General features: G+C 37.0%; 12 protein-coding genes across 12 annotated transcripts; 7 read left to right on the top strand and 5 right to left on the bottom strand.

Annotated features, from left to right (window-relative positions):
• Positions 1 to 18,253: 18,253 nt before the first annotated feature.
• On the bottom strand, positions 18,254 to 20,895 carry K444DRAFT_720785 (uncharacterized protein; the record flags this gene model as incomplete). Its single annotated transcript, XM_024888490.1, has 12 exons — positions 18,254 to 18,598; positions 18,683 to 18,843; positions 18,909 to 19,259; positions 19,313 to 19,384; positions 19,433 to 19,463; positions 19,521 to 19,800; positions 19,862 to 19,934; positions 20,005 to 20,049; positions 20,102 to 20,366; positions 20,418 to 20,626; positions 20,694 to 20,788; positions 20,838 to 20,895. 12 exons carry the CDS (start codon positions 20,893 to 20,895, stop codon positions 18,346 to 18,348), a joined length of 1,893 nt encoding a protein of 630 aa, XP_024737931.1. The 3' UTR covers positions 18,254 to 18,345.
• A 551-nt stretch (positions 20,896 to 21,446) lies between these two features.
• On the top strand, positions 21,447 to 22,856 carry K444DRAFT_662968 (uncharacterized protein; the record flags this gene model as incomplete). Its single annotated transcript, XM_024886766.1, has 2 exons — positions 21,447 to 22,404; positions 22,459 to 22,856. The coding sequence occupies exons 1-2, from the start codon at positions 21,498 to 21,500 to the stop codon at positions 22,854 to 22,856; spliced, it is 1,305 nt and encodes a 434-aa protein (XP_024737930.1). The 5' UTR covers positions 21,447 to 21,497.
• A 1,939-nt stretch (positions 22,857 to 24,795) lies between these two features.
• Positions 24,796 to 25,928, top strand: K444DRAFT_385369 (uncharacterized protein). Its single transcript, XM_024872377.1, has one exon. The coding sequence runs from the start codon at positions 24,836 to 24,838 to the stop codon at positions 25,880 to 25,882; it is 1,047 nt and encodes a 348-aa protein (XP_024737929.1). The 5' UTR covers positions 24,796 to 24,835; the 3' UTR covers positions 25,883 to 25,928.
• An 839-nt stretch (positions 25,929 to 26,767) lies between these two features.
• K444DRAFT_560486 (uncharacterized protein) lies at positions 26,768 to 28,123 on the bottom strand (the record flags this gene model as incomplete). Its single annotated transcript, XM_024876901.1, has 2 exons — positions 26,768 to 27,583; positions 27,642 to 28,123. 2 exons carry the CDS (start codon positions 28,121 to 28,123, stop codon positions 26,956 to 26,958), a joined length of 1,110 nt encoding a protein of 369 aa, XP_024737928.1. The 3' UTR covers positions 26,768 to 26,955.
• Positions 28,124 to 31,337: 3,214 nt separating this feature from the next.
• Positions 31,338 to 33,254, top strand: K444DRAFT_642844 (uncharacterized protein; the record flags this gene model as incomplete). Its single annotated transcript, XM_024884787.1, has 1 exon — positions 31,338 to 33,254. The coding sequence occupies one exon, from the start codon at positions 31,338 to 31,340 to the stop codon at positions 33,252 to 33,254; it is 1,917 nt and encodes a 638-aa protein (XP_024737927.1).
• Positions 33,255 to 34,468: 1,214 nt separating this feature from the next.
• Positions 34,469 to 34,938, top strand: K444DRAFT_527691 (uncharacterized protein; the record flags this gene model as incomplete). The annotated part of the gene is made up of 2 exons (XM_024874653.1): positions 34,469 to 34,626; positions 34,689 to 34,938. Coding segments are annotated over 2 exons (408 nt in total), but the record flags the coding sequence as incomplete, so codon positions are not given.
• A 2,496-nt stretch (positions 34,939 to 37,434) lies between these two features.
• Positions 37,435 to 37,821, top strand: K444DRAFT_527325 (uncharacterized protein; the record flags this gene model as incomplete). Its single annotated transcript, XM_024874628.1, has 1 exon — positions 37,435 to 37,821. A coding segment is annotated over one exon (387 nt), but the record flags the coding sequence as incomplete, so codon positions are not given.
• Positions 37,822 to 38,048: 227 nt separating this feature from the next.
• Positions 38,049 to 39,584, bottom strand: K444DRAFT_385299 (uncharacterized protein). Its single transcript, XM_024872376.1, has 3 exons — positions 39,432 to 39,584; positions 39,301 to 39,369; positions 38,049 to 39,244 (listed from the first exon to the last, which is right to left on the bottom strand). Exon 3 carries the CDS (start codon positions 39,203 to 39,205, stop codon positions 38,132 to 38,134), a length of 1,074 nt encoding a protein of 357 aa, XP_024737924.1. The 5' UTR covers positions 39,206 to 39,244; positions 39,301 to 39,369; positions 39,432 to 39,584; the 3' UTR covers positions 38,049 to 38,131.
• Positions 39,585 to 40,207: 623 nt separating this feature from the next.
• On the bottom strand, positions 40,208 to 42,197 carry K444DRAFT_560481 (uncharacterized protein). Its single transcript, XM_024876900.1, has 4 exons — positions 42,071 to 42,197; positions 40,934 to 41,960; positions 40,720 to 40,887; positions 40,208 to 40,673 (listed from the first exon to the last, which is right to left on the bottom strand). The coding sequence occupies exons 1-4, from the start codon at positions 42,073 to 42,075 to the stop codon at positions 40,566 to 40,568; spliced, it is 1,308 nt and encodes a 435-aa protein (XP_024737923.1). The 5' UTR covers positions 42,076 to 42,197; the 3' UTR covers positions 40,208 to 40,565.
• A 67-nt stretch (positions 42,198 to 42,264) lies between these two features.
• On the top strand, positions 42,265 to 42,909 carry K444DRAFT_385278 (splicing factor 3B, subunit 5). Its single transcript, XM_024872375.1, has 4 exons — positions 42,265 to 42,356; positions 42,408 to 42,614; positions 42,675 to 42,814; positions 42,872 to 42,909. Exons 1-3 carry the CDS (start codon positions 42,354 to 42,356, stop codon positions 42,714 to 42,716), a joined length of 252 nt encoding a protein of 83 aa, XP_024737922.1. The 5' UTR covers positions 42,265 to 42,353; the 3' UTR covers positions 42,717 to 42,814; positions 42,872 to 42,909.
• Positions 42,910 to 43,044: 135 nt separating this feature from the next.
• K444DRAFT_527328 (MAGE-domain-containing protein) lies at positions 43,045 to 44,051 on the bottom strand (the record flags this gene model as incomplete). Its single annotated transcript, XM_024874630.1, has 2 exons — positions 43,045 to 43,643; positions 43,691 to 44,051. Coding segments are annotated over 2 exons (960 nt in total), but the record flags the coding sequence as incomplete, so codon positions are not given.
• A 310-nt stretch (positions 44,052 to 44,361) lies between these two features.
• On the top strand, positions 44,362 to 47,509 carry K444DRAFT_560473 (uncharacterized protein). Its single transcript, XM_024876899.1, has 3 exons — positions 44,362 to 45,250; positions 45,300 to 45,622; positions 45,667 to 47,509. The coding sequence occupies exons 1-3, from the start codon at positions 44,395 to 44,397 to the stop codon at positions 47,248 to 47,250; spliced, it is 2,763 nt and encodes a 920-aa protein (XP_024737920.1). The 5' UTR covers positions 44,362 to 44,394; the 3' UTR covers positions 47,251 to 47,509.
• The last annotated feature ends 18,422 nt before the right edge of the window (positions 47,510 to 65,931 follow it).

The following is a 65,931-nucleotide window of genomic DNA, read 5'->3' as shown; positions in this document are numbered from 1 at the left end:
TGCGAGGCTTTAGTATAGACTTCTTTACCTTTAGTAAAGGGGTACTAGAAGTATTAGAAGACGCTATAGGGATCTGAACCTTAATACTCTATTAAAAGTAAGCTTTATATTAATAGTCAAGAGCTATACTTATGGCGGACTTGCGAGCTACTTAATACTATCCAAAGTTAGTAAAAGGTAAAGCAAGAACGTATTTTGGGTTAAAAATACCTTGGATTTGCGAGCCGGAATTAACTTAATAGTAGCGCGAGAAGAGGTAGAAGCCATGTTTATAATAATCGGAAGCTTGGGAAGGGATCTCTGGAAGGGTATTAAAGAAGAGCATTTAATTAGAGGCTCTAGAGTTAGTAAAAAGGGGGGGTTTATATAGGGATCCCCTGGAATTCGGTGATCTGGGGAAACGACACGCGCTAAGCCTATTTGGATCGGAATATTAATGCGGCTCTGCAAAACCCATATATTAGACGAATTTCGCCATTTCAAAGCTCTCTAATTAGGCAAAACAGGTAGAACACGGTATCGTGCCTTCCTGGAAGATGTGTCACAGTGAGAATTACTGAATTAGGGCTAGCGCGATCGCTCTGCTTAGTCAGGATCTGTGTACTTACTTCCTGAAGCTTCACACTTTACTCAAGCTCTTTTCTAGCTAGTTCAATGAACTCTTTTACTATCCAATGCAACTCCCTACTCTGCGATCTATACGTGCATTAAGTACTTATTTCCCGGTTTTATACTAGAATTAAAGCTTAAATTCTCTAAATACTTTACTAAAATAATATATTCTAGTAAAATAGGAACTAAGCCTAGCTTAATTCTAGAAAGAGTTACCTTGGTTTCCTTATTATATAAAACCGAATAATATCTAATATAGTAGCTAAACTTATTATAGTTATAATATTTAATAATTAAAAGATCTTTAGTTTTTATAAAATATTACTTATATTTATAAAGAGATATATACTTAATAAGAATAGTTAATATAGGCTTCTTGGGCTCTTTTTTAGGAATATATTTCTTAAGAATATATAAGAATATAATACTAGAAGTAAACTTGGCTAGAATAACTTCTATCTTCTTATATTTCTTAGTTTTCTTATATATAGCCTTAATTTACTAATTATTAGTAATATAATATTAAGTAAAGCAAGTAGTATTAATAAAAGAATTATTATAATATATATATACTAATTCTTAAAGCTTTAATAAGAGCTTCTTATTTAGTTTATATTTAATATCTTAAAAACTAATATTATCTTCTATAAATAATTATAAGAAAAAAGTATAGAACTTCTAAAATACTTAACTAAAATATATTTAAAACTTACTAAAGTTATAATAAGTATTCTATATCTTATTAGAATTAAAGTATAGCTTCTTTAGGTAAGAATAGAACTCTAAGAGCTAATAGTACTAATTCGAACTATTTTCATTTATATAAAAAGATTAGTTAGGATAAGAATATTACTAGTAAGTTTACTAGAAATATAAATAATTTTGAGATTCTCTAAAGAATATAAATTAGTATTTTCTTATAGCTTATTCTTAATTTAAACTAGCTAGTTATTAAAAACAGTATGATTTCTAGTAAAAAGAGTTAGATCTAGGAACTTAGTAATTCTAGTATCTCTAAAGAAAATATAAGATATAGGAAATCCTAGATAGGAATAAGTAAGAGATAATTCGGAATTCTTTTAAAAGAAGTTTAGAATAGCTAGAGTAAAAGTAGTTAGAGCTACTATAAACTAATTTACTATAGCCATATAGTATTTAATATTATTCTCGAGCTTAGTATTATAGAGCTTAATATTCTCGAAAATAGCTTTATTATAATTATAGATATTCTTATATAAAATAGCTTTTTAGATATTTTCCTAGTAACTTTTTATAATAATATTAATATCTAAGAGTAAGATATTGAGTTCCTTGGCCTATTTATATAACTTTCTAGTAATAATATAGTTTTTGGTTTCTAGAAGCTTTATAATAAAAATAAAGGATTTTATTTTTATAGACTTATTTATAAATTCTTCAGAAATACTAATAAGATATTTAGTTCGAGAAAAGCTATTAACGGGACGACCTAAACTAGTAGGAGCTTTACTAGAAGCCTTAGTAAAAGTTAATATAATTCCTGGTTATATAATATTCTAGAAAATTAACTTATTATACTTTTCCTCTATTATATTTTCTTTAGTAATCTTATTACTAGTATATATATAGGACTTATAAGGTTATAAGATAAGGCTTGAGGGAAATAATTAGGTTACTAGCCTATAGATACCTATTACTCTAGGACTTAATTAAAGAATAGCCTTTATTTAAAGTTCTTTAATTTTCGGGTTTTCGGAAAGATTTCTAATATATTACTAATATATATTTATAAAGATATAAATACCTAATTCCTCTAAGGGTTCTAAAGCTTTCTGCTTTTATTATTCTGGAATCTATTACTTATATTTCTAAGGTTCTATTATCTTAATAGTACCTATATTACTAATAGTTCTGAATTAGTTTATTTGAAATCCTTTATAGAATTAAAGAAAATAAGCTTTAAATACTATTATAAATATAGTATTTAGGGCTTAGAAAGCAAAATAAAAGATCTCTTATAAAAATAATTTAAAGCTAAGAAAAGAAAAACTAGAATATAAAAGGCTATAAGAAAGTATATATATCCTATAATATACTAGTCCCGAAAAGGCTTAGCTTTCTAAATATCTCTAGTATATTCCAAGTATATTTCCCTAGTAAGGCGGCCGCATTATGTGTGCCTAGAAGGCATCTGATATCTAGTAAGATATCTTAAATACCGGGTATTTGAGAATTATAATAGTAATATTTATATAAATAATACCTTTATTAAATTTGAAATTATAATTAAAAATAAAATATTTATACTCTTTAGCTAAGAATTTAGTCTTTTAGAGCTTTAGTTACTTTATCTTTATAAAATTATTAGTTCTAATAAATAAAGTATTATTAGTTTAAAACCTAATAATTTTAAAGAATTATTTATTATAAAAAAAATAAGAGTTATAAGTTAATTATTCTATAAAAAACTCATTAGTATAATAAAAATAATAAGTTTTAAACTAGTAGTTTCTAGCTTCTAATATATTATATAATAGTTTTATAATCTTTAAAATAGAATTATTTTTTAGATTTACCTTTCTAGTAAGTTTATAAAATAAATTAATATAAAAATTATAATTAAATAAGGTTATTAATTAAATATAAACTTATAAGATATTATATAAATATAATTCTATAATATCTATTATTATAGAAATAATACTAAGAATAATTCTCTAATTAATATATTAAATAATAGGTAATTATATTAATATTATATATTTCTTATTATTATTATAAGCCTAAATAACTAGTCTCAATTTCTTAAACTCTTTCTTTATATTCTTATTCTTAATCTTATTAATAAACCGAGAGTTAAAAATATATATTTCTTTTAATATTTAAGATCTGAGAATAACCTCAAATATATCTTTTTCTAAAAAACTAGTAATTTCAATTTAATAAAAGTTCTTATATAAGTTATTATCTTATAGAAATACTATAAAATCCGGATTCTTATAAGAGTATTCTTTATTACACTTTAGTAAAATAGCAGGAATAATAAGAGAAATTATATTTGTATTATTTTTAGTCTTATTATAGAATTTAGAAATAGTTTCAGATTTAGAGCTATTAGTAATAACCTTAATATCTCTTATATAAAATAGTATTATAAAGATTAAATAAAAGGTAATATTACTATATAGTAAAGCTAGTATATAATTCTTTCTATTAATGGCTACTAGCTTATATAGCCTATTTAATTATTAAATTAACTAGTATTTTCTTTATATTATATAAGAATATCCGAATTTAAAGAAAGTTTATAAATATTAGTAATACTAGAACTATTTCGGGTATTTAAGGTATTTATAATCTAATATCTAGTTTAAAGCTTCTGAATTTCTATTATTACCTTTTTAAATACTACTAATTACTATAATATAATTAGTAATAGGATATTATATTTAGTTATTTAAGGTAAAATACTATAAACTAAAAGAATTAAAATAATATTATTAGATTCTATAGAATTATTAATAGCCTTAAAAGCTATTTAGAATATAGTATTCTTATTAATTTTATTAATTTCGGCTATAATAATAAAATAAATATATTAAATCAGGCTATAATAGTATTTTATAATTCTAATAGAATTATAAGCTTTTATAGAAATAATTTTAATCTTAGTTCCTATAATATTTATAAGTTAAATAAACTTTTTACTAGTAAACTACTTTCCGGTATTTGCTATAATCTAATTAAAAGAGCTTAAATAAGTATTAATTTAATATTATTTTAGAATATCTCAAATATATAATATATTAATATTTTAAAGCTATTAGCCGGCTTAATATTAAGTACTTTTATTAATAATATAGAATATAGGCTTATTAGAAATATAGAAAATATTAATAATAATAAAGTAATTAAAGCTAATATTATTTTTTAGATTAAATTTGAATTATTCTAGTAATTATCCGAATTTCTAGTATTATTTATAGTATTTTATAAAGTATTTAAGGGCTTTTATATTAATATTATAGCTTGCTTATTCTAATATATTTCGGAGCTTACTAATAAATAAATAATTAAAATAGTAATATAAATATTATAATTCGACTTTTATAAAAAAGTAAGAATTATAAATAAAGAATTCGGAAATAAAGTTTTATAGAATAATATTTTAAAATAGAAAAAAGTATCTAAAATATTATATTATAGATATAAAGTATCTAGTAAAAATAATAAAATAATTAATAAGATTATTAAAATAGATCTCTAGCTTATTTATATTAGCTAAGCTAAATAGAAATAAAGTCTTTATAAATATAATATAGAATTATATTTATTTAATTAATATTCTTATTATTATAGATCTAATAAAAGATATAAATCTAATACTAAACTAGATATTAACTTAATTTTTAATAGTTTTATTAAGTTTAATACTATTATTAGTTTATTATAAAGCTTAGAATTAGTTAGAACTAGTAATTAAGAATCTAGAAGCTTTAATATTAATTATAATTCTATAAATATAATAAGTATTATATTTTAATATATTATTAACTATAAATATCTAGATATTTTCTATTTATTTAGTAGATTCTAAAATATAGTTTTCGCCTATTATCTAATATAAAAAAAAAGAGAAATAAGGTTATTTATAAAAATATTAGTTATAGAAATAGTAAGAATAAAAGCTATAAAAGTAGCTAGAAAGCTCTTAATAGAAGTAAAATAGAAATTAGAATAATATTTCTCTATTTTATTTGTTTTTACTAATAAGGCTTTAAAAGTATTATTTACTAGTTTGTTTTTACTATTCTTATTATTTTCTTTTCTTTTAAATTCGGTAATATATTATATATAAATACTACTAAAGTATTTATTAAAGTTATAAATATTTCGGAATCTAAATTAATAAATATTTCTATTCTTAAATCGGGCCTTTTTAGCTTCTTATTTCTTTAGTATATATTTCTATAAATAGTATTCGGGTTTTTTATATATAAAACACGATTTTAGAATATAATTATTATAATTATAGGGTTTAAAAAAGTTATTACAGGTTTTGAAGTTATAACTAGATCTATATTAATAATTTCTAGACAAATAATAGCTTGAAAGGTTTTAAGAATAATATTATTAATTAGTAAAATAAGTTTCGATATTAATTTATTATTTCTTTTTATAAGTAATAATAGATAATTAGAGCTTATTAATAAGCTAGCCAAATTTATTAGGAGAATTCGAAATTATATATTAGTATACTAATAAGCTTTAATAAGAGATAATAATCTTATTATATAGGAATTCAATATTTTATAAGATAGAAATAAGGCTATACTATAATTTATATAAGTTATTAATTAGTATTTAAATAAGCTCAAATATTGTTTTTTAGGGTCTTTTACTATTATAATTACTAAGATAATAATATTTCATTTATTTAAATTTTAATAATAGAAACTAGAATCTTTAAAAAAGCTATAGATATTTATATAAGCCTCTTTATATATATAATTCGAGAGCTAGTTATTATAGAAATAGTCTTATACTAGTTCCTTTAATATAGTAGGAAAAGCTTTTACTAGTACTTTTTCTAAAAGCTTTATATATTAGTAAATATCTAGGAAAATAATAAGTTTATAATTAAAACTATTATTAGTTCTATTATATTTCTATATTTTAGAATATATTTTTACTATTTTTCTAATAAGCTTTCTAGTAATAATAGTAAATATTAATTAATAGAAGTTCGGATTTAGTAGTAATACTAGTAGTAATAAAAATAGAAGTAGTAAATAGCCTTAATTTAGAAAAAGTAAATAGATAGCTTGATTTTTTAATTAAAAGTATCTGGTTTCCTTATATCTAATTTTATCTAGAATAAAATAAACTAATATAATAGATTCCTAAAAAAGATCTATTCTAATTAGATTATTATTAATAGTATTAGCTTTATTTTATATACTTTTTATTTTCTTTTAGATAAGATTAATAAAAAATTATATAATAATAAAATTTTTATAATTCTATTTAATATAAATATTATTATATTAAAATTAAACTCGAAAATTTTATATAAGTATATAGTTAATTAGATTATATATTATAATATTAAAGTTTTTAAAGTTATTCTAAAATAGATCTTATAGATTATTATTACTCTTTTTATATAAGATATATTAATATATCTTAGTAATTAGATATTTCTAAAAATTAGCCTTTATTATAATTACCGAATTAATACTATTCTTTTATTTCTTAATTAGCTTCTTATAAAGCATATAATAGTAAAATAATATATAAATAATTAAGATAAATAAGCTATAAAGTAATATTTATAAATATAACTAATTCTAAGAATTAATTCTAATAAAAGACTAATTAATACCCCTTTCTAAAACTAGAAGCATTTCCCTATATATTTCCTAGTACTTAGCTAAACCTATAAAGTACTTTATTTAATTAGGAAATATAATTCTATATAATTTATATAATTCCAATTACTTATATAATTCTAATTATAAGCTTTATCTAAAATAGGGAACTAGATTTATAATATCTAATACTTATCTATATACTATTATATATACTTATTATATTAACTTCTTTTCTAGACTCTTATTTTTAAAAAACCTAAGAAAACTATAAATAGCTTTATAAATAATTTCCTAAAACTTTCCTGGCTATTAGTTCTCTCTAAAAACTTCCTATAATTATCCTATTATTATACTAGATAATAGAATTAAGAATATAGTTTACTAATTCTATCTAGTTAACTTATAAATTATTTCTAGTAATTCTTTCTTATAAAAATAATACGAATATAATATATACTATTAGATATAAAGCTTTTCCGGTCTTCTAATTAGTTTATAAATTTTAATTTAGTCTCTATTTATAAATAAATTATTACTTTATAGGCCTAAAAGCTTAGAAAAGTTAATCTAATCTTCTAGTTTATTTATAAATTCTTTCTTTAGAATTTTCTGAGTATTCCTAATATAGAACTAGTTCCGAATTTATAATTACTATTTAAGAAAAAAATATTATAAAAAGGCTTCTCTTTTCTTACTAACTAATCTTTCTTTTCCTTAATTATAATACTATATCTAGCTTCTTTTTATTTCTTGCTTTCTTTCTTTAAGCCTTTTTTAAGCTTCTCTAAGCTTTTTTAAGTTTTATTTAAGCTTTATTTAAGTTCTTATCTAATTTCCTCTTTTACTTTTTTATTTATTAAAATAAATACTTCTTTTAGTACTTATTAGTCTATTACTATTTATTTAGCTAATATTCCCATATTCTTAATTTGGCCTTATTATTTTTAATATTTCAAGAATATTACTAAGTTTCCCGACCTTATTTATATTAAGAGTAATAATTACTTAATATATAATTATTATTACTCTAAAAACAAGAAATATAATCCTATAAGTTATAAATTTCTTCTTTTATTTTTTATTCTAATATTATTTAAGGTTCCTTAAATATATATAATATAGTTAAACTGCCTTTTTTAAGCTATTAATATATATAAGTATTTTTTTTATTCTTTACCCGAAAAAGAAAAAGCTATTATTATTCTTTTTCTATATTAAACTATATATATTTCTTATATTAAAGCTATTATTTGAGGCTAATAAATTCTCCTAATAATTCAAGAAATAAATTAAGTAATTCTTACTAGCTTAGTATAAGTATAAAATACTTTTAATAATATAATTAATATTCTTTAATATTAAATAAGCTTATTTTTTCCTTATTTCTTACTAATAGTTAATAGTTTTATAAGCTAATTTACTATTTATTTCTCAAAAGAATTCTAATAAGAATAATAATAAGAATAATAGAAAGTAGTTATAAGAATAAGGTATTTATAGAATATAGAAATTAGAGTTTTTAGAGTTTTTAATAATTTTTATATAGCTTTTCTAAAAATAAATATATGGTTTTTAATAGTTTCCTAATAAAAGCATTTATCTTTTATATCTCTATTTAGCTAATAGTATTATAATATTACTCTTTTTCAAGTATTTTTATAATTCTCGAACTATATTTTCTAGATTACTTAATAGTTCCTATATATTATTTACTAGTAAGTAGCCCTTCTAATAAATAAGATACTTTCTTTCTTTTTTATTCTTTTTATAGGCTATAATAGATTCTATCTTGAATTTCTCTTTGCCCTTAATCTCGACTAGTTCTAGTTCTATTATAGTACTAGCTTATAGATATTATAGTTCTAAGAAAGAAATATAGAAAATATTATAAATCTAATATAATAATAGTAATTTCAAGTAATATATTTATTTATATATTTCTATAACTTCTAGAACTTTAAAGGAGCCGAGATATCTATTTACTAGCTTTATATTAAATTATAGCTATTAAATGTTTTTTATATAAAATATAACTTTATTATATATATTAAACTTCTTATTAATATATTTCTTATTATAGTACTTTTTCTATATATCTATTACTTTTTATTATTACTTTTCTAGTATCTCCTATTTTACTTAAATCCTCTATACTTTTTCTTATATTACTAGTACTTTTCTTTTTAGAATATTATTCTTAATATATAGTTTAATATTAGAATAAAATCTATATAATATATAAAATAAAGAAATTCTTATTATTAAATATATAAAGTTATTATATATGAATTCTATAAAAGCAAGCTTTATTATTTAGTTATTCTATTAGTAGCTAATATAGTACCTTAAATACTATTTCAGAGTTTAATTTAAATTCTTTATTTATTTATTAATTTATAAGTAAAATACTATACTTAGCTATTATTAAATCTTTAAGTAAAAATATAGACTTAACTAGAACTTATTTATAAAAACAGATCCTTTATTAGAGATTATATCTATAGGTATACTAAAGTCTTTAATAATATAATATATAAATAGCTTTACTAATTCAGGAATCGAGATTTCCTTAATAATTAGAATATATTATATTATTTTCATATATTTATTAATAATAATAAATATAAAATTATATATCTTATTATAAAACCTAAAAGAGAATAGCCCTATAATAAAGTCTATAGTAATTTCTTACTATAGCTTAGAAAAGAAGAGAAATAAACTAAGTATATTATATAGTAAATATCTTTTTACCTTAGTATATTAATATATTAAACAAGTTCTAATATAGTTTTTTATATCTTATTTTATACTTTATTAGAAGTACTTTCTCTAGAGAATCTCTAGTATCTTACTAGTACTAAAATACCTATTTATAGAATTATTATAATTAGCTTATAGTAATTCTTTTTTAAGAGCCGCTTATTTAATATATAAATAATATTCCGATATTTTAATAACCCAGATATATTAAGTTTCTAAGTTTTAATAGTTTTAGTAAAGGTTTTCTTTAAGAACTATTTATACTACTAGTATTATACTAATAAATTAAGCCTTTAATATTATAATAGTAATTCAAGTAATATCTCTTTACTTTTCTTATATACTATTTCGGATCTAGCTATCTATATAACTAGAATCCGTAATATATACTATTTATAACTAGCTATACTAGTAATAAGCTCAAGTAATAATATTTCTAATATTATTCTATTACTAAAATAGACTTCCTTTTCGGAATTCCTTAGTATCTTACTAATTAAGGAATGCCTATTTCCTTTTTCCTAGGCCTTAAATTATAGTATTATAGAAATAGTATAATATTCTATTATTATTACTTATTAGGCTTTCTATTTTATATTCTATAGTTTATTATAAAGTATAAATAATAAAGTATCTTTATTTATACTTACTATAAAGTCTAGCTTTCTTAATAGCCTATTAGTAAAGTTATTATACTCTAGCTAATATTCTAAAACGAAGTTAAAAATAGCTAGCTTCTTTATTTATCTTATTTATTAACTATTTAGTTTTCTCTTAATTATAAAGTATTTCAAGTTATTATAATCTATTTTAATAATAATAATATACCAGATATATATTAGATAATATTACTAAATATAAAATACTAGAATAATAGCTAAGAGTTTAGAATTATATATCTTATACTTATTCTTAATTATAGTTATCTTTTTTAAATAAAAGATAATAAAGTATTACCTGGCTTTTATTTCCTTACTAAAGAACTAGAAAATTATATCTATAATTATAAATCCTAAAATCTTTATTTTTATATAAATCTTTAAAGCTAGATTAAAATAATAAAGAATTAGTACTATTATAAATATAATTTATAATTTCTTAAAAGCCTTATCTGCCTTATTTATCTAACTAAATAATATTATAGGTTTTTACTAGTTTTTAATAAATTAATTAATTCTTTTATTATTCTAAAGTATTTATAAATAAACCTCTAATAAAAGTTAGTAAAACCCAGGAATATTTAGACTTTCCGAATATTATTCTTTAGGGCCAGCTATTTCCTAATAGCTATAACCCGGCTAGCTTTTATTTCTATATTATCTAAGCTAATTATAAATTCCAGGAACTTTATTCTTTCTATATTAAACTTATATTTTGCCAAGTTTATAAAAAGCTAGTATTATTATAATTACTTAAATATATATTAGATTACTATTATATATTATTCTAGGTTCTTTAAATAAATTAAAATATTATCTAGATAAACTATATAAATAATATTTATAAGGCCTATTAGTATATAATTAATATATACCTGAAATATTACTAAAGTATTAGATAGTCTAAAAAGTATAATATAATACTTAAAATATTTATAGTATATTCGGAATACTATTTTTTACTTATTACTTTCCTATATTTATAATTAATAGTAAATATTCTTTAAGTCTAGCTTTATATATATCTTTACTTTATAAAGCCTATTTATTATTTTATTAATAAGTAATAATAATATTTAGTTCTTAATAATAATCCTATTTAGACTCTAGTAATTAATATATAGATATAGGCCGCCTCTTTTCTTTAGAATAAATATAATTAAGGTACTAGCTAGGTTAATAAAATAACGGATTTATTTCTTTTCTAAACTAGTATTAAAATATTCCCGAAAAACTTTAAGCTTTTTTTCTAATAAAACATATATAGAATTATATAATAGTTAGGATTCTAGTTCCAGATCTATATAATACTTTATTATATAATAATTAGGTAATATATTTATAGCTTTTATAAAGAATACTCGAAAAAGATTCTAATATTTCTTGGGAAATATAACTATTTTATTAATAGTAATAATAGTAATTCTTTAGCTATTTATTATAGGATAGGTAATTAATAGAAAAACATATACTTTATATTTTACTACTTTAGTAAACTTCCTAGTATTTAGAACTTTAATCTTTTATAATTAAATCTGGTCTTTCTATATTATTTTCCTAAAAGAAATTAGGGAATTAATCTAGTAAAGCTATAGGAATTCAAGTATTATATTAATATAATTTAGATCAAAATTATATAATATAAAGTATATATTAGCCTCTATTTAGTTCCCTAATATATTCTTAGTAGTAATTCCAAAAATATAATCTTTATATAAATGAATTCTTTTTTTCTTTAGTAAAAATAAGGGAATTACTTTTAATATTAATAGAATATTTATATTTAAAGCTAATTTTCTCTTTATATAATTGGCCTCTATACCCGAGTTAACTAATACTTTAATTCTTTACTTATCTTTTCTTATCTTAATAGTAACCTTAATTACTATTCTTGTTTCAAGAATCTTATTCTCTATAATATAAATAAATATAACTATTATAAAATATATCTATTTCCCGGCTTCTTTAGTTCTAGGTACTTATATAATTTATAATCAGACTTATTATAGTTATAGCAAGTTAGTTTCTCCCGATTTAGGTAAATAATAATATAATAATTCTTTTTCTAGTAAATAAAGCAAATTATATCCGGTTTTATAAATCCTAATACGGGTATTATATTAGACCCTATTACTATACTTTTATTACTCTAGTTTTATAAACCTTATAATAGGAATATATTTCTCTTTTATTTTCCTTTATTATTTTCTTTTTCTTATTTCTTATTTCCTTTCTTTTATTATCCTATTAGTTTATTATTATATTTCTATTAAATAAATAGATTTAAATTATTCTTAACTCTTATATTATAGAAATAAGCTTCTTTCTTTCTTATAAAGTATTCCTTTAATAATTAATCTTATCCCGAATCTTCTGCCTTAAGCTACTAAATAAGTTATTTTGCTTTTATAATAAACTTATATATTTCAAGTTATCTAATAGACTATCTAAATAAGATATAAAGCTTTAGATATTCTGGCCCAGTTATTATTTAATATCCTTAAACTTAGTAAGAATATTATTACTATAATTCTTTAGATCTAAGATAGAATTCTTTATAAATTTAATAAAGGTCTCCTAATTCGTAATATTAATATTTATTAATTACTTCCTATATTTCCAGATATCTCTGGCTATATCTTTAAAATAGGAAATATAATACATAACCTTTACTATATTAGTAGCCCAGGTAATCCCGCTATCTTTATATTACTTTAATTCTGCCTAATAAAAGAAGTCCTAGACTTCTTTAATACTCTTTCCCTAGTAAGTAAGTAGTTCTCAGGTTTTTAGAGCCCTTTAAACTAAGGGAGCTATTAGGGATATAACGGGTTCTATATCCGGTATCCGAATATCTTTAAAATAATAAATCTGAGCTTCTAGCTTCTCTAGATCTTCTCTCTATTATATCTCTACTTCTAACTTAGTAATATAATAGCAAGCCGCTACTAATTTCTCTATTATTATTATCTTACTAGCTAATTCTAGGAATATCTGAATTTTACTTCTTTCTCTTAACTAGGTAGTATAAAAAGTACTTAACTAGGCACTTCCCTAAATATCTAGTTAGATTACTCTAGTAATAATAAAAGCGCTTCTTCTAATTAATACTCTAGCTATTAATAGTTTTATTTATTAATAGCTTAACTATCTCGTAATAAACTACTTCCCGAAGATTAGATTAATTAGAATATAAGATATATAATAGCAGGATAATATATAAGTAATTAAGATAAGTAAGCTATAAAGTAATACTTATAAGTATAACTAATTCCAAGAATTAATTCTAATAAAAAACTAATTAATATCCCTTTCTAAAGCTAGGAGTATCTCTTTATATATTTCCTAGTACTTAACTAAACCTATAAAGTACTTTACTTAACTAGGAAATATAATCCCATATAATTTATATAATTTCGATTATTTATATAATTCCGATTATAAGCTTTACTTAAAATAGGGAACTAGATCTATAATATCTAATACCTATCTATATACTATTATATATACCTATTATACTTCTTTCTCTTATTAATATTTATACTAAACCGAATTCAGGTTCTTTCTAGTATATATATATAATTTATAATAAAAGAGGTTTAAAGATAAGATAGTTATAATAGGTTTATAGAAAGGGTTTAATAATAAAGGTATTTAGATATCTAATTCAGATATCTAGTTAAAGATATTAAAATAAATATTTTGCTCTTAAATATTTTATTTATAATAAGAAATTTAGGAAGTAAAATATTATAATTCTAGAAAAGTCTAAAGCTTAAAGAACTTGATTTAATAATAAAATCGAAGTAGTAGTTAAAAAGCTTTAAAGATATATATAAAGTATATATTCCGGAAAAAGAATTTTATAAATATAAGTATTATATAAATAGAAAAAATGGTTTCTAAAAAAGTAATCTTAGGATTAAAAGAAGTTAGTTTTAAAAAATAATAGAAGTTAAATAAATAAATAGTTAAATAGCTAATTATTTATTAATTAATAAGAGCTAGTATCTTTTCTATAGGCTATTAAATACTTTTATAAAATTAATAAATAGTTCTCTCTTTTAATATAAAATAGACTAGATTTGTCTTAGGCTATTAAATACTTTTAGGACTAATCTAAAATCTTTTTTAATCTATATATATAAACTAATTAGTATTAGTTTACTAGTAATATATAGTACTATTATATAGATATAAAAATACTAGTTATATTAATTAGTAAAGTTATTATTTTAAAGTATGAATTATAATATTATAGTATTAATATATAATTCTTAAATCTACTAAGCCTAAAGAAGTCTAGTTTACTAGTTAAATTACTTATATAATATGAGATTATATAATTATTACCCGTTACCTATATCCTATTACCTCTAGTTATTTCTATATTATATAACTATATTATATAATTATTAATAATTATAGCTATACTAATATTAAATAAAAAATACTAATTTATAATATTACTTTTTTTTTAAAAAAAAACTTATTTTTAAGCTTTATAAAAGCTATTAATTTATTTTATTTTTATATTATTTTCTTTAAATAAACTAATTTCTTATATATAATTTAAAAGAATTTATTATTATTTTTTATATAATTTAGCTAATATTTTATATTTTATAAAAAATTTAATAAGTTTAATATATTATTATAAAGCTAAAAATATTATTATTTAATATTAAAGCTAAATATTATTCTAAATATTTATTTTAATTTATTTCTTATTAGCTTAATTATTATAATTTATTTAATATTATATTTCTATTTATTATTTCCTAATATTATTAAAAGTAATTTCAGATTTATATAATTTAATAAAGAATTCTAGAAATTCTTTTATAATTTCTTTATATAAAAAACCGAATATATTTTTAAAATTTCTAATAATTTTAAAAGAAAAAAGTAATTATATTTTTCTAAAATCTCAAATAAGCTCTTTATTTAATTCTTTAATTTATAGTTCTAATAATTGAATTTCTAGTATTTAATAATAATTTATATTTTATTTCCGACTTTAAAATTAATTAATTAATAGTATTTATTAGCCTATATTATATATTATTTTTTAATTTAATTTATTTAACTTTAAATAAATTATTATAATTTATATAATTCATTTATTATATTTTAATTTTATTTCTATTTAGCTTTTTCTTAAATAAACTAGTTTTAATAAGAAATATAAGATATAATTATAAATAAAAACTAGTTAATAGTTTTATATTAAATAAAAGCTTATTAATAATTAATATATAAATATAATTTCTAATTAAAATATTAATTAATAATTTTTATTTATTTATTTATTTATTTATTTATTTATTTAAAATAATTAGTTATTAAAAACTTAAATTTAATATTAATTCTTATATAAAAATTGCTTTAAAAATCGAATATAAATTAAAGTTTTAATTTAATATAATTATTTCCGAAATAATTATTTAATATATTATATAAAATTAAAATAAAACTATTAATTATTTAATTATAATTATATTTTATATAAGAATTCTAATTAGATACTTAGATAAATAATTTATAAATATAGTAATTATATTATTTCTTCGTCTAGTGAGACATGGTCCTTACTAGCAAGGAGGCCTGGCTCAGGGCGAAAAGACATACCTTTGCTTAGAAACTTATTAGTTATAAATCGCCTTTTTACCCTGAGCCAGGCCCCCTTGCTAGTACGGACCATGTCTCGCCAGACGAAGGGATACTGGGTATTAAGCCCCATAGTACACAGCCCCATGGCGTTCAGCCCCATAAGATTAGGTGCCTATCATGTGGCTTTGATCACACTTGTCACGTGACAGACACCAGCAACCACACCTCACTTCGTAACACGATAGAAAATACCACGTCTGGCACAGGGCTGAAGATAAATAAATCTTTTGGTTTTACTCTTACCAAAAGACCATACAGTAAGCAGTGATCAAATCAACTACTGGCCACAATCAGAGACGAGAAAAAGATTCCAATTTGCAGATCGCCTCCTGGTAGTACGTAGTTGCTGCTATGCAAAAGAATATTCAGACATTCACCCAGCCCGCACGGTTCAGTCCTGAACTTGCTCCAAGTCTCCAATCAAAAGCGAAGACCCTGCCATCATAACCTGACTCCTGCTCAAACTTAATCATGAACAGCCTCCAGTACCTTAAAACAGACCCCTACTCCACCCGCTCATAAAACCGTGGACGCCTCACCACCCCGCCTTATGTGCCCCCCTCCCATATTCCCCACGGAAATACTCATCCCTCAACCTGCTCGCGTTTGCCCTCCTCCTCGCAAACCCCGCATACCTCTTCCCGAGTCCAATAGAACTCGAACTCCGATACGCCTCATTGTCCTCCCAATTATCCTCCTCATAATAATATTTCTTCTCTCTGGTAACTCTCGGTTTATTACTTTCCCTTGAACGCGGCGGAGAAGAGTCATAATAACTCGCCTTACGAAGATCACGGCATAAAGTGACGGGATTACAGGGCATTTGGACCCTTGGCACTCCTCAGGGCACAATTTAGTAGCTTGAGCCCGCTATAAGGCCCTGTGACTCCAGGCCATATACCCTAAGCAGATCTCAAGAGGCGCTATAAGACATTCGCAAGGTATGAGAAGTCCTTAGGGGTAAATAGCGCTGCTGGCAGAGCAACGATAGCGCTTGGACGCTAAATAGGTAGTTACTATAGGGCTCTTTAGCAAGGTATTCCTTGTAAGTACAGGGGAGGAGCCCTAAAAAGGTGTGGTACCCCTAGCTCCCGCTTTCTAGCGTGCTTTTAGGGCAATAGCCTAGAATTATAGGGTAAATTTAGTGACCGAGTGCGCTAAAAACAGATACTGAAGTGCTGTAAAGCACAAATGCCCTGTAATCCCGTCACTTTATGCCGTGATCTTCGTACTGCTCTTGGAGACTTTTCAAAGCGTTTTCTGCGTTAATTTTCGCACAATTGCTTGGATAAGACTTCCTTTTCCTCTTTCTTCTGTCGTTTTTCGGCTGCTTTGTTGGCTTTCTTCTCGGATTTTTCTTTTTCTTTTTCTTTTTCCTTTTCCTTTTCCTTTTCGGCCTTTTCTTTAGCAGCTTTCTCGGCATTTTTAATAGCGTCCGTACTAATCTTTTCGTCCGTTATATAATTAGAGTCTGTTTGGACTAAGGGAACCAAGAAAGGTAGAAACGAGAAGAGTTTGGAAGGGAACTTATGCTCTAAGCAAAGTGGGCCGAGTGGCTTGCCTTAGCGTTTTCGGCAAAACGGTTACTATACCAAGCCTCCTTTGTCTAAAATCCGTTTTTGGGACAAGTAATAATTTAAGTCCGAATACTTGTTTGACCCGGTATTAGTCTAGTATTAGAAGAAAAGGAGGCAATGCTACCCATAATTATTATAATAATCTTATTCTTTGCTGGCTTGGCTAGCTTTTTATAACCTCAAGTAAAACACGAGTTTGAGTTATAATTAGTCTGGAAGGTTAAGTTATTAATTAGTATTGGAAATGTATAAGCTTTATAATAAGGAATTATTAAAGGCTTTGCTTTTATATATTATTATACCCAAAGCACCACAATCTTTGGCTTCGCTTAGGGAAACTGCGGGCTGTAACACTTCGAAACATCGAGGCATTAACCTAACTTGTAGGCAAAATGAGGCATTCTAAGTGAATTAAATGTTCCTAGCAATGACTTATGTCTTGTTAAAGATGGGTGAATACTTAAGAAAGACTTGAACTTTTGAAGTGTTCCTCGTGGGCGTCGGAAAACATCGAGACGAGAAATTTGTTGTGCTGGCCTTGAAATTTGGTATTTCAGAAGGCATTACTCAATAACAATACAAATCCAGTGGTGGGCTGGAGACAGTCATAAAACGGTGCATTTATTATGTTTTGTTCGCGCAGACGGATGGCTGAAGAACTACAAGTTAAGGAATGCCAAAGGCTTCTCCCGTCCGAATTTCTAAATTCTACGTCATCTTTAAAGTAGGTTCCTGCCACGCATGGAACGTATTCTGCTGAAAACCCTGTGGCGGAGGCTCCGCGGTAAACCATTCAACCTTGATCGGATTGTCCTTGCTGAGTTTCTGCCCATTATGCCACAGCTCGAAGCGGATATCTGCGGCACCAAGTGCGACCTTGATGACGTATTCAATGCGGTGGTACTTTGCTCGCGTATTCCACCAATGTCTATTTTTAAGCTTAAACATTGTGAGTGGGAGACTGGTTAAATCCGAGGAGATATCACAGAGTTTTGAACAAGCTTTGTAATATGTTAGCCGTATTAGTGGGGGAGGAAGGGATAACGTACAGGAATTCATGACGAGAGGAAGCAAATCCTTGTCCAAGTTACTTGTGACAATGTCGGTTTGGAATACCCTGGGAGGATCTGGGTTAAATTGAGACGCTGGAGGACACTTTCGAGTAAATTTCTTGATGATCGGGTGGTCAATGGAGACGGGCTCACCCTGTACACGAATTAGTTTCCAATGAAGGTTCAATGTCGGCGTACAATCTCTCCGTTAAATATTACCTCCTTAATGAACCAGCTAATGCACTCCAGAATATATAGCTTTCCATCAAAAGTGTCCTTCACTGGACTTCGTCCAAAATGTTCAGGGTTTTGTGGATTGAAAGCTACTTTGGCTAGTGTCCCGTAAGAAGCACGACAACATCGCCAATTCAGTACTGATGTGCCCGTTCTCAGCTTTTGGACCCTGTCAGCTACAATTCCCTTGCAGACGACTAGCTGTGGCTCTGGTGCCACTTTAACTTTAAGAGCCCGAGCATTTTGGAAAGGCGCGTTCCCGGACGAGTATCGGTCTTGAAGGCGTCTGTACACGTAGGCGGAGTTGCCAAGACCACCCGAGAGCACGAGATGGGCCTACAGATAGTTAATGATTTGAAAAGGTCTCTAGTGGAACAAGATGACCTCACCACTTGTTCTTCCGGGAATTTTTGTTGTATGCGGGTGAGCTGTCTGTCTAGGAGTTCATAAAGCTTTGCAATCTGAAAATATTAAATCGTCTTGCTTCCAAAACTACTGGAAAAAATTACCTGTGCATCGAAATAGCTTCGTATCTCATCTCTGATAGGAAGTCAGATCTTGTTCTGCGGGACTGAGCATGCGAGCAAGTATACTTACCTCCTGAACATCATTTCTCCGTTGCTAATCCCCACATTCACGTTTACGTAGTCCGGTCGAAGACCAGGAATGGCAACAGTAAAGTATTCTGTGTCATCATCCGAGGAACCGTATTCGCACTTCGCATTTTGGTATTCCCTGCCTTTCGCCATCTTCCATGCTATGTCATCCAGTTCTTGGGGCCGGAATCCAATAGGTGTGATTTGATTTGCCATATCGAGCCGTTGCCTTACGCAGGTATCAAAAGCAGTATCCAATTGAACAGATCCAATTGTCGCACCTAGAAGATAGTCAGATCCTGGACGCGAAAAGAATGGGACGGCAGTAGAGGAGGGACTGACCTTGAACAACGTCCATTTGTTGTAAACTGAGAGATCCGCCGGCCGTGTTAGTAACTCGGAGGACGCTTAGATCCTGGAACCATTCATGAGATATTGACAAAAATGATATCGGAAACAGGAAGGTTATGAAAGGGCCTTCTCACCGTTGTCCCGCCTCCAACATCGCAAACCAGCAGGACGTCCCGCTCCTAATCAATCAATCAATCAATGGGCATCCGAAGTCAAGCCAAGAATCATTACCTTGAACAATCTTGGAAACTCGCGTGAAGTATGTACGGCTGCTGCTTCAGCCTCGGTCAACCCGATATCCGCCCGATGGTTGGGATGGCTGCCAAAACCAGCTCGCTGGATTGTTGACCGGAATCGTTCGACAGTCGGAACCGGTTTCCAAGTTGTTGGTACGCTAAAGATAAACTCGATATGCGCATCTTCCCACCGATTCGCCAGCTCGCCTTGCAACTTCTTCTGAATGGTTTGGTACAGGTATCTTAAGAAATCGCAGTACCTGCAAGAGTTACCACTGACTGATTCGTCCAACACATGAACTCGGACTTACAGCCTCTCAACTTCTTGCATGGATGCCGGACATATACCTTTGTTTCCTGGGTCTTTCAGAGCCATTTGAAGCCTCTCTTCATCCAGATATGTTTTGAACCATTCCTTACATTCCTTGCCTTCACTCATCTGCTCAGCAGGATGTTCGGAGAAGAAACCCCACGAAGAGGGGATGGTGGAGTTCTTGGGATAAACGAGGACAGTTGGGACCTGCAGAGCTTCGTCAGTCCGGCAATGGTTGCGTTGTGAAAGACTGCCAGTAGTCACAGTAACTGACCTTGTCTACTACTGCACCTCCCCTTCCAGGCCATTTGTTAATGCAACGAGGTCTTTCCTCTCCAGTAGATACGTTACAAAATGCGACGCCCGTGCCTGCGTGGAGTTAATAAATCACCATAGGAGGAAGATGATATGATTATACATGTCATGCCGAAGTCAATGGCAATAACTAATTCCGGTCGTGGGACATTATCAGACATAGTGAAAAAATAAGGATGCACGGAAAATGAGTAGAAGGCGAGGTTGTTAGCAGATTCAAGATAGACAGAAAAAGCGAGGTCTGAAAATACTGGGAGGTAACTTCGATTCGAAAGAAGAGTGCGCCACTTTCTCCAGGTACCCCACTCTCCACTCCGTTTGTGCTTTCCTTTTTCTAACATTTAAAAAGGCTGGTTGATTGACGGCGGCGGCCACTGAAAAAGCCACTGCTTGGTTTTGGCCATGCGGTGTAACAATGCCAAGACACTTTCCTATATTTAGCTCAACATATTATTACTACGGTAGAAACGACAGGTCGAGGCTGAGACATTCACCCTCGGTCTTGGCTTTCATGCCTATTGTTGCTTCATCGAGAACCATGGCTGTGTAAAAGGTATGCCTCATGTATGAATTTGCTCCGTAACATGACATTACGTTGAGATTGGGACATATCCCGTATAAGTTGCAAGCCTTGAGGAATTTGTCCGTAGCTTTTAAAGCACCGCCCACCCTTTCTCAGTGGCCCCAAGCTTACATTCAAGACTCCCAAAATCTTGATCTCCTTCTCTCGAACCCACTGCTTAAAAGTCACAGTTTTTACAACATGTCCAACATTAAACAACCCCATCAACGAAGGACGGATACGACGGTTTCATCCTGTTCGCCTTCATCAACGTTTTGCGCAACCACCTGCATCGCGACCGCAGTTGATCCTAGCAACTGCGGAGGCTGTGGCAACAATTGCTATACCAAGGCTCAATTTTCGAACGGGCAAGTAACCTGCACGAGTGGTAGTTGCGTATCAATCACTCCAACCCTCTCGTGGAGCACAAGTAGCTCTCCAACAAACTCTCTAACAATCACAACCACCTTAACGAGCGCCACACTGTACCAACCAAGCTCAGCAACTTCAACGAACTCCCCGACAAACTTACCAACACACCCTCCAGGCCCAGCTGGCTTAACAAATGGATCTGTTGCTGGTATTGGGATCGCTTGTGCTGTTATTGGTGCCTTGTTGGCCGGACTAATTATCCTCTTTGCTCTCTCTCGTAGAAAGAATAGACACCCAATCTACCAGCAGCCGAGTGCTCCACCCAACAATGGGGGATATATGCCACAAGAGAAGTCCGGCGCTACTACGACGGTGGCAAACGTTGATCGTCTCTTGCCTCAGCCCACCGAGGATGATGCCATGATCGCCGGGCTATCCAAAATCCGCGACGCCATCAAGAACCATGTCCAGAACTATTACCATACAGTTCCAGTTGACCATAAAATGGTGGAAGAGGCAGGTCTTGTTGAGTTGGCAAGAGTATTGGCGGTACCAACCTCAAGCATATTGGACTTGCTATTGAATCCAGCGACGCGAGTACCGATGCTCAGGCTTTACCTTGGGCATTTGATACTTTCCAGATGCAGTGGACAGCCAGACACAACATTATCGTTTCTTCCAAGCGAAGTGTCAGCTCTTGCGGCTTCAGATGCCGGTGCAAAAGCCATCACAGCTGGTTGGTCTGGACTTTGAAGCGCACATGGATTCATGCTGACAATTTTTGCTCCAGCTGAGGTTGCCCTTTTCAGCAAATGGAAGACCATTTCAGGAACCCTTCTCCAACAACGATACAGCCAGCAACCAAACGAAAACGACCCACGTGAAGCCAGTATTGCGGATGCTCTTGCTTCTTCTGAGCCCGTCCTGCGTCCTTTCGTCAATCCAAGCATCGACACGAATGTACGCCGCCGCAATCTAGAAGGAATCATGAGACGAGCTGCTCAATACGCATTCCTGATGTTCAGCCAACCCAGCTCATTTGTCTTTGATTATACCAGGACGGGACACCCTGATAGCCTGGTAGTCTTCCCGGCTTTACTGATTACGGTCAATGACGAGGGGGAGAGGCTCTCACCGCCAAGAGTATTGAGTGAGAAGGAGGTGGTAGCCGGATTGGGCAGATATTGATAGGTGTTTGAGAGTGGTTTGATTTTGTTCTCGTCTTTGGAGCTGGGCTGGCATGAGGGAATCTGGGCACACGCGAAGGACTGAAGACTTGCTCAGCCGCTTTCTCGGGGATTTCCAAGAAATGTTCAATATTGTGGAGGTGGTGCTGAAGTATATGGTAACAACCTTTTCTGGGGACTTTGTGGCGTTAGTTACCGTAATAAATGCATCTGTCCCGTGTCTCTCCCGCCCGAAGATAAGCTCCCGCCCTGAGACTTTCCCGACTGTGCCGGAGGAGGGAACCCATCCAATCGGCGACCCTACCACATATCACATGCACCGCACCTTTCAGCCGCACTGACACTTTGAGTTGATGTCTTGGCTCCATGCATCGGAATATCCCACTTCGTACGACTTAACTTCTTGTCTTGGACTCGTGCATGCCACGTTGAGGGACGAGACCGGAGAAAAAGAAAAGAAAGCACGGCTCGAGAATTGGGCAAAAATCAGCCCCTCCATTGCCTTCCCTTCATGGAGATCACGATATTGGTCACAGGCTCATATCACCCCCCGCCACGTCTCATATCAAGAGCTCCTGACAAATGAAGGCTGTTCGGTGCCGTCTGCGATTTCCTATTTCGCTGCTGTTGACAAGGGTGGAGAATGGTATGGCTAAGACTTTCTCTTGCTGTCAAGCCTCGCAGGAATGTCCAGCCTCTTCGTAGGAGAAATAAGCGGCCGAAATTGGCCCCTGCGCCAACACCAAAACCTCAACTTCCTGCCCTCTTTTTGAGACAACACAAGTCAATTAAAGGTGCAAAAGACGTATATAGGACTTGCGAGATCTGGTATGACCGTAAGAAGTCGTAGAGAGAAAAGAAGTTAATTTGGTGTCTAGTAAATACTGATTTTCTGGTCTCCGCTGAATTTGTCAAAATCGGCCATTTTTTTCTCCTCCCGCTAGCCAGCACACCAATGATTGAAGTCCCGAATTGCACTTACCCCCTTTCGGCCAGAAGCCAAGGTTCGCCTGCAACCGTCTATTGCTTACCCCACAGCCAAGCTGGTCATGGTTGGGTTATCGGAATCCCAGAGATAACATTCCACTCTGATGGGTCCCCGGCGCGTTTATGGCGCAATGATCCGCAGATAGCAGATAACTCCACAACTCCATCCAGACTGACCGAAGCCAACAATCTCTGATCAGGTAATTCGGAGAATGCCATGCCGTTACATTTGTCTATCAATCCTGCGCCGTAATCTGCTGTTGGCACATCATCTCATCGCAAGTGGGTAGCGGCATGAACAATGGGGGAGCCAGTCAGCACTGCTGCTGTTTTTGCCTTTCTGAACAGTTGCTTCAAGCTTGCAGAGTATGCTGTGAAGCTATACGGAGTTGAATCTGAGAATGGAGTTTTCGTACGACTGATCCAGCGAATTCGACTGGACTTGGAAGAAACTGAGCGACTTCTCTGCGTACCATCTGTCAAAACAAAGCTCATAAGTGCACCAGAGAAGCTACCATGGATCAAAGGTTCTGTTCTCAGCACCAAAGCCGCGCTGAACGAGATCGGGAGATGGGTTGAGCGCGTGAGGGTAGAGAGACAAGGATATGGAAATGTTTCGTTCGAGACGAGAGTCCGATGGGTCTTCAATGACCAGGAGAAGTTGGTCAATCGAAGTATGGAGTTGAGGACGAGCCATCAGACCTTATCGACCGTGCTGGCGTACTTGACTCCCATCGAGCAATCAACTGCTGTGACGGCTACAGAACCCCCTAAATACGACGAAGTCACATTCTTTGATGACCTCCTAAGCCCACGGCAGAAAAGAATGAAGGCTCGTTATACCGATAGGGATGACAACAAGCAGAAAAGGGACGTTGAAGGTATAGTTTCTTCTTGATTATGCCAAGCCCGAGTCCGCTGACAACTCTTTCCCTGCCAGCAGCTTTCGACACGTCGACGGCTGCGCAACTCAGGCTCCGCCCATCGTCATCTATGATATTCTCTCTATCATCCCCTGCTGTATCGAGCCCGAGTCTCTTTCCAACTTCGACTACATCAGATGCATCGCTAGGCAAAGGTATGCCCCAGGAAGGGGCCACGAGCTCCTGGGAATCAATGTCTTCTACAAGACCGGCCTCTGGCTCTTTGTCAAGCATATATGGAGGCCCAGTGTTATCCCGTTTCTCTGCGTCTTCGTTACAGTTGCCGATGCCAGCATCATCTTCCTTTGCACCAAGACGATCCACAGAAGATTTTAGCCAAAGTCACCTTCCCCTTTTACCAACTGCCACGCAATCTTGGACGTCGTTGCCTACTAATAACTCCACAACTGGGGTACAGCAAGCGGATGCAACAACATTACATCCTTCTCCCGCTAATTCCGTGGGTTCGATTCATAGACAAGTGCCCCCTACAACGAATTCACCACCGTCGTTCCACACCGCATTGTCATGGCCTACTCAGCCTCCAGACAACAAAAGTCCATGGCTGTCGACTCTACCTCCGAAGCCTCCAACTCCAGATCAGCCTATCATCTCAATAAAAACACCATTACCGGGAAAAACTTCACAAGACCTATCGTCACAACAATTCAGCACAATGAACTCACCAGGACCTGTGGACCCATATGAACTCTGGGCAGAACCGGCAACATCTCAACCTAACCTAGATTTCATTGCGGAGATGATGGGAGACCTCCTAGTGAGGCCGCTCACCGCGGTACCCAGTGATATTCATCCTTGGGAATCACAATCAATCGATTCCTTCAAAGAGCTAACCTCGAACATTCGTACACGCAACCCAAGCCTCCATTTCCCGTCCGAGATGCCAGCAGATTCCACACCTCATGACTCCATGCCTAGTTATGCTCCACAAGTCCCCGAAAAGGTGCATCAACCGAGGTCCGACGAGATGCCTTCACAAACATTTACCTTCTCTCAGGTCCCTCAAGCTCTAGATTCATTTACATCTTCTCTGCTCACATCTCGCACCTCAGCGCCCCAAAAAGCTCGCAGCTTCTCGGAGGGCACCTCGACGTAAGTTGCAGAAGGCAATTCTGAGCTGAAAGTTGCTGACAATCCCTCAGGAGTTCCCAAGCTGCTGGTAGACTGAATATCTCGTACGCAACAAACATCAATCGACAAAAGACCAAGAAATGGGTTGATGCCAAACCAGGAAATTATGGCGGTGAAGGTTGGGGAGATGACTTTGATCATTATCACGATCCTGCCCACATTCAAGAACAAAAGCCACAACCGCTGGCACAACCCCAACCACAAACAGCCTCCGAACCACAGGAGCAGTCGTACTCGCATGTCTGGCATCCAAATCAGAATCAACAAGAGTCCCAAGCACACCTCCCCGAAATACCACTACCACTACCAAATCCGCCGGCGCAACAATACCAACCTTACGGCCCCCTATCACTCCCCGAACTACCAATACCAATACCAAACCCAACTGCGCAACAACACCAACCCTGCGGCCCTCCATTACCACCCCGTACCCCCCTGGACCCAGGAGGGGGAGTTTCGTCAGATCTCACAATGCAACAACAACAACAACAACAACAACAACAACAACAACAACAACAACAACAACAACAACAACAACAACAACAACAACAACAACAACAACAACAACAGCAACCACTTTCAACGCCCGTATCGCCGCCAACACAGCCGACTACTCCAAGGCAATCAGCAATATCCCCAAACACACCTGAGATTGAGAATCCACCTGCACGGTCTGCTACGTTAGGGGAAACGAGAAGGAGGAATCAGAGAGCGCTTCTTGCGTTGATGAGTCGGGCGAGCTACGAGTGATGCTCCGGTCATAATTTCGAAGTATATAGCAAACACAGCCAACTAAAGTCATCCCAGAACTTAAAAACTTCTTCCGTGAAAACATAACGTTCCGTGCCACCGGGAAAATAGTTTGACCCAAAGTCTGCTTAAAATTCGCTACCCCTTATTTCACTCGCTTAACTAGCTCAGGGTCGACAACGTCTCTCCAATTCATTCTCTTAAAGTAACCAAACTCTTATTATTCCTGCTCCCAAAAACACGTATCCACTCAGTATACCGCCATTCAAGACGCCATTCAATGAGAATTCAGACAGTCTCCCCATGCCTCACCGCGGTCCCGTTCCCAGTTGCTCCTTCCACTCTTTCTTCCCCTCGCTCACCCCGTCTCGGTGGCCGCTCCAACTCAATCCTCTCCCTCTCCTGCGGCACCCCGCTATACTCGCTCCACCTCTTCTCCTTCCCGATGCCCATAACAGGCTCATCACGAAAGCCCTCCAGCAAACTCAACCAAGGCAACCAACTCACCAAATACCTCGCCGCCCTCCCCCTCCTTCTCTCCAGCTCGTCGACTTCATCCGGCTCATGTTCCTTCCTCACCCTCTCCTCCCTCTTCATAGCCGGCGAGAACGCAAGCGGTAGATCTTTCGTATGCAAAGTCCTTGCTTCCAGCCTCATTCTTTGATTCGTGGCGAGTGAAGGTTCGACGTCATTCCCGCTCCTCCAGGATTCAAGGACCAGATAGCAGATACGCACGAATCCAAAAGCTCCAATGAGAAGTGGAAGCAACTGGCCCGGTAAATGCAGTTCGCTGCTATGCGGACCTCCAAGCACGGCGGTTACGTTGTTGAAATTAAGCGTGAACTCGATTAGCAGAGCTGAGTACACCAACCACGCGAAGTTGAGGAGTCTCAGAGTCTTGTAAATGATTTGAAGCCTTCCTCACTCATCAGCCACTCATCTCTCTGATAAGGGGAGGGAAAGGGGAGACGAACTCATGATATTTGAACCCCGTCGCGAAACGCAATCTACTCGTATCAGCCCAGCGTTTCTGCCTCGCCAACTCGACGATATTTTGCAGTCTCTTGCGGCCCGCAATACTGGAGGCAAGGAGCATGATGCCGAAATAGATCGTGCACAAGATACAGGCGATGATGTAGAAAATCCTGATCCCGCCATCGGCGCGCACCTTGGCGAACATGAATGTATACAGCGTTGCGCAATCCGGCGAGTTCGGCGGGTCGACGGCCAGCTCGCCAATTTCGAGCCGGCTACCCATTGCTATCAAACTTCCCGTAACAGCGAAGAGCCAGTACCAAAGTCCATAGATACTAACTCCCAGACTCAGAATCAATCGTGAATGTGTGCCGAAACCACCAAAGTGTCTAATCGCCACCGGACCTTCGTCAGTGTAGAAACGAGTGCGGTATCCCCACAAGCTCAGGATCCCAAAAATCGTGCCGCCGGATAAATGCATGAGGATCAAGCCGTCGATCTGTTCCAGCATGTTTATGCTGCTGCATTTTATGAGGGCGATGAGCAGGGCGAGCAGGAAGATGGTGTTTGTGTCTGCTGCGGAGGCGATTTCGGTGGGTAGGAGGTGGTTCGCGATGTACGCTTGTAGCCAGGCGAAGTAGATTCCTAGGCGTACGCCGAGGCCGTAGTAATCGGGGGCGCGGGCGGTTTGGCAGTGCAGGGCGTAGTCTTGTGTGAGGTTTGAAGACATTGCGATTTTTGTGTACGGATGGATACCAGACTTGAATGAGCTTACGGAACAGCGGAGACTCTACTAAAACCTAAACTCTTAAGGTCAAATCTGAAAGTCTGGAAGCGAACACAGTTGTTTCGCAAGTTAGGAAATGTGAAACGTATGTTGGGGATATGATTTCTGCCAAAGGAGCAGGGTTATATCCTGTTCCCTGCGGCCCTAATCCAAGCAAACTACGCCTTAAAACCCCGCCGCATTGTGACGAAATGCCTAGAATGCTCACAAGGCTTATGAATTCAGTTGGCCATGGTATACGAACTTTTTACATGTGGAAGTGATGCTCGAAAAGAGGGCTGCCAAAGGATGGATGCTTTGCGGGATGACCCGCTGATCCTCGATCCGTGAATGGCTGAAGTGTACGAAGACAGGGGATGGAACGCCACAACACCATCACTTGAGGGAGGGCAGCACACTGACGTAATATCATGTGTTTCTTGATCTCCAGTTTTTTTCCGAAATAGAAAGGATAACCAGGAAAGGAGCATCGAGCTGAAATTGTGCGGAAACCTCTTGGGGCATCGAGTTTCTCTCTTCTCGTCCCTCTCATGGACGCTCAAACTTAGCGTATTATATCACGATTGTTACCGCCTCGCTGCCGTTTAAAACCAGCCCAAAAACAAATCCTGAGAGGAAAGACAAGCTCCTTCAGAGCTTCAACGTCACGCGAGCTCTCCATGCGTTCCCGGCGATCTCGGATCTCCTCGCATCTCGTACAACCTGATGCTGATACTGCGGAATACAAGTTCCTGGGATGTGCCACAGCAGTCTATGTTCTGATAGCCGCAGCACCATTTTGCTGATGCTGCCGTGCCGTCACTGGGAGTCATTAGCGCGTCATTGCTGCCGTCTACATCCTGCAATTGAAATGGTCATCAAACTACGCTGGTGGGGAAAAGGCTGCCAGTTATAACACAACGCCTGTTGTCCTAGCCCTGTCCCTGTTCCTGATTCTCCACGATTGGATTTATTTGGGAGGGGGGTTACTCACAGAAGAAGAGGTGCGGATTCCCGTTAAGCAATACTGACTGTTCCACCCCCTGTCGCTACACCCTTCTCGCCAATATTTTGTGGTGATGTCGTTTGCCGAACCCGCGACTACGTTCTTGCAGAGATCGTTTGTGGAGACAGGTTGTCGGGCGTGTCAGGAAGTCCGAGGTTGAGAGGTTTGTATTGCAGCACATGGAGATCCTGCCAACGATGTTGTTGCAAGGCTGGGCACCGGGGGGCGTATTCAGGTTGAAGTTGAAGTCGTAGCATGCTGCTGACACTACCCTCACAGATAGCATGAGATTGAGGAAAGAGAGAAGTAGCAGCATGGTTGGATTAGTTAGTGAGGAAGGAAGGTGGCATGAGAAATGGAGATGAGGGGAAAGAAGAATCGAGGCGTTAGATAGCAACTTCGGCCGCCCCCAAGCCTTGCCTGCAAAAAGAGGCAATGAAAGGTGATCCTTTCCTTCAACGGCCACCGGTGATCTGTTCAATTATCGGCAGCAACTAATTACTTGATGGCCGACATCTCAAAATATTCGTCTTGCTTGAGTATGTCGCATTGGTGGTGCGGCTAGGTAGCTGAAAGGCAGTAACGCTGTTGGTGAGAGCCTCAGCTGCATGGTTGTGCTCGTATGGAAGCCTTCTTTTGGGGGCTTTTCGTCTCTTCTGGGTAGGGAAAATGACCTTTCAGACGACCGTCACTGGCTATTTTGTAACCGCACGACTCAAAACTATTGAGTAGAAAAGTGTTAGATGTTTCAATTCTATGCGTAGACTTTGCTCATCTATTGCAACTACTTCCTGCTTTGCAAGAAGAGTTTGAGGCTGCACTGGATTCGACTTGAGCTTAGCAGTTGAAGGGGCAGACAATAGAAACAAAATAGCAATCAGCAAAGGTAGACGAGTATCGCCACTTCTTCGCCAGGGTGAAAAAGCATCAGTTGTGGCGCAGATTGTATCAACTCGGCTGCATCACGTGAGAACCACAATGAGAACGTGACGCTGAAACTCGTGGGAGACTTCTTCCGACATCTTCTAGAAAACATGAAAGCAAATGTATGTAAACGACGATAAGCAAGAAAGCTCGCTATCTGGGACGTGATCGTGATTCATGTCAGAGTGACAGCCCCCACCCAGAGGAACACGTCCACTCCTGCAGGCACATTGTCTCAGATCTCTCCTCCAATGCGTTGTCTATACAACTGTACAGCGATGATAGGGCAATGACTCGGAGTAACAATGCACTGGCATCTTGTTCTCCTGCCCAAACGACGTCCATATGCAAGTACAGCACGCACATGACTCCCAACGCAACCCAATCCAACCCTCCGCGACAAAAGCAGAATTTCTCAGTGGCCGACAAGAGCACGAATAGCCTGCAGCCCACGGAGGCCGAGTCAGCCAGAGAGAGCTAACGGCGGTGGGGAGTGCATTCGGCTGCAATGCTGCATGAATGATGAACCACTGAGGGGGCCGGGGCTGCCCCTAATTGGGACACGTTGGACGACGCGGTGGTGAAGTTTTTGATTGTTTTGCAGCGCTTGACCGGGGCCCTGCAGGCGGAAAAACTGGCGGGCCGGCCCTCGTTGCCCTCGCTACGGCTCAAGCTCCCCTCACCGACTCAAATCCCGGAAATTGACGCGACCCAAAGCAACCCAAGGCACCGCAGCACACACTGAGACTCGCAATTAGACATCGATCGCGCACAAGTCGCACAACACACGCACAATTGTCCGCCGCGGCGGCCTCAGTTGCCTGCACGGCGTGTGTTTAGCTACTTTAGTAACGCTAGCGAGGTAACGTCGGATCTTCTGATCTTCCCATTTTCCTTCTTCCTCCAACCTCCAAACACCACAAAGGTCCCCCACTACCCTGACGGATGTCGTCGTTTTTCAAATACATCCAGAACCTCCCAGCATCGTTGTTTGGAGCCATGTCCCCTTCTCTGTGGCAGCGCCTGCGAGGCCACTCGAGCACGCCCAAGGCGGTAGCAGCACCCACGGAAGAAGAGCAAGCAAAAGACAAGGAGGCGGTCCAGAAGGCCATTGCAGAGGCAGTCTCTGCAGCTCTGACCGGCGATGACTTCACCAAAGCTGTTGCTGGCCATTTGGCTACACAGCTCCAGCCATCTCTCAAGTCTGCTCTAGATATCTCAACCGTCGAAACCAAGCTGCTCGAGTCCAATGCCGAACTGTCCAAACGAATTGCCGAGTCAAACACCCAAACGAATACGAAGCTCTCCGACCTGTCTACCGTCCTCGACACAAACAATACTACTGCCGCTGGCAAGATCTCTGCAATCGAAGCTGCTGTGGCACATATCACGGAATCGTTGGTGGAGCTGGGATACACTGTGAAGGCACTCCAAGAAAGCGTTGCATCCCCGGACACTACACTCCTGACATCGCATGGCGAGAAGCTGGACACAATCTCCACCGATCTCAAGACACTTCACGAGCAAGGGCCTGCCCCAGTCTCCCTCTCCCTCTCCGACAACGCTACAAAACTCGACACCATCACCGCCGAACTCGCCATCATCAAGCAAAATGCCGAGTCTGCTGCAGCACTGAAATCAGACCTGGGCACCTTCAAAGCAGATCTTGAAATTGGACAAAACACTGGATTCTCTGGCATTGGTACGCAAATTGGCAATGTTCTCACGGCAATCGAGGCACAGAATTCAACGTTGGCGGAGATTAAGGCATCGGACGTTGGATCGGAGGTTTTGGCTGGTGTCAAAGCATCCAATGATTCGCATACCGCCCACGCTGCTGCTCTTGCGGAGTTGAAATCGGCACATGAAGCATCACACACAGAATTGAAAGCGGCAAATCTCAGCCCTGAAATTTTGGAGGGAGTTAAGGCTTCAAATGAAGCTCATGCCGCCCACACCAAGACCTTGTCGGAGATCCAATCCATTGTTGCTACGCCCGCTCCAGCTGCTGAGAAGGTTGATCTATCACCGCTGGCTGCTAAACTCGACGAACACACCGCCCACCTGACAGACATCAAATCTACAGTCTCCGCACCTGTTCCAGCTCCTGAGAAGGTTGATCTGTCCCCACTTGCATCTAAACTCGACGAACATACAGCTCATCTCGCTGAACTCAAATCCCTTGCCTCTGTACCAGCTCCAGCGCCCGAGAAGGTCGACCTCGCCCCGCTATCTGCCAAACTTGATGAACATACCACACACCTCACTGAACTCAAATCTCTGGCCTCTGCACCTGCTCCAGAGGCAGAAAAAGTCGACCTCTCGCCACTTTCTACTAAGCTAGATGAACACTCGGCCCACCTGAGCGAAATCAAGACCGCAGTTACCACCCCAGCTCCTGTCCCCGCACCGGTCGACCTTTCACCACTCGCTGCCACTTTAGATCAACATACTGCTCACCTGGACGAAATCAAGTCCGCTGTGCACACGCCCGCCCCTGCTCCCGAGAAGGTCGATTTGTCCCACCTCGAAGGTTCCGTCAAGGAAATCATCACCACCCTCCACTCGCAGACTACGACCCTGTCCGAAATCAAAGATAACCCAACCGACAATACCGTCGGACTAAAGATCCTCTCTACTCTCGAGGCTCTGCAGACAGAGGTCGGCAAAGAGGATGCTGAGATCTTGAGCTCCGTGAAAGAAGTAAAGACGCTGATTGAGGAGGACAAGAAGGACCAGAGTGCGGAGATTCTCGTTGAGGTTAAGGAGGTTAAGGCACTTGTGGGGAAGATCAGTTTGAGCAATGGGGTTAGCATGGGTGAGGAGGTCGGGGAGAGTGATAAGGGTGTTGAGGTAAAGAAGGTTGAGGGGAACGGGGTCAAGGTTGAGGAGAGTGAGATTGTTCCTGAGGCTTGATTTGGGAGTTCTTGATTGGTCGTGAAGTTGGGTGGAAAGGGGGGGTTGAAGGGGCGGGAGGGGGCGGAAACCAAAGGAGTGGTTTCATAAGATATGCAGCATGTACTTGTTTTCCAGCGTTGCGGTGCGCTTTATACCCTTTGATTCGACGCCATTGGCACGATTGACGGCTGTGTTGCGCTGATGTTTTATTTATGGTACTTAGAAAAGAATTTATTTGTTGTTTTTCCTTCATCCCAGATTTAGCATCCCCGTAAATATCCAATAGAAACCCTACTCAGCCGACTCGTCATCATGTTCTCCACTTCTACTGGCTCGTAACAAACACCACTCGAATTCTGAGGAATGATTCGGGTCCGGTAGCCATGCATACGCTTTACCTCTGGTCTGTCAGTCTGTCAATCTTCGTCATCTCACATTCATATATCAGTCGACAAATCCCCCTCAACCTTCGATATTCTGTCTCTCTTGCAAGACATCGAAGTTGAGAAATTAATGTAATTACTCGAGACGCAAAATGTCTATTCCAAAATATGAGAACCGCGGTCCTGTTACCGCAACCTCGCACTCTGATCTTAACTCCCTGAAAGGAAAGTCGGTGGTGATTACAGGAGGTACATCGAGTAAGACTGAGAGCCAGAGACGGGAAGTTCGGACTAACTTTACGTAGGTGTAAATGGTCTGGGGAAAGGTTATGCAAAAGCTTTTGTAGACGCCGGGTATGTCTCCTCATAGCTACCGGATAGCAGTAGCTGATTTTGAAGTGCATATGTGGCAATTGGAGACGTGAACCGCACTCTTGGTGATCAAACGGTCGTTGAACTACTGTAGGCTCGTAGGTCACCAGCTTCTCCATGTCAGCAATCAAAACCGAACAAACAGCAATTACCAATTCACCCAATGCGATGTCCGCGACTGGGACGAACAAGTGCAGTTCTTCGAGGCCCCGGTCGAGAACTCGCCTCGACAGAGTTGCGACATTGTCATCGCGAACGCTAGAATCTGAGGTACGGGTGATGGACTCGCAAATTACACAGGTTTGTTGTCTTCCTTGGCTCTCAGGACTCCACTTGATGAATGAGACGGATGATCTATCTGGAGCGCCGATCAAGCGGGACCTGAAAATTCTCGACGTGAACCAGAAGGGGGTGCTATACACGACGCATCTTGCAATGCATTAATGTCGATGTGAGGGGGTTGGAGGAGTACGAGGAGACAAGTCTTTGGTCATCGTTACTAGCTTGGCGGAGTATATGGATCAGTCTGGGAGACTGCAGTATGATATTTCGAAGTGCTCTGGGAGGGCAGTGATGAAAGTTTTGAGGCAAGGGGCTTGGGAGAGTGGGGTGAGGGTGAACTGTCTTGCTCCTTGGTAAGTCATTCTGGCCCGTAAAACGCTTACTGAAGCAGGTTGGCCGGTCGCCAGGAGTTTAGGATGATTCATACCGACATTATCCATGTGGTAGGCTGGGAATGGTGGTCTTCAGCCGGGATTGGGAATGCCTCATTTGAGGATGCTGTAAAGGCGGTGTTGAAACTCGCGACCGATACGAGCGTGAATAGCGAGATTCTGTGTTTCATCTCTCGCTTCAAAGCTGATTGTGCAGTATTTGGTGCAAATAAGTTTGTTTATATACACATTGCATTCTTCTCTAACACGCAAAGGGGAAGCACCTTCTATTAATCAATTATATGTAGAGCTACTCGAGCCTACAAACACAACCAAGATCGCCGCATATGTCGCCGTGGCCAAGAAAGTCTCAGAGATCTTCGTGCGTACTCCAACCACAAGGAAAAATCCAAACAGAGTAACAGCGACCGCAACCGTGACAAGACTCTTCGTTCTATCACCTTGAAAACTCATTATAATTGTAGGCACAAGAATGCATACACTGCTTGCTAATGAAACAATTGTACCGGCGAGAATGGTCATAATTAGGGAGGGATATCTTGGCCTAACCCCTGACACCCCATGAAGGTCTAGCTTATATGATTCTGGTCTCAATTGCTGTTCTGCTTTGGACCAGCTCCATGAGCGAGGAAGTACCGCACCTATGATAGTGGTTAGATCTTGCGGGGTCTCCTCTGCTTCTCTGAGTAGCGCAAAACGATGTGGCGCGGTGGCACTGTCCCAAGGAAGTTCGGGATACTGAGACAGAGTTCTTTCCATATGCCGGGGGTTGTGATTAATCTTGACTGTGGCACTTTTAATATAGTCCCAGTCTCTGATTGTTGTGGCTGTATACGACGTTAGTTCTCAGCGCACCTAGATAGTTAACGTAGAAAACAATTTCGACAGCATACCATGCTCGTGAGAAGCGAGGACAGCCGTGCGAAGTTCTCTTCGGTGCCGCCCCCTGGGCTCGTAAGTACATGTTGAAGACGGAGCAGGTCGTGCTGGATGCGGGCGATATTTAAATGGCGAAATCTTGTTGCTTGTATGATCTTGTCATCGTAGTTCATGTTGTCGAATCTGGGGTGTGGCCTCGGTGCTAAGTAGTTTGAGACAAGCCGATCCCCATAGTTTAGAGGGTGCGACCCTTCACCAGGCGATGAACTAGTCAATGGAGCGTTGGTATCGGTGGAAAGGGGGCATTTTGGCGAACTTGTCGATTCGGGTGGAAGATGTATGGAGTCCGTCGATGTTTGACGTCCTTTCTCAACGTCAATATTCCATTGAGACGACATGTTTATTAGCGCTGGCCAATTCAAGTACCCTACTGAGTGGACTGACTCGCAATCTTTTGTCAAATCGGGAAAATAACTGGTGCGTCCCGCGATCCGCCAGCTGACTTTGTGAAATATATAGACATATGGAAATGCGAGGCTGTCTCGGGCGCGGGTTTCATCTGGGGAGTTTCACTTTTGGAAGCCTAAAAAAGCAAATATGAGGCTGCACCTTTCAAAGTCCGAGATGATAGTACTTGTGCATTGAGGGGTTGAGTAGAGTATTGGTCCTAAGGCATAGGATTGTTCTTTTCTGAGACCCCGAAACTAAATGATTGTGCTGTGGCCACTTTGGCGTCTGTCTCATCGGCCCCCCTTTTACAACTCGCTTAGCTTTTGCGTGATTTTGGATTGCCATATAAGCTAGCAAGTTCCGGTTCATCGCGACATATTTTCCATTTCAACTTTAACACTGCTATTGTGGTGGGCTCAATACTCAATTTACTCTGGTGTATCAATTCTAGCAGGAGGATTTCGAAAAACACTGGCTCAAGCCTTGTCATACAATTCATCAATATTGTCTGTGTTCAGTTGGCGAGTAAATATAAGCTTGAGAAGCACAAATAATTCCGAGGGCATCAGAGGACCTCTCTCGTCTACTTTTCACAGATAATACATACTGATGCTGGACCTGCAGCTCTCGCTGTTGGCTGCCAGCCTTGCGGCTTCGAGCTCGGGGTCAAAAGTAGGTTGGTCACCCGACGGATCACCAATTGCTGGCTAACTTATCGCAGGGATTTTTCGATCAATGAAAGAACTGGGTGTGGTGTAAGCAGTACGACAAACTCACGCACGACTAATCTTTGAGAGGTCGCGTGGACCATGGCTGCAGAAAATGACCAATCGAGGACGTTGGGTGAGTTAAGAAGTTAAGCGAGATAGTTAGGGGTAAAGGAGCAACAGCAAGATTGGAAATGACCCGGAGGAGATGCTCTGAGTAAACTGAAGCCAGGACATTCCTACCCGCTCATGTGCTGTATCCCAGCGCGTCTATTGGTGCTCTCTTGACCGTCTGGGGATAGATAGGTGGTGCAGGGTTCAGGCGGGGCATAATTTCCTTCGTCCAGTTCCATTGAAATTAGGCGAGCGATAAACAGGTACAAGAACGCATGCATGGAGCTTACAACACTATTTGCAATGGATTTTCTGCCTGAGATCACGGCAATGCCCTGGCAGTACTACTTTAGATGTGTTTGTCGTGTCTTTCAGGAAGGTTAAAGGGAAATAGAAGCTGGAACTCCTGAGAAATGAAGTAACTTGTCTGTATCGCTAACTAATGAACTTCCGCAGTGTTAGAATGGCTGCCCACTGAGGTCTTTAGTGCTCATCTAGAATGTATACATATGCCGGGAATTGTCTCTCGTGAATGTGTTTCTAAATTCGTGATTTCAAAGTGAATTGCACTGACATCAGTCAAGATGCACATTCCCGACATATAGCTCTGCAGACTGCATTCATTGTCATCGCCAAAGCTACCCCAAGTTATTGCCGAGCAGCCTTCTCCAGTCCACCTATGAACCTTGAAAACACCAATTTCTTCCTCTGCTTTCACGCGCTCATCGACAAAATTGGAAATGATGACTTGGTCAACGTCATCGTGTTCGACTCTTCAGTGGAATATTTTTGGATTGCACAATGGGACATTATCAATAACCCCCCTTCAAACCTGACATCGGATAATGGCGTGTATTGGAGCAACATTACCAAGCTTGCGAGCCTTCCAGTGCTGACTGTTGTTGCCATTCGAACAATCGCTCGTGGTGGCTGGGAGGTTCCACACTGTTGGATTTTGGCACCCGCATTGCAACAACAGATAAGTCAAAGCAACGTTGTAGTGTAATGCCCGTGGAACAAAACGCACCAACGCATTTTTAAAGTCAACAACGACCAAAGGGGGGGGGTCACGTGCCATAGCACAAATTTATTACTAGTAAAGCGAAGAACTACTGCGAGACCAAGTCCATCACTCCTTTCGCGTGAGTAACTTCATCTAGAAAACCCTCTCTACTACTGTTTACTCTCGCCCGTAATTGTCGCCATAGCAAAATATCAAAGCGAAAGAAAAACATACTTTGGTAGCGAGAAAAACGACTACCTCAAACGCATATCCCAGCTTCAGAGAACTGAGAGACTTCAGAATCAGCATCACCCTAATTATCCCTTTCTGTGTGCTTCTTCGGTGAATCTTTCAGGAATTTCGTGGCCGATTTGGGGGACTTTTCCGCGCCGTCGATATCTGCTTCGTCATCTTCCCCAAGCCAGAAGGCATCGTTGTAATCCAGCCATCTCTGCTCGCGACATATGCGACAACGATGACGCTTCGGCAACTTTTCACGAGGTTGACATGAGCCTAGAACACGGTGTTCGATGTAAACAGGCTCATCGTGCCAATGGCTCAGGCCATGGATGTCGACTTCGCCGTCTTCATCTTCCTCGGGAGTATACAGAAAGTAACTCAGACTCCAGGGGAGTGAGCCAATCTCTCGATGCCCAAGGACTGCGATCTGGAAATCCGCAGTCTTCCATTCTTCGTGTTTCTTGACGTACTCGTGAAACTCTTCCCGTACTTGCTTCGCTTCGGCACATTTCAGTGCAAGATATCCGTAATTGTCAAAAGAATCCGCGAGTTCTGAGGAGTCCCAGCTGCCATCCCATTCTGGCAGTTCTATCGCAAGTCCGAAACCGTCTGGTATATCAAGGAACATCCATTCTTCGTCATGATACCGCCAATTGCGATTCTGTGTTCCGGGAAGGGTGAGGCTTTTCATCAATGGACAAGCCGCTCTAAGTACCGCCCAGCTAAAGTTCTGCGACAATAACTCGTTTCCTCTCCACGCCAGGTGCTTTGCCCTACTCAAGCACTTTTCTTGCATTTGCTCAAATCTCCCCCACTGATGGATATAGATCGTATCGAGGTCGTAATTGATGTAGATGAAGGCCTGCCGTCCTTGGTCATCCTGGATGAAGTCTGATTGGGACTTCAAGACAGGCACATACTTGACGTAATTCTTCTTGACAACCTCGAGAGCTTCATGGCAAGCAAGTTTGATAGTGATGAGCGCATTGGCTGAACGACATGGTCTCGTGCCGCTATCGTCTATGCAAAGAGGAATAACTCGAGGACCAGGTAAAGCGTACTTCCATGTCTTGACGCGTAATTCGGGAGGTAACTTCGGGAATAGGGTGAACTCTCGTTCAATATCTGGGATCGCTGAAGTAGTCATATCTTCAGGAATTAGACAAGTCGTGGTATCAGAGTTTATCTGGGGAAGGTTGGTTGTCAGTAAAGAGCTTGGACGTCTGGGATTGTTTTGCTAACATTGCGAGGGACCTTGTGTTGCACTCTTCTGTGAGGCTACTGATGTTGTATTTACTTGACTGGCGGTAGCTAGAGTGTTTTGGAAGCTGTCAGCGTCATCATTGAAGCAGAACATTTGACTGTGGGTTTACCTTCGTGTAGGATGGGACCGCCTGTAAACTACTCTTGGTGTCGGACTATATCTTGTTGACTCGCGAGGATACAATCCGAAGGAGACTGATGGTGAAGGAGGCCGATGCCAATGACTCGGATGTAGAAGAAGATGGACCCCAATGAAGAGGGATGTGGAAAGAGGAGAGGCTCCGAATGCAGTGGATGTTGCAAGTGTTCTCCGTCGAATGATGTTAGGCCGACGACGTCGTGGGGCTCAACGGTATTCGATTGTTGACCCGAATTATGTGCGTTGGGAAGAAGGCGTGGTTCAAAGGTAGAAGGCGAGCTTAATGTAGACCCGTTAGAAATTTAGGACAAATAAATCCGTTCCTTCCTCTTCGAATTCGCTCGCGACCTTTCCAACTACGCGCCTTTAAACCAAAAACAAATTTATGCCTCATGCTGGACTGCCCATCAACTTTCTGAAACTGAACAGCTGCTTGTTTTCTTTTACGTTCTTGCCTATTCGATTTCTTTGTCACTCAAGGTTTCTTCGCCTGCCGAGATCATGCGGTGGAAGGCGAAGCGTAACGTCAGTCGAGATGAAAAACGCCGCAACAAAGGCAGTAGTATCTCACGTCAAATAAGAAAAGCGATATGTTGACTAATTGTAACCGCAACGGGACGTACCGCAACATTTCATAACTCATATTGGAGCGAGGAAGGGGGGCGGGGGTATGGTATCTGCGCTTACGTGTTACCCGTAACGTGTATTTAAACCGGTCGGGAGTTTTTCTCGCCCCGCATGCAGAGGCGCACTTTGAGGCAACTATTCTGTACAACTTTTATACTGAAAGTCATCAATAACTCGAAGTCTGGTGGAATGGTGATACGGTTTCTCGCTCAATTTTCGATCGAAAGGCCGCGAAGTGAGCCTCACGTGAGTTGAAGGGATATTAGAGACGAAAGCGTAAGCGAGCGCTTGCCCTCTCACGATGAAAGAAATCAAGTAGAGGGCAGCAGATATTCAAATAATAGGTAGGGGGTCAAGATCTTATCTGCGCTTCCAGTCATTGCATAAGCAGGTCTCACTCGTAGCTGGGTGGGAAAGTAAACTGCGCCTTTTCGGGTTTACTGTATAAGTTTCCAGATGATTCGGGACACACCTCGGATCAATCCTGAGAAATAATTTCCATGTCTTCGGCAGGTTGGAAGAGATCCAAGGTGTCCGACATGCTTGGGATCCTCCGAGATTCATGATAGATTTCCCGATGCTCATCCTAAAATAAGTCAGAAGGTTCATGAGAAATGACGAGAAGAACATACCAGGTTATGATGGAAGCAGTCTTCAGAGCAGAAAAGGGAGTAAAACTCCTCTTTTTCACAATCCTCGCAGATACCCACTGCGTCTGTTTCGCCTGGTGGTCCGGTCTGCGGGTAGTAGATGCAGCGATTTCCCATGCAACACGCATGTTCATGGCGATCGTGCTCGTCCTGTGCGTTGTCAGCTACTGACAAACAACGAAGGAAGTGAACTCACGAAATCCTCATCAGCATGCTCCACCGAACAATAAACATACCGTCCTCTCTCCCCACCCTTCCGATGCAACCACTCACAAATGGCACACTCAATCATATCCGCCAACAAATTAACCTCATTCGCACAGCCATCCAGACTACACTGTACCATCTTCGGACTCGGCTCTCTGTCCAGTATCATCCTCTCATGCTTCTCCTCTTTCTTCGCCTTGACCTTCAAATGCGCGCTCTGTGCCATCTGCAACTCGCTGATTTCCCGCTGCAAAACATCGATCTTGCTCGCGTGCGAGTCTGCTGCTTCTTTCTTCATCGCTGCTAGAACTTCATCGTGCGGAATGAGCTCTCCAAACATGCGTGCATACTTGGCTTTGAAGGCTTTTTGTTGCGGAGAGTCGGCCCAGGCAGGGCGGCAGTAGTAGTTCATGTAGACTTGTGCGCGTTCTTCTTTAGTCCTCGAGTTGTTGACGGCGGAGGCAAATGCCGCTGCGTCATCGTGGGGGGCGTTGCGTTCTATTGCCGCCGCGTAATCTGACAAAATGTCGGCAGTAGGACGACCGCTGTCGAATTGGGCGACTGTTGAGGACTTCAGGGAGAGGGTTTGGGCCGTGTCTTTGGCTAATGGTTTGCAGAGGTCTTGCTTCAGGTGTTCTCGGAAAGCGGATTGAAAGAAGACATGAATTTCCGCTAAGGAGTAGCCATTGGTGTTATTGAGCTTCTCTGCCATCGCTGCTCGGTATTGTGGGAGGTTCGATGACCACGCATCAGGGTCGGAGGAGAGGTAGTATTCTTGATATGCTGCTCTGATTTGGTTCTTCTTCCGCGTGCATCTTTCGCAGTCGGGTTGTCCAGTATGAGATCCATGAGGAGGGAGGTTCTTGATGGATTGGAGAGCCGCTTCTAGCCTTGCTTTTGAGTGGCGGAACTCCTCGCCTTGTCGAATTCTTTGGTCCAGGGAGAGCGGGTATTTAGGCCCAGACGAGGCGAAACGACAAGGATGGCCAGCATGGCTGCGAATCTGAAGTTCAAGGCTGCGCATAGTTAGTTGTGAGACGAGTAGAGAAGCCTCCCCCTCTTGAATGCGAAGATGGAAGGGAGGATCGCATCACGTGTACATCACGTGTGCAGTTCGAAGACTCACGCCATGGTTTCCCCTTAAACCAGCACTGCGTCAAGCTTGTTCAGTTTGATCTGAGATTCATCTGCCTCTTCTCCCTTCAATTTCCGTCTTGTTCTCCAGGTTAATCGCGACTTACGCTCGAAGTCACCAGGAGGGTTTTGTTCTTGAGGGCGAGAGGTGGAGATTGGCGCATGTTTTAGCGCGATTCGGAAGGGGGTTTTTCCATTCCGAAAGCATTTTCCAGCCTTTAAAGCAACCTCACGGGACTTGGGTATCAACCTCTTTTCACGGCCCGCAATACAAGATGGTATGTCCTATTCCCTCAACATTGTATTGCCCCAGCTAACACCTTCTCTAGGCGGACAAACTACGCGCGCAGCAACAGCTCGAAGCCCTCCAAGCGCGATATGTCGGAACGGGGCACGCAGACACGACAAGATTCGAGTGGACGAGCAATATCCAAAGAGACAGCTATGCCAGTTACGTTGGGCATCCGCCGTTGTTGAGCTATATGGCTATTGGAATGGGAGAATGCAGAGAGAAGGTTCGGGCGCAGATGGTTGAGGTAAGTTCTTCTTGCATGGACAAAGATATATTGGATTCGTGTTGATGGGATCAATAGAAGATGATACAACCAGTTGGCAAGCCGCCGGAAGTGCGGGATTGAGATTCGGATAAGTCTGTTGATGTGTGGATTCGAGGGAACGGGATGGGGTTTGGTGATAGCCTGGTTGACAAGAAGGACGAAGCATAGCTTGGGACAAGGTATGAGACAATGCATTGGGAGATCCGGTGTGAAAAGGATGCTGCCTTTCGCCGTAGCAAGGTCGCCGCCTACAGCCACAAGTCTCAACACAAGACAAATTTACCAAACCTCAAAAGAACAGTGGCCAAGCATTGGCAAATATCAGGGCCGCCCATCGTATTCATATGTCATTATTACAGTAAATCTGTTGCTCTACAGCAACTTGCCAAACGCAAGCAATCATCCGCATCTATTCCCTTCTTCTCCTCCCACTTGCCCTCCTAGCAGTGCTTGGACCAGGATCTCCATTTGCCGGTTCCTCAACGGCGTCCTCTTCCTCACCCCCACCCCCATCATTCTCCCTGGGAACCTTTCTAACTTCCATGCCTAAACTGCGCTGCATGCGCTTATCTAGATCACCAGGAGCACTATCCCCATAAACTTGACGCACCAAACCCTGGACTCCCTTGTTACCAATCTCGACTTTGCCCCTGGCACCAACTCTCCAATGAACCGTTTCGTCGTCAGCGCTCTTCTCCGTAGATTTATAAATATAACCGTGCTTGATCATCCGCTGCAGAGTCGCTGCTGTTGTATCAAGCCCAGTATTCTTACCCGAGTTGAATCTTTCCAGATAATTCATTAGCTTGTGGTCGGGGAGTTCACCCCCTGAACTGAGAGCTATGAGGGAAACGATCACCGAACATATACCCATGTAGGCTGCTTCTTCGTCCGGACTTCCAATGATAGAGGGAGGTATGATTTCGGCCGATCGGTAGTCGGGAGGCAGGATGGTTGTGAGAATCCAAGATGTAGTTGATTTGGAGCCGCCTTTGGTTTTCAACGCAGCTATTTGCAGTCAGAAGTGGCACCGGACCGGAAATAATATGACTAACCTCTCTTTTCCTTCATTGTGACCTTTTCTTTCCCAGGAAGTTCCATCAATTCCATGCCAAATTTGGTTCGCAATTGGTCTTGTGCAGCGCCAAAGATTTTTCGGAGGTTGTGCCCACGCTGCTTTCCAATGACTTTCTCTGTAATACCCGCCCGTCGAATTGGCAGTCTCTGGTATTCACACGCGAGAGCATATCGGACGAGTTTCTTCACAAGCTGATCTTGGGTGTTCGGCTCTGCATCGGCATCTGCATCCGCATCGGGCATCTCTTCGTCCTCATCTTGTACTTCTTCCTCCGAGTCATCTTCGGATGGAGGCACACGTCTTCGGTTTCGTTGTGTGTTTTGCGGTCTTTCTTCCTCGGACTCGTCTTCCTCTTGGACCTGCGATAGTTAGGAGCAGCTCTGCTTTGGGGGCATTGTAGCCGTACCGTGCGTCGTCTTCGGGCTGCAGAAGGCATCTTGGATGTTTATTTGGCTCTCCAAGGCCCAACCTGAATGTGGGATCTGGCTCTTGTTAATGTGGATAGATTGCAGTATTGTGCAGGTTGATGTCTTGGGATAGGTTCGTCTTCGGGAGACGCGATTGACGCGCTCGTGCAGGATGCAGAAAGTGACTTCGGAGAAAAAGCAGCCGACCTCCGACGCTCCCCGAAAAAATCTCCCATCATCACAAACTGTCTCCTGCCAGTCAGAAATCGCATACATGATTACACGACCTGTCTCGAGGTCGCACATATGCCTGAGCTGTCGGCGAAGCTTGGCCAAACGCAGATCTCCAGCAGGGTATCAAGTTGCTCGACAATCAACAGGTGCGAACCCTCAGCCAGCTTTACCGGTACAACCTCGAGATGATAGACCTCCAGTCTGCAATGGCGATGTTGTCAGAAGAGCCTTTGGTCCAGGCCCGAAGGTCTCTCATCAACCACTCGGCCGTCTACACGGGCACCGTGGGGTCAAGGTTCGAGAGAATCTCGAGAATTTACCCACGACCAGCTTAGGGAAAGCTGCGAATGTCATCGTCCTCCGAGATTCTGGGATTACGGTATACGAGAAGAGAGACCATGTGAAAGACAAGAAGGCCGAGCATATTGATATCCTGGGCCAGTTGGCAGACGAAAGGGGGTTAGTTGGAGAAGAGGAGGTCAACAGAAATATCACCGGCTTCAAACCCAAGCAAGGAGCGAAGCCTGAGACTTGGGATGATATCAACGCCCTGGTGCGCGAATTGCAAGATGGTTTCACACAAACACAATTGGAAAGGTACATCGAGGTATTCGAGGGCAAACGAGAACCGATTAGTCCTCCAGAAGAATGGGTCAATGAGGAGGAGACAGCCTCTATTCTAGCAATCACACCTTGGCAGCCGGGCATATCGAATGACACAGATCACTTCGACAACGATCCTCTTCGTGGTTATTTTCTCGAGTCGCATACTTCCAAGCAACGAGTCATCCTACGATTGTTGAGAGAGTGCTGGATGTTGGAGCTGCCAGAACTCGAGGAGGGTCTTGGTCAATTCGAAATCAAAATCAACCTGGATGACCTCGTGGTTCTCCTTAGTAAGAGCATCTCTGTCTCTCATTTCGAAGCAAATCTGACATGCTCCAGTGGGATCTTTCTCTGTTTTGAGCGGCATACGCGCAAAACATTTAATCCTCGAAGGAGAAAACCTCGAGGCTTTCCCATCACGAGACGTGATACGAGTCACAACTACACATGGCAAGAAGAATTTGCTTGTTGAAGCCGTTGAAGAGGCAGTGAAGGGTGTTCAGAAGAAAAGACTTGCCCTTGGAAGTCTATACCCAACATCCCTTGGTACGCCTACAGTGACAAAGCTACGAAAATGGGCACGGAAGAATTTCGATGACGAGGTTCTCCAGGAACTAAGCCGCATGTCGGGCACCTCAATATCAAGAAAGGCGAAACACAAGGTAATGGGATAGGTCACTTGTGGGGATCAAGCTGACAGGCGCAGATCCTAATATCCTCCACTGGCAACAAATCGGACGCTTTGCGAACAAAAAACGATACTGCAACCCGACTCCTACTAACATCTGGAAATTTCTCCGACAGAGTTCACTATCAGCTGGCGACCCATGTAGACCCCACAAAAGGACTTGAAGGAACTTTGATTAATTACCCCTTAGCTAAAGATGGCCTCCCGTGGCGAGAACGACTTCGGAATTGGTCAAGATGGACAACCCCTACTGGAAAGAAGAATGCCATTCCATACGAGTTGCATATGAATCCAAACAGGCATCCTCCAACCATAATTTTTAGTGCCCCAGTAGAGCCTCGAGAGAAATTGAAACCTGGCAGGACCAAAAAGGCGAAACCAGCTGAAAATGGCATTGAGCCTTACTGGAGCTCAGATCTATTTACAGAGACCTCGGTGCTTTTCGGAAGCGTTCTCCATAGCCCACTTCAACCAATGCCTCGCCCTACCCCCCCCGAAGAGCTAGCAAACGATTCCGTCGTGCACACTTTCTCCACGCATGTCCCAAACATATCACAACTACTCAGCAAAGCCAGCACGAAACAAGATAAAGTGAAGGCTGAACACGATCTTCAACGCTTGATTGTTCGCTTCCAGCCCAATCCCTTTCACGTACCACCAACCGGGAAAGGAGAACTCACGAGGGGTCCACTTGGCCCCGCCGCCCTCTCAGCATTCCCTCCAATAGAGATGATATTCGATATCACAGACGACAATGCCAAGTCAGTGAAGTTGAAATACATCCAGGCAGTTGTTCATGAAGGGAAGAAGGACGTCATGCTTCCAGGAAGTGCAGTCGATCTTCGTTTCCACCAGCGCACCACAAGCAAGCTGAAGCGGAGATACATCGACCAAGTGGAGGACTTCTTGAAGAGGAGCAACTTGGATGTCGCAGGCAACGCACCCTTGGAGACCCCGCGTTCAATCACTCTCCCTATTTCCAGCAATATCTGCCGCGAGCCAGGCTTTAAGCTCCTTGATGGCAAAGATTCGAAGACGAGCAGCGAACATATGAAAGATGTTCGTGATGTGGAGTACCTGTACGCCGGCCTCGAGATTCAGCGGACTCGCGCTTTCACTTACAGCGGATGGCTTTTATTGTATACTAGCTGTGAGGCCGGGAAGGCTGGAGGTGCACGAGGTGAGCTGAGACTTCGGCCAAGGAAACATGGCGAAGTTATGCAGGAGGAGGACCTCGTGTGGTTTGCATACAGAGTGGCGCGCGTCATCACGAGTGGGGGCGAGGGCGATGACGATAAAGCGATGTTCAATGAAGCTGCGATCAAGAGGGTGGCGGCTAAGGATTCGAGGACATTGCCGCCGGCACGCTCTCCAGCCATGTTGGTAAGGCAGGTTACTAGCAAGGAGCCTGAGGAGCCGTGGTATTTTGGGGACAAGTATTTTGCGAAGCGGCCTTTGGAGTTTGATGGGGATGAGGACGAGTTGGTGGACAGGGAGCCGCCTTTTCAAACAAATTTAGATGATGAGGGGGTTGGTAATACCTGGGAAGAAGGCGAACCAACAAAGAAGGGCGACGATGGTGACCGGGAGGGCGATATTTGAGGTGACTCGGATCAATACCAGTGATGTTGTACATTATATATAAGGTATGGGCAGGGCATGAGCTTAGAATTGGATGGGTTACATGTACGATAGGCATTGTACGGCGGACTGGAAGATTTGACTAGTATACATCCAACTCTTACCCGCTTCGGATACTCGAAGTCAGCTAACTTTAGGAATGAGAGCAAGCCCCTGAAGCGGAGGATTCTCTACCAGTAAATGAACCTCTTTATGCAACCTCAATTCAATCCAGATGAACCACTCATGGAGGTTGGCGCCCAACGCCCCAGTGATGGCAATAGTGACTCGCTTGCAGAATCGTTCTCCGATTGAGCGGTCCGAAAAGTTGAATTAGCTGTCAAAAGTTACAGCAAAGTACAGATGAAAGTAATGACCCTAATTAAAAAGCAAAGAACTAGCTCAAATGACTTCCATTCTTCTTTGTATTTGTATGGATACGCCATGTCCGTACTTGAAAGTCAGGTCACACCTGAGACACAAGGCATCAGATTTGTTATCCAAAAGCGAATGCACCAGGGATGTAGTGAAGAAACATCGCCACGGTCTAAAGCCTCGCCGATACCGCCACACCAGACTATGCGCAGCGCACAACCTCCTCTGTGGCGCGACCCTTTTCATCCCCATGATTTTGGCTGATTTGGTGAAGGGCTATAGGTGTGCTCACCGTCTCGTTTCGAAACATTAGTGGTGGATTAGAAAATCATAAATGGGAAAATTATTGTACCTTGCGGTTGTTTCACTTCTTTCTTCCCTTTTGTTAGAGAAAGTTTATTTTCATGTTCTCTCATCAATGTCTTAAAACGGGCCACTGTGATCTGCCCGACACACTCTCCCAATAGATACAAAAACAGTGTGCCCCTGCCAATCCCTGCAACATCCCTGTTTTGCTTGCGTAGCATTCTTAAAACATGGATATACGCCCAAAGGGGAAATGACAGGAGGCCAACTCTAATTAGAATGTATAAGCATCCTCTCTGGGTAAACCCTAGAACGGGTGCTTATGCAATTGAGAATTAGATTCCCTTCTAGCCTTCTTCCCCTGTACTTTGCAAGCTAATTTTTATAATTTTATTATAAAATAGGGCTTTCTTTTTCGGCTATTTTTTAGTCCCCGGTATATATTATAAAAGGTGAATAATACATATATTCCTCTGTCCCTTACTTATAATTACTTAGGAAATATATCCTTAAAAATATATATATACTTCTTGTACTTAAGATATATATATATACGCTCCTATAAGGCGCCAAGGGCGCCAAACGCCGTACCCCTAGCCTATTAAGGTCCTCGTATTAGTAAAGAATATACTTTAAATATAGATATACTTTATATACAGATGTATCCCGTATATAGTTGTGTCCCATATGCTATAAGGCACCGAAGGCGCCGAACGGGGTGCCCCTAGTATAATGGCGGGATCGAGGCAATAGCCAGGGCTCAAAGATCCAGGAAAATCCCATATATTGAGAATACTAAGCTAAAGAGAAGAAGGAGAGAGAGAGAAGGAAAGGGGATAAAAGAAGGGAAGTACTAGCTAAAACCACTGAAATGCCGGCTAGCTAGGTGAAACCAGTCATGTAACAGCCACCCCCCTTTGGTCCCCAGCCAGCGCCGTTACACCTAGCCCATTAAGGTCCTAATATTAGTAGAGAAATAAGCTTTAGAACTCCCAGAACTAGCGCTCTGTCTAGTTACCCTCGACTCTATTTCCGAGTTTGGATATGTTCTTATCTTCCCCTCACCCAAACCTTATTGTTTTAGAAGTCCTGATCATTGCTCACCCAGCCGCGTTCTTTCTTGAAATACTTGGTAGCGGAGAAGTTTGTGTGGCATCGACTCCGCTGCATGGGCTGAAAGAGATGTATGTACATGTCATCAATGAAGCTGCATCCAAATACGCACAGGTGTTTTATTTCGAATTCAAGCTCCCAATTTGCCCACAAGACTTTCCTTACAGAGCTACACCTTACACCGTTATACCAGCTGAATTATTTCAAAGTCTTCCCAACAGGGAGCGTCGCTTACAGAGCGGGTCCAATCATTGCGAAGCATTGCTTGCGAGTATTTGATTCGTCCGCCCGCCACCTCACATTGCCCCTGTCATCAGCTGGCAGACAATACCTGCACCCACCAGCCAGCCACCTCTTAAAATATCCACACCTCCATCGTGACCACCTGCCAAAGTGCCCGTCAAATCTCGTCGCGTCTTCTCTCATTACGTCTGCGATATAAAGAGCGACATCTGGAGGTCAACCTTATTGTGAGGCTGCGCTCGGGAAGCAGGGTGGACGACATCTCAAACGTGCAATACTGCGGGGTAGTTTCTTGGCACTTATCCTCATCTCAACTTGGAGATGTCCCACCCTCTCAAAACTCGTCGACGACTCTCGTTCAGTCAAGTTAAATACTTTGTCACCGCGTGCATTTTCGCTATTATCACATATTATTATGCCTACCGGAGTCCAGCTGTCCGACTCAGGTCCAAACCGAGAGACACTGCTGGCAATTCCACACTCGGCGTAAGTTTTGCAGCCTTTTCTGATCACAGTAGTCATGTATTGACCTCTTCTAATGCAACTACCACAGTTCCAAAAGATCGTGGTGCTTTCGGAAGGCCCTAGCTGGAGAACAAGAGGCCTCAAAGCCGCTGCTGCATATAGTGGTATTGATCTCGAGATACCAGCCCAACCACCATTAACCAATGAGATAATCGATGCTTTTAAAAAAATGGGTCCTACTACCAGACCGCGCCCCGACGGCCGAGGCGAAGTCAAGAATTGGCTGTCCTTTCTCGACATTATCAAATATATCGTCGCCCAGGATCTCGAATCGGCTCTGATCCTCGAGGACGATGTAGACTGGGACGTCTTGATTAAGAACTCGATGAAACTTCTTTCCGACGCAGTGAGAAAATTTACAATGACTGATTCTTCTAATTGCAGCCCGTATGGGCATTCGTGGGATCTGTTGTGGATTGGTCATTGTTCGGAGCCAACTAGGAACGACACGAGGAGGCTTATGTACGATGACCCCTCTGCACCGGATCCAGGGATGTATATCGGCTGGGCGAGGCGGTATATGGAAGGCATAACGCCGGGACAGCGGTCAATACAGCGGGGCCAACAAACACATTGCAGCTTTGGCATTGCCCTCTCACGCCGTGGCGCTATCAATGTGTTGAAATATGCAGGCAAGGGTGAAGACGAGTCTTTCGATTTTCGCATGAAGAATGGTTGCAAAAAGAAGGATCTGAGTTGTTTGGTGGTTAATCCGGAGCTAATACATCATTATGTGCCCCCAGCGGAATTCGGTCATGTTAGTACGGTTGCGGATGCGAATGAGAGGGGAAGTAGGGCGGAGGAGGAGGAGTTTGAGCATATTATGGGGAATACGCCGAATATCTTAAGGAGTGCGAGGTGCAAGGCGCTGTTTGATAGTACGTGTCCTGGCCCTGGACAATAAGTGGGGTTGGAGAGAACAGGGAGTGTTTTGGAATGGCAGTGTAGGAGTTGCAGAAGACGGTCTCTTTTACACCCAGAATTTGAGATATCGCCCTTCTTGAAGCTGAGCTGAGTCTAACTTATGAGGCGAGTTTCGATAGTTAAGGCAAAGTCACTACCGTATTATCTGGTGTATATGACCCCCCCCTTGTTCAGGACCACCCCCTAATAAAAGACCATTTCCAGAGCAATTCCTGGTGTAATAGCTTAGTAATATAAGACCATTGTGACGGCTGGTGTCACATGGTTGATACGGACGTGGTTTCAGCCAAAGGGGTTGGTTTTAGCTAAGGTTCCAAGCTATGGTTCAAACCAAGCTCGCTACCAAAGCTCGGCGTTTCAGTGGTCTTGGCCATACCTACTTATCCACTGCCACACCTCACTCCTTCCTCCTTAGCTTTAAATTCTCAAGACATAGGAAATCATTGATCTTTGAGCCTCGTTCCATTGCTCTGTTCCTGCCGTCACAACCATGGTCTTATATTACTAAGCTAATTTTAATTGGCTAGTTTGAGGCAATTCAAGTAATCTCCTGGCAGATTTCCTGGCTAATTCTTAATATATATAATTTGCGGCTTTACTAGAAAATATAATAGAAAAGAATAATAAAACTATATTTATATATTCTTATTATTAATATCTTTATCTCTATTAACTTCTTTATTAAAATCTGATTTAGATAGCCTATTAATCTCAGGATTAAACCTCTCTTCTGTATTACAGACCTACAAAGGGAGCCCACGGATGAGGCACTTGTAGGAGAACTGTTTATCGAGAAAACTAAGCTAAGGAGGAAAGGGAGTCTCGAGCTGAGGTCCCTTAAGTATTTACAGTTCTTCGCTTGTAGCTCGGCCCAATGGGGCTTAGCGTCCTAAATTTCCCAGAGTGCAGCTTCCCTTAGCTTCGTTACGTATAACCGTCATGTGACCCCAGATGCCAGATACCAGATGCCAGGCTCAGATACCAAATGCCAGATGCCAAATACCAGATGCCAGGCTAGGTGGAGCATGGAATCGTGATATTACCCCCCCCCGCCCCCCGGGAAAAAGCTTGCCCTCAAGCGGGTAGGCATTATAGAATCGTTATCCAAATTATTATAATCCTCCGTCCCGTCCTCCCAGGCTCGTATCCAGTCGACTAGCTTCTTTGGTAGGCCTGGCTATTATTAATTGGCCAAGTGGTAGTCTTATAGTTTATAGGGGGAGTATTTCAGATCGGAGGCCGGATACTAGTTAAGGTCTTCGTTATACCTAATCTAACTGACCCTATATAGGAGCTTTCCCTGCTCTGCCTTTAATACCAGAATATCCTGTACTTTATACTCTCGGTCTATTATTACTTGAATTAGTAGAGGTAGTTTATTCTTCTGGCCAGGTAGTAGATTATTAGCCTTCTTATATAGATAGTCGGAAGAGAATATATTATGAATTTTAATACTTTCGGGTAATTTAACCTTATAGGAGTTACTAACTTAATATAAGATCAGATAAGGCCCGGCTATTTAGTAGTCTAGCTTATAGCTAGAGTATTATATTCTTTATTTCTTTATTAATATATATATCTTATTTCTTATTTTAAAATCTATAGAATAATATTTAGTATTAATATATTTCTCTATTTATCTAGTAATTTATTAAGCCTTTATCTTACTTAGTTTGTTTTAGGATATAATTATTAGGGTTAACTAGTTAAAGAAGGTTTATAGAAGCCTGCTATTAAGGAATTTATATAGGAATATACTAATAGAACTATATAGGAAAGTAAATTAAGTATAGTTAATTATTAGTAAATATTCATTCTAGTTATCTTAATAGTATATAATATACGAATATAATTATTAATTAATATATTAGTTTATAATTTCCGTTTATTTATTAGTTTATAGGTAATATACTATTAATAGCTTTAATTTTATATTCAGGATTCTATTAAACTTTTTTTTAGAATACTAATATAAATTATAGACTATAATCGGAAATAATAGAGGCTAGAGGATTATAGTAATAGTAAATAGTTCGGAGATATATCTTTACTATATTCTTTATTATAGTTATCTTATAATAAGATATAGAAATAGCTTATTTACTTAATTAGTTAATTATAATATATATAGTATTATAGCCAGATTTCGAGCTAGATATTAACTTGAAATCTATTATAATATATTATTATAGGTAGTCCGGAACTAGTAAAAAGTAAAATAAACTAAGGATTTTATTTTTTGAAATATTTATTATTTATATAATTAGTAATTATAAATATATTAAATAATATTATATTATATATTCTTCTAGTAATATTATAGCTATAATAGCTTATATATCTTGTTTTTACTAGAATATATTATAGAAACTTAATTATAAGCCTTATAAATCAAATTTATATATAATTATTCTTCTAATATTATAAGTTATCTATAATAAAATAATAATCTATTCTTTATAGTAAAGTCGGTATTATCCCGTTTAGCTTACTTATAGAGGGCTTATAAAAAAGAGGCTTTATAGTTATTTTATAGGATTTATTTAACTAAATTATTTATTTTATTAAGATTATTATTATTATTTTAGAAAAGAAAAAAAGAATTAACTTTAATACTAAAGTCCTAAAGTACTTTTAGGTCGATTTAATCTTAAGAAAAAAAGGCCTTAATATAATATTTCTCTTTTATTCTATTTTACTAAATAACTTTATTATTTTAGTATATTAGAATATTAGTCTTTATATTTTATTTACTAGATTTATATTAGATAATAAAATAGTATTTAGCTAAGGTTTTAGTTTATCTAGCTTATTTACTTATAAGCTTTTTTATTATTATAAAGTATTCTAATAAGTAATAATTTATATAAATCTGGATTTAATAGGCGATTTCTTAAAGTTCCAAATATTATTAATTTAAAAACTATATAATAGCAAATATTTCTTTATTATATATCTTATAATTATATTCTATAAATACTATAAAATACTACTTATTATTATATTATTAGGAAAGAATACTAGTAATAATACTATTTAAGGTATTAGTCTTAATTATTAATTATTATTCTGGGTTATAGTAATAAAATAAGGCTAATAATATAAGATAAGCTTTAAGTTTCTTAAAAGTATTCTAATAAATCTTATTAAATAAGAAAGAAATATTTATATATATAAAATTTAATAGAGGCTTAGTAATCTTACTATAATTATAAATAAATTTTCTATAGAAGTTATAGAACCCTAGAAAGGCTTATATTTTCCTTATAATCTAAAGAGCTTCCTAATTCTTTATAACTATTATAACGGCGCTAGCTAGGTACCAAAGGAAAGTAGCTATTATATGACTGGTTTTATCTAGCTAGCCGGCATTTCAGTAGTTTTAGCTAGTATTTCCCTTCTTTTATCCCCTTTCCTTCTCTCTCTCTCTCCTTCTTCTCTTTAGCTTAGTATTTTCAATATATGAGATTCTTGGATCTTTGAGCCCTGGCCATTGCCTTGATCCCGCCGTTACATAATACTAAACTCACTCGACTCGGCCTATACAGGCGATATAATACTGCCGGCAAAGGACCCGTCCGTACTTGTTCTTGGGAAGCAAAGACAGAATTCCGCTCCTGATATTCAGTAATCCTCCCGAACTCAAAGAAGAAAGATATATTCTTTAAGACCTAGTTAATCTCGGAGCCTGGCCCTTAACTGGAGCAGACGACGTCCCTTGTCCTCTATAACCTAGTCAACCTCGGAGTTTGGCCCTTGACTAGAGCAGACGACAACCCGATAGTCGGTCCTCTGCCGACTTAAAAGAAGAAAGACACGTCCTCCAAGACCCAGTTAACCTCGGAGTCTGGCCCTCAACTGGAGCAGACGACGTCCCTGTCCTCTACGACCTAGTCAACCTCGGAGTTTGGCCCTTGACTAGAGCAGACGACACTTCCTCGATATTGACGAGAGCAAAAGAACCGGCACCCCCCTCCAAGAATCGGCGATCCTCCGATTTAAAACAAGAGACACGCCAATTGGTTTCGGGTTCCCGATTTAAAACGGAAGAAACCCGGCAATCGGTTCCAGTTCGCCGATTTAAAATAGAAGCAACTGTCTCACGTTCGCCCCTTCCTCGTTCGCCTCTCCCTCATTCGCCCCTCCCTCGTTCGCCTCTCGTATAGCCGCCCCTTGTACGATACTACTCCTCCGATTCAGACGATTCAGACGATCCCACTCCAGGAGAAGCTTATTTACGACGTCCTCCTGCCAATGATTTATCGTCTGAGGAGACCGAGAGCCGACAAGATCCTGGCGAAGCTAGCTCTGGAGCCGAGTTTGAGTCGGATACAGAGGCTAGTTCCGGTTCTGCGGACGATTTGGACTCTACAGACGGTTCTTTGGACGGTTTCCTGGACGAACTTGGTTCTGCGGACGGTTCTGGGGACGATTTGGGCTCTGCGGACGGTTCTGCGGACGATTTTGGGTCTGAGGCTAGTTCTGGAGCCTCAGGTGAAGGTGGAGGTGGCTATGGGTCAGACAGTGACTATTAAAAGCTGGCCGTTTTGGGGGTTTCGTCAAAACCCTATTTCCTTTATATACCTGAATGAGGGCATTCAGATTTGGTTTCCGGGGGGGTAATATAACGGCGCTGGCTGGGGGCCAAAGGGGGGTGGCTATTACATGACTGGTTTCATCTAGCTAGCCGGCGTTTCAGTGGTTTTAGCTAGTATTTCCCTTCTTTTATTCCCTTTCCTTCTCTCTCTCTCTCCTTCTTCTCTTTAGCTTAGTATTTTCAATATATGAGATTCTTGGATCTTTGAGCCCTGGCCATTGCCTCAATCCCGCCATTATAACTATAATCTTTTTAGAATTAACTTTAATATTCTTTATAGAAATAATAAAGCTAAGGTATTTTATATATATAATATAGAATTCGTATTTCTTAATATTTACTTATAAGCCTATATTCTAGAATTACTAAAAGACTTTCTTTATATAAAGTTTATATTCTAACTTATTATTAGAATAAATAAGAATATTATCTAGATAAGCTATATAAAAGTTATTTAGGTAATTAAATAGAATATTATTTATATAGTACTAGTAAGTAGCTAGTTTATTAGTTAATCTAAAAAATAAAACCTTATACTTATATATTCTATAATATATATGAAATATTATTAATTTCTCTAATTCGGGGTTTATATGAATTTAATAGAAAGCCTAATAAATATTAAGCTTTATAAAGATTTTAGTTTTACTAATTCTAGCTAAGGTCTTATTAATAAGAGAAAGAGAATAATAGTTCTTATAAATAATCTAGTTAAGCTTTTAGTAGTTAATATAGAACTATAGGCTTTTATTAAACTTTTTTATAAAAAAAACAGAAGCTATAAATAGTAATTAACTAGAAGTAATAAAACCTTTATTAAGGTTCTTTAGAAAATATTTCTTTATAGCCTCTAATTTAACTATTATTATCTTATATAAAGAGTTATATTCCAGGTATTTTTCTGCTTTCTTTTCTAATTATATCTTATAATTATATAACTAATAAAGAAATAGAATATTAGAGGCTTTCTTAGAGAAAGTATTATTAAACTTAGTATATTATTTAGAAATAATAAAGTTTTTAATATTAGCTTTTGGAAAAGACTTTTTTTATTATTTAAGAAGGCTATTAATCTTATAAAGGCTTATAATAAAGGCTTTATTCTCGAATTATTAGAGATTATAATATATATTTATAAAGCTAATACTAGTAATTTTAATAATAAAAGCTTCTATTAGCTTTCTTTTTATATATAGTCTCTTTTAATATAAGATATTTATAAGGCAAATAATACTAGCTAGAGAGTTTTTTATTTAGTAATAGCTATTTTAAGTATCTTATTTATAGAAGTATTTAATTTTTAGCTTCTATAAAATAAAAGTAATTAATACTAGTTTAGGCTTTTTATCCGGACTTAATTCGGAATTAATAGAATTATATTTAAAAATAGTATTATTAGTAGAACTAGTATATAAAGAGAAGTTAGTAATAAAGTCGTTTTTTATATTATAGTTTTTAATAGAAGCTTGTTTCCTAATAGTTTATTATTAGTTCTTTTTATTAAATATATAGTTTCTAGCTTTAATATTTACTTAATAATTAAAGTAAGAGGTATATCTCGAGGTAAGAAATAGAGCCTCTTAAAATATAGGAATCTTTTATATAACCAAAATATAATATATATATTAACGAGCGTCTAGCTGGATTTAGTAGCCTAATTAGGCTAGTGCTTATATGGGATTATACTCTCAAATTGGGACTAGTACTTTTATATATCTAGTAGAATACTAGATTCTATATATAAAGGCATACAAGCTTTAGAAATAGGTATTAATTAGTTTATTACTAAGAACTAGTTCTTGGAATTAATTATATTTCCACGCTTCACTCTATACTTTATCCTATATTTTACTTCTTTACCTTAACTACTTATATAGTACCCTGCTATATTAGGAGCCTTATATAAAAGTAATAAAAAAAGAAGCTCGGGCTATATTAAATATTAGTTTCGGATATTAAGAAGCAAGTTAAAGTATTCTAGCTACTTATTATTACGAGTACAAGATCTAGGGCCTAGAAGGCGTAGTTAGACTATCTTTATTTTAATGATTTAAAGCTAAAGAGAAAAGAGAATCCCGAAGGAGCCTCGGATCTAAATAATTGCGAGCTATATACGGGCTCACGTATTAGCTTAAGCTCGGGATCACGTGTAATAATCAGGTGACTATAAATGCCTTACTCAGATACCAGATATCTCTTTAGCTCTAGTCTAACCCCTACTAGTATTATATATTATAATAACTATAATATTACTTCCTTCCTTAAAGTAAGCTTATCCCCGAGCTTTAAAAGTTCCTATTAAATTTCCAAGTTACAGGTTATATATTAAAGGCCAGGGTCTTTTATATATAACTTTAAAGAATTTCCGTTTATATTATACGGTTCCGGTAATATATTATTCTTGGCGTAATCTAACTAATAAGGGAGATTCTGGGATAGTTCTAGCTATTTGGGATTCTTATTATAGAAGCTCTAAAGAGCTAGGGTACTATTACTTAATAAGGAAGCAGGATACTACTCCGGATCTGGGTCTTATCCTTTTTACTAGACTCGGTACTTTAGCTTCTTATAAAGTAGTTTTATTACTTATATCTTTTAAACTTTATATTTTATTTCCCCGTCTTATAATTCTAATAGTAAAGGCTCCGGATTTACTTGTCCGGGAAGAGGGTTACCTGGATCTTTATATAGCTTCTCTATATGAAATACCGGATATATTCTTATTAATTCCGGAAACTTGAGCCTAAAGAAATATCCTACTTATTTCAGGATTTCATATAGTTTTTCTATTTAGTAAGCTAGCTTATAGCTCGAATAATTATTTTTCTAGTACTTAGTAATAATTCATATCTTATTTCTTACTCCGAAGTCTACTAGTTAGTAATACTTATTAGCTTAAATAGTATAATATTCTTGTACTTATATTATATTCTCTTATATCTTTTACTACAATTTATAGAATCATATTACTAGGGCCTTTGCCTCTTATCTATTTAGCTTTTCCTTTAGGGTACCTAATTATACTTGGGTTTCCTAGTTAAATAATATCTGCAGTTTATAGCCCTTCTTTATAAGAAACGGGAATTAGCCTATAGTCTTATAGACTAGAGCTATTTACTAGTAATTAATTATTACTACTTATTTATCCTAATTATCCTAGTAATAATTTATATAGGAATATAGCTATTAGTTAAAGTACTAGTTAATAATCTCTATCTAGCTATTAGTTTAGGGATAGTTAGTAATTAATAACTTGAGCTTTATATTAATATACTTATAGAACTTACTCTAGAAATCTAATATAAACTAGGGGCCTTAATTAAATACTATAGTCTCCGGAATACTAATTTAGCAAATTATATAAGTAAGAAATAGGAATACTAATTCTTTAGCTATTACTATATCTCGGACAGGAATTATAATAGGGCACTTGCCCAGGTAATTAATAAAGATTATTACTATATTATACTTATTTCTATTCTCTAGGCATTTCTTAAAATTTACTAATATATATTACTAGGAATAGTCAGGAACTAGTAATAGATATAAGAGCCCTGGCTTCTTATCTCTGGGAATATGGGATTATTAGTAAGTATAATAGTTATCCCTATACTAATTAATATTTATATCTTAGCCTAGCTAATAATAGCAGGTCTAAAGAAGCTATTAAAGCTTGGCTTATTCTAGGTATCCTATTAGGGGCTATATATATATCTTCTAAATAAGAATAGTATATAAAAATATCTTGGGTATTATTATATTATTAGGTATAAATAGTTTATTATATTATAAGAAGAGGCTATCTTATAGTATCTAAGTACTTTCTTTCTTATTTCTTGCCTTATCTCATAGCTTTTCTAGTTCTAGTAACTCTCGGTTCTTACTTAATAGCTTATTTACTAGCTAGATATTATTATATTAGGTTTCTTCCTAAGCCGGGCTTATAAAGGCTTTAATTAGGGCTAACTAGAGATTTCGTATAATATTATTATTAATCTTTTATTATAAGAAAAGAATTTGGGTTTAGTAAGCTACTATTACCTTATTCTAGATAGTTATATCCTTATATTTCTTACTTAGGATATCTGCTTATTTATTTAACTTGCTTGCCTAATATATAAGCTTAAAATAATAGCAGGAAAAATACTTTACCTAATAAGCTTATCTTACTAAAAGTTTCTTTATAGTTATAAAGTACTTAAGGACTTAGTAATCTAAATAAATTATAAAGGGTGCCTTTTATAGGCCTTCTAGCTCTGCTTACTATTTAATTAAAGAGAGAATAATAGCAAGTATTTCCTTATTATAAATATTATAGTTTAGCTCTATTAACTATATAGTATTAGAGAAAAATATTACCGGATACTAGAGTCCTATTTAGGAGTCTTATTATAAGAGAATACCGGCTATAATTCTATTTAATATATTTATCTTAATTATAATAAGAAGATTTGGGTTATAGTAATATAGAATTAGTACCGAGAATATAGCTTGCTTTAGCTTAGTAAAACCTTCTTAATACTAATCTATTTACTTAAACGGAACTCCCTTATATATTAGAGCTATTAGGGGCTTTACTATATAGCTATATTTCGTAATAAAGTACTAATAAAAGTTATAAAAACCTAGAAAGCCTTATATTTCTTTAATTATCTTTAGTAATTACTAGTCCTTAATAACTACTATCTTATCTGGGTCTATTTTAATACCTCTAGTAAAGATAATAAAGCCTAGATACTTTATATAAGTAACCTTAAACTTTAATTTCTTAATATTTGCTTAGAGGCCGGTATCCTATAATTACTAAAGAACTTTTTATATATAGTCTTTATATTTTAGGGAATTATTCAAGTAAATTAGAATATTATTTAAGTAAGCTATATAAAAGATATTAAGGTAATTAAAAAAAATATTATTTATATATCTCTAATATATAATAGGGCTATTAATTAGGCCTTCCTAAAAGACCTTATATTTATAGGCCCTATATCTCATATAAAATATTATAAGTTCTTCTAATTCTGGATCTATTTAGATCTAATAGAATACTTACTAAATATCTAGCTTTATATAGACCTTGGCTTAAGCTAGCCATATAAGGGTCTTATAAATAAGGGAAAAAGAATAATAGTTCTTTTATATTAAGTTATTTAGCTTATAATAGTTAATATAGAATTAGAGAGCTCTATTAGCCTTTTTTATAAAGAGAATCAGGAATATGAAAGAGAACTAGCTTAGCTTAATAAAGCCCTATTAGAGGTTTTCTTTAAGGAAGCGCTTGATTTTCTATAGCTTATAAGTTAACTATTAATAAAGCGGGAAATACCCTAGGCTCTCTAGGCCTTTGGAATTATTAATTTGAATCTTATAGTTATATAATTAATACAGAAATAAGATATTTAATACTTTTTTTAAGAAAATATTACGAAATTCTTAAACTCCTCTAGTAAAACTCTTACTAGCTATTATAGCTTTATCTTTTCTAGCTATTACTTGCCCGGAATAAACTTATTCTTTTATTATAATTCTAGCTCTTTATTAATCTCGAAAAACGATATTATAAAGAAAAGGTTCTCCTTTTTCTATAGGTTTATCTAGAAAGTAGCCAGTAAGATACCTATAATATTAACTAAGGGCCTTAACTAGATCTTATAGCTTTTTTTTGGATAGTATAGATTTAATATTCCTATTTCTAGCTTAAGAGAAACTTTTATATTTCCTAAGGCTATTTGTATTTCTTTATAGTATTAAGCTTAATTCTTTTACTATATATAGCTTTCTAAGCCCGGCTTAGAAAAAGAATAAGGGGATTTCCTCTTTATAAGCTAAGGTCTCTAGGACTTATTTATAGCTATAGCTTTATCTCTTTTATCTGCGTTTTCTTAATACTAGTTATTTTTCCCAGATTTTAAGTTCTTATATATAATAATTAGGACCTTATCCTAATTCTTTTTTCTAGGCTAATTATCTAGTCAAATTAATCTTCTATTCTTATAATTAATTAGGATACTAGTACTTATAAACTACTATTATCCCAAAATTATATTATATTTACCTAGCCCTATAACTAGTATAGGTACTAGAATCTTTTATTTATTAATTAAGAGTATAAGTTTAATATAGTAAGTAATAGGTATAGCCTACTTACTATTAAATTCCCTTATATTATAGGGTAATACTAATTAAGTAAGCTTAATATCTAGAAATTATTTAATTATTCTTATAAACTTAGAATTAATAAAAGTATATTCGTTTATTCCGGTATTAATAAGAAAAGAAGTCTTAATACCTAATCTATTATTACTAACTATATAAGAGAATATAAATACTTTATTTCCTAGTAACTAGCTCAAATTAACTTCTATTATATCTATATAATATGGCCCTAAAAAAAAGACTTTTTTTAGGAATTCTTATTTCCTTATTCTATATTCTTAAATAGCTTACTTATAGTAAATACTACTAGCTTAGTTACCAAAACTTGCTTTATATACTTTATCTTAGGCTCTAGATAGTTCCTAGATATATAACTAAATCTATTATAATTATAGTATTTAAGATCTAAGGATCCGGGCTTTAGGGTAATAGGCTTATCTATTACTAGGGTCTTAGGAGTAGGCTTTATATAAGGGGCGCCTCCTGAGCTTGGCTTATTTATATCTTTATTAGCTTTCTTAAATATTTATTTTTTCTTTTTATAGCAAGCTCAGATCTACTAGTTATTTATAGTATAGTATTATATAAACTTTATAATACGGATGGCCGGGTTATTATAGTATATAGCTATAGCCTTTTAGAGCTTCTAGGTAAGCTTATTATTTAGGTTATTCTTAAGGTCTTATAAATTAATATTTCTATTTATTATATGCCTTAGAAATAGGATATAGAATTCCTAAAAAATCTGGCCCTTTTTTATAAATAGCTTTTTAAATACTTGCCGAGTATTATATTTCTTATTCGGGTTACTATATAGCTTCTCTAGATAAGTATATAGTTCCCTAATAGTCTCGTATATATATTAATTATCCTGATTTAGGTAAGAAGAAATTAGTATAAAAACATAACTACTTATATAGCCGGATATATAAATAATCTTGAGGTTCTTTATCTAATAGGTATTAGAGTTACTACGGAGCTTATTCTTAATCTAAACTAACTAATTATTAAAGGTAATACTATTCTTAGTTATGCCTTTAAAAATAAAAAAGTTAGGAAATTTAACTAAATATCTACTTTCTAGAATAGGGGAACTAGTTATCCCGGTAGGCTATATAATAAGCTTCTTAATAATAGCTTTATTCTTTTATAGGGCTTGCTTAATTTCTCTTAGCTAATTCCGATAATTCTTGCTATAGGCAAGAATATTATATATCTTTAGAATTAGCTTAATAATCTCTTTATATAAAGCCTCTGAGTTCCGAAGTAATTCTTAAAACTTTGCCTTTAATAAGATAGGTTTCTTTTCTTTCTTTACTTTCTGGAAAAAAGTATCTTTTCTATTATAAATATTAACGGAATACTCAGATCCCTTAGGAGACTTAATAAGAGACTCTAGTCTATCTTCTAGTAATATACTAGTAGTATCTTATACTATAGCTTCTTCTAACTTGCCTAGTTATTCCGAGACTTGCTTTCTTATAAATCTTTATTTAGTAGTAAGATTACTAGCCTATTTACTTGCCTGGCCAGTCCAGGGCTTTCTTGCCTAGTTATTCTAGGGCTTTCTTGCCTAGTTATTCTAGGGCTTTCTTTTATTCTAATATTAGTTAACTAGTTCGGGAATAGCCATAATATATTATATCTATACTTATTAAAAACCGATCAGATAAGTATTATTTAAATCCTCCGCAGGATTAAGAAATAGATAAGCTTTGAATTATATTACAAATATAAGATCTAGGGCCTGGAAGGTATAATTAGACTATCTCTATTTCAATAATTCAAAGCTAAAAAGAGAAGAGGATCCCGAAAGAGCCTCGGATCTAAATAATCGCAAGCTATATACGGGCCTATATACTAGCTTAAGCTCGGGGTCACGTGTAATAATTAGGTAACTATAGATACCTTGCTTAGATACTAGATACCTCTCTAGCTCTAGTCTAACTCCTACTAGTACCGTATATTATAATAACCGTAATATTAATTATAATTCCTTCTATAATTTTCTTTATAATATATAAATAGCCTAAATTATTATTATTAATTTTAATTATTTCTCTAGTCTCCTTATTAACTATTATAGGATTCTCCTTATTTCTTTCTGGTATCTTTTACTAATTACTATATATAAGCTATAGAAAGTCTTATACTTTTAAAAGATAATCTTATAAGCTATTAATAAGTAATATTAAACTAATATTTAAAAAGTATTTAATAATAGCCTTTTTATACTTCTTATAAATCCTTTCCTATATATATATAATCTAATAAGTTATAAAGATCCTATTATATAATACTAGTTACGTAATACTACTATATGTGACTTAATATATAGCTAGTACTTTTAGTATAGTATATAGCCTTTAGCTTAATTTAAGCTCTTTATTACTACTATAATATTACCTTATTATAATAGATCCAGTAATCTCTAACTAACTACTTTCCCGATTTATATAATTCTATATTCTAATTAATTCAAATATTTTTCTATTTTACTATATATATCTTAATAAGCTTATTAACTAAGATATTAAGAACTTAAAGGTAGCCTATATAATTTCCAGAAATAATTAATAATATAACCTTTAACTTACTAAATAAGTTATAGAGCTCTTATTATAATTTCTCTTTTATTTTTCTTTTAATTCTTGCTTTCTTTAATTCAGGCTTTTTATTTCTCTTTCTTTCCTTATTTATATATAATTTAAAGAAATTAAGAATAAGAATTCGAGGTTTTTATTTATAAAGAAAATATATAAAGGTATAAGAGTATTATTTCTTAATCTAATTAAGGAAATTAGAAGTATTAGCCTAAGCCTTTTTATTAAAAATTATTTCTATATTAGAATAATACTTTTTATACTTTATTTACTATTAAGAATTCCCTTTTCCCGGCTTTCTTTTAAAAATTAAGAGAGGCTTATAGTAAGGAATTCTATTTATAAAGACTATAATTTATAATATAAATTAATATTAATTATAGCTAGCTTTCTCTTTTTTTAGATAAACTATTACTAATTCCTTTTTAGTATATATTTATTTATAAAAATACTTAAATAGTATAAGAGATTAGTCTATATTATAGATCTCTAATAGCTTAATTCGACTAATAACTAGGTAATTAGGGCCTTATAATATTTTAATAATTAACTTTCCCTTAATTATTATTATTATTTAATAATTGAATTATATTCGATTTTTAATAACTGGCTCTAGTTACTTAAAAGACTTTTATACCTTCTTTATTTCATATCTTAAGGAAATTTCATACTATTTTCTAAACCCATTATACTAGCCAGAGAAAAATTAAAAGCCCAGGTAAGTCTTCTTACTATATTTATAGTAAATAATTTAATTAGAGTATAATTTGGTATATATTTATTAAGTATAGCAAATTATCTTTCTCTCTTTCTCTCTAGCCTCTTTAAAATCACTATTTAATTACTATTCTATTATAGGCTCCTATATACGAGAATGGCTATATTTGCCCCTAAAAAAGCCTTTCTTTTGAGATTAAATTGCCTTCTTATTTATAACCTAATAGCAAAGTATCTTGTATATAATTTTAAGCTTTTTGGAGATATATTAATTAGAGAGATACTTATAGGTACTATCTTGCTTCTCTTTTTATATTAATTAAAAGTAATTAATAGTAGCTAACTTTTGCTCCCGTAAGTAGGCATATTACTTTATTAGTATATAATCGAATTCCTCGTCCTTTTCTACTATAGGAAATCGTCCCTGAATAATATTAATATCTCCTGGTTTACTATTCTCACTTTATATAAGACGAATAGCCGCAAAAAGCTCCTGAACCTCTTTCTCTCTCGGACTACCAATTATACGTCTACCAAGTATAGTATTAGCTTGACCAACAGGTTTGGGAGCTGGCCCAGGACATAGAGAAGGCTTGAATATTAGGCCACTATTGAGGGCTATTTGGATGGTGGTTTGCCCCCTTTCAAGGGAGGTAGATGGGCGTACGGCAGGCACAACTCCAGGAGCCATATGGAATCAATTGGGTACATAATATCAAGAGCAATTGGTGGGTGGTGCGGGTGGGAGTTTAGGAGGGAGAATTGGTGAGAGGAATAAAGGGGTGAGGAATTAAGGGGGTAAGCACAACACCATACACTAAGCGGTTTTTAGTGGGATCGACATATTACTAGACCCTCTTAGGCTTAAGACCATTCCCTGGCGAATTCTTAGGGTGTGGAACGGGCTATAAGACCATGGTCATATACACCAGATAATACGGTAGGAGACAGTGGCCATCCGGAGCTCAATGCAACACTGCCATTATTTAGGCCGGGGGACGCTCGCCTTAGCTTCCTACTATGAAATAATCATACATTGCTAGAAATCGTGTAATCCGCCGAGAAGGTGAACGAGGCTGTCAGTTTAGCAGTGCGTTGCAAAGT

The sequence above is a fragment of the Hyaloscypha bicolor genome, assembly GCF_002865645.1.
Source record: "Hyaloscypha bicolor E unplaced genomic scaffold K444scaffold_57, whole genome shotgun sequence".
NCBI lineage: Eukaryota > Fungi > Ascomycota > Leotiomycetes > Helotiales > Hyaloscyphaceae > Hyaloscypha > Hyaloscypha bicolor.
The sequence above is the reverse complement of the archived record's forward strand: the minus strand, read 5'-3'. Positions and strand labels throughout refer to the sequence as shown.

Excerpts from the sequence above, each read along its gene's own strand:
- K444DRAFT_385369 (XM_024872377.1), top strand. The coding sequence starts at position 24,836 with ATGATATTCTCTCTATCATCCCCTGCTGTATCGAGCCCGAGTCTCTTT.
- K444DRAFT_385299 (XM_024872376.1), bottom strand. The coding sequence starts at position 39,205 with ATGACTACTTCAGCGATCCCAGATATTGAACGAGAGTTCACCCTATTC.
- K444DRAFT_560481 (XM_024876900.1), bottom strand. Across the intron at positions 40,888-40,933 it reads AGCATGCTGATGAGGATTTC|GACGAGCACGATCGCCATGA; the intron begins GTGAGTTCACTT and ends GACAACGCACAG. Across the intron at positions 40,674-40,719 it reads ACTGCTTCCATCATAACCTG|GATGAGCATCGGGAAATCTA; the intron begins GTATGTTCTTCT and ends GACTTATTTTAG.
- K444DRAFT_385278 (XM_024872375.1), top strand. Across the intron at positions 42,615-42,674 it reads TTCGGGCGCAGATGGTTGAG|ATGATACAACCAGTTGGCAA; the intron begins GTAAGTTCTTCT and ends GATCAATAGAAG.
- K444DRAFT_560473 (XM_024876899.1), top strand. The coding sequence starts at position 44,395 with ATGATTACACGACCTGTCTCGAGGTCGCACATATGCCTGAGCTGTCGG. Across the intron at positions 45,251-45,299 it reads TGACCTCGTGGTTCTCCTTA|TGGGATCTTTCTCTGTTTTG; the intron begins GTAAGAGCATCT and ends GACATGCTCCAG. Across the intron at positions 45,623-45,666 it reads CAAGAAAGGCGAAACACAAG|ATCCTAATATCCTCCACTGG; the intron begins GTAATGGGATAG and ends TGACAGGCGCAG.